The following is a 72089-nucleotide window of genomic DNA, read 5'->3' as shown; positions in this document are numbered from 1 at the left end:
GGAAAAAAATTGATGGAGTTCTAGATTCTCCCTGAGATTGATCAATTTAGCGCAAATTCCAAGCTGGACTCAGTATGGCCAGCAACTGCCATACCTTGCTTGGCAAATTGAATTACTTCTAAACGGACAGTGAATTTCTGGCAGTTTATTTGGTGCTGTTTCCACCCCATGCACGTTTTCCCATTGTTGATGTCCTCCTTGAAGACAATTTCTCATTACCCTAGATGCAAGTTCCATTTAGTATGTGATGCCCTGTAGGACCCAATTCTATGTGCCAGGGGGAAAAAATAAACTGGTTATAAATACAATCGAATGACATAAGAGCCAAGAGCCCAGGGGAGGAACTTAGTGCTCCTATATCAGAAGCAGCCATACTCACCAAAGCAAAAAAGCAGCTGAAATATTTGTTTATTATATACTGTCTTTCCTTCAAGGAACTCAAAGATGCAGACATGGCTCCCCTTCTATGCTCACATCAACCCTGTGAAGTAGGTCAGGATGACAGAAAATAATCCAAGACTCCAGGGTTAGCCAGTGAGCTTCATGGCTTAATGAGGATTTGAACCTGGTTCTCTCAGACCTGTTATGACATTCTAACCACTATGCCACACTGGCAATCATAATAAATAGTGGAAAGGGAGCCTAACTGGTTGAGGGGGGCATGTTGGGAATGTGACATTGCTTTCCATTCTTCTCATTCAGCACTGTTGGCTTTCTGATGCTGCTGTTCACATTCCACCCAAAGCTATGTCAATTTTATCACTGGGGGGGGGGGGTGAAATTGAAGTTCAGGTTCATAAGTTTATTGTTCTAGCCAAAGGCTATGTCAGACTTGTATTAGGCAATAGTATTAATAAAATAATACAGAATATACATCCATAATATGAAAATCCATAATATGAAAGACTTTGCCAGGTTCCTGAGCATTAAAACACACTTTCCCTTGTGCACCTCTGACAGCTCCTATTCTAATATTGATATAAGAATTAGAGACCCCAGGCGTATATTTTTTATTATTTTAATTATGTTTCACATTAATTGTATTTAACCTTTTAGAATGTATTAGGCTTGATTTTTCTGTGTTCTGCATTTATGAGTTTCCCCCCTCCTACGTTGCATTCCATCTTTCGTTATCTACCCCTGAAAGTGGTACAAATGGCAGGATGTTTTAGCACCAGAGTGTAAATCTGCTATCCTTGAAGCTATCTGAGACCCAGGAAGAGGGCTTTATGATGCTCTTCCCTCACTGAAGGGTAGGTTGCCAGGGTAACACTGGACATCCAAGACCAAAAATGGCCAAATGGCCTGGGGATATTGGGGCCACTCTAAGGTGATGGAGGGGTGAAGTATGGAGCCATGTGTGCTTTACTTCTCATGACCTATAACCACTCCTGATGTATGTGAAGATGTCTTATGACTCTTTGTTTGCTGTGTTTGAACTACTAATAAACTTTGGTTTTGAAGTGCCTCAGGGCAGAGCTTCTCAACTGGCACATTGAGTTGAGTGAGCTCTGTCCTGTTGCATGCTGGATCCCTAAATCTGCATGCTGGACTTGGAAATAGTTGCCTTGGTTCTCTGGCTTCCTCAAAAGGTGGTTGTTTCTCACCTGGATAACAAATAAGGTGGTGTAGACACTGGCGGAGGAACGGGGGGCGGGGGAGCGTACTGCCCCTGGCACCCAGCATGCTCTGCTCACCGCCCACCACATCGAGCACCACGCCCCCGCGGGCAACATGGCATGCCCCCATGGGAGACATGCCATGGCCCTGGGACACGCACCAGCCATGCCCCCAGCTGCTCTCGGCCCCCGGTGCCAGAGCATGCAGTTTCGCCGCTGGGTGTAGAGGTGAATTCTGACCCCGATATTATTTTGCCTTTTTAAAGTCCAATTTGCCAATGTCCGTGATGTAAGATAGAGAAGTTACCATAGACACCAACAAACTGAAATCCAGCTTGATTTCAGATTAAACCTCCAAATCACCACATTTTATTGTGATTTTATCTAACTCCTTTTTCTTGACACACACCCCCCCCCGGCAGTACATAGAAGGCCACTCCAGGTGTTATGAAGGTATTGTTGTCGCTCAAAAGAATCCAAACCAATTCTGCTGGGGTGTGCCTGCTTGCTTGTGCGAATAAAGGTTTCAGAAAGTGATCTCTTGGACCTCTATATAAGGGGTCTAACAGATAATGAATGATGTCTTCCACATGAGATTGACCATAAAATTTGAATATGGGACCGGACTTCCGGGTTGGTGCCTCCAGTAATGGCAGAATTTCTCTGATCGGGAGGAATTTGCTCCGTGGGAATCTGGGTCTGGCCGCCACAGCGAAGGTGGAGACCTGCAAAAATCACAGGCAGGAGAAGCCTGTGAGCATGGGATTCGGCGGGCACCTTTTGCGCCTCCCCTACTCGCAGGGAAACCCGGTTTCGGGGGTCCGGAGCGACGTGGGGTAAGCAGTGCGGTGCTTCGAATCGTCTGCTTCTTCCACGGAGCGAAGCCGCATAGCTGTTGCCGGAGAGCGCTGACTTTTTCCTGTGGACAATTTGACTTTAAAGTAATTACCCGTGAGTAGAGCTGAAGCGGGAGAATTGGATTTTTAAATGTTTAATTTGGTATCGAAACGGGGAGGTTCAACACAGGAAGTCCGCCTTCCCCTTTTGTAAATAGACTGAAGCAAGAAGGCTGCAAGCTGAAGTCTTGGAAAGCCTTTTGTAAAAGATTAAATTTCCATCGGTAAAGAACATTAAACTCCCCCTTGGAGGCAGGAGAAGAGGGGGGAAGTTGTGGGCTGAGTATGCCTGCAGGAGAGAGTGAAGAGAGCTAAAATACCGCCGCTCTGACCCTGGAAACGGGCTGCTAGCAGGACTGACGTCTTTTGGAATGTTCATCGACAGCGTTTACAACGTTCATTGACAGCTAGCTAAATAAGAGAAATACATTGTTTCCACTGTCTCCGGCTGCTGTTAAAAAGGAGTAAAAGTAACTGAAAACTGAAACTAACTTTGGATTGTTTGAACTGTGTTTAAAAGAGGACATTAAGGACTAATATAAATAGAAACTGTTTCCCCCTAGTGGAAGCCTTTGAAACTGGTTGCTTTACAAGAGCTGAGCTAGGGGAATTTCCAGCTGTAAGATAAAAAACTGTGAGACTCTGGGACTGACCTTGAATCTTTTAAGTGTTATTGCAAATGGAAAGGAAAAAGCAGACCAGTCAACTGCTGAAAAAAACATTAAGGTCTGGGAGGACTTGGCAGCAACCCAGGAGAGGCTCAACAACAGGCCTCCCTGCTTCTTCTGCTGCTGCTTCTGTACCAGTATACTCAAAACCAAGAGGAATGTCGACAGAAGAGGCTTTAGAGGTTGCATTAAATAAGATAAATGATTCACTGGAACAGCTTAACAAGAAAGTGGATGTTACAACTATTAAAATCGACTTAAATACAGAAAGTATAAATAATCTGAGACAAAAGGTGAACACCAATACAGAAACCATCCAGAAATTGATACAGGAATCTACTTTGACACGGCAGACTGCGGAGGAAGCCAGGGAGAAAGCAGCTGCTGCTGAATGTAAAGTAACACAACTGGAGAGAGAGAGAGTCCCAGCCCTACAGAGGCAACTTGATGAATATAAGTTGACGCTTGCTATGATTGAACCTAAAGAAAAACAGATGAATCTGAGGATTAGAGCCCTACCTGAATTGAAGAAAAGCTTGACAGACTTTCTCACACAGGAATTTGCTGACTTTTGGAATGTGGGCTTGGGTCAAGAAGAGTTTAGAATTGTGAGGGCCTTCAGACTTGGAAGAGGAGGGAGAAAAGAGAAGAATAGATTCTTTCACCTTTGGTCGACATGCCCAAGGATTAAGACATTCTGGAAGATGATATATAATGAAATGAAAAAGGTATTTAAATATACCTTCCTGAAGAAACCAGAGGCCTTTCTCCTGGGCATGGTCGGCCAATTGGTGCCAAAGAAGGATAGAACCTCTTTGTCTTTGTTCTTTTTATGTATGAAACAACAGCAGCAAGAATACTCATCGCGAAGTATTGGAAGACACAAGATTTACCCACCCGAGAAGAACGGCAGATGAAGTTGATGGACTATATGGAACTGGTGGAAATGACTGGCAAAATCCGAGACCAGGGAGAAGAGTGGGTGGAAGAAGACCGGAAAAAGTTTAAAGACTATTGACAGAAATACTGTAAAATTAATGAATGTTAGAAAAATGTTGGAATGAAGCTATATGGCTTTAGTAGAAATGTTATAAGGAATTAATTATAAGTAGATTAATAGAGTGTTAAAGGAAAAAATAAGGTTAGAATGTGTTAAGATAATTATAGGATAGAAAACAGAGGAAGATGGAAAGGAATTGCTGAAACAAATTAATAGAAGTGGAATACAAAAAGGCAGATGTGAGGAGGTCGTTGAAATAAGTGAATGAAAGATAAGATATTGAAATTGTTTGATGTGTTTTGAACTGTTTTTGTTTTGTTTTGTTAGTTTAATGTGTTAGTGTTATGTGTTAGTGTTAGTGTTATGTGGTGTTTTTGTATTGTATTGTATTGTCAATTTTTTTTGTAGTGTTTGAAGTGTTGGAAAAGTAATAAATATTATTTTTTTAAAAAAATATTGAATATGGGACCTTGTTGTATATGGGACTTGTTGCATATGGGACCTTGCCATCCAAGACTGCAGTGGGCATCACTTGGAAACACAGCTCAATAAAGACATTTCTTAAGGAAGCTGGTGAGAAACTAAATCTAACATTTAGTTCTCAAGAGTGGGTACCAAGCAGAAAATTGGGTGTTTCTAATTAGTTGTAGGTCCCTTCTGGATTCTATCCAGAACAGTCAATCCCATGGTTGATACTTATTCAAGGTCAAAGCAGAGCTTAGTTCTAATAATAGACTGAAACACCTTGAGAAGCTGCTTTCTAGAATTGGTTATCATCCAATTCCATATACCACAGTGCAGGAAAATGCTCAGTAGGCATAGTCACAGTTTTTTAAATATCCTTTAACTGAGCACATTCCACTCTTGCCTTAATTGTTGGCCACCTGGATTACATATGACGAAGAGCTATTGATATTCCTGATGGTAGAGAATATAGCTTCGGTGGGGGTGGGATCTGCAGTCACCAAGACTTTAATGGAGTTCAGATCAGATCCACAGATTTCAACATTACAGAGCAGTTGAAAAAACACTTTCCTACCAATTATATTTTGGACAGTTTCAACCAGCTGCCCTCCCATAGTGTAACAGACATTCACCAGTGCCCCTATGGTTTTCTGTGCTTTGACTTTCACTGCTTCCATATGACACTGCCAAGAGAGGATTTCACTAAAGAATCTATCTAAATGAGAGAGTATGTTCTATAGGTTGCTGATCTAAGCACAATTTATACCTAGGATTTTGTTTGGGGGGAAAACATAATATTAGTCTCACACTACTTTATAGATAGACTTTCCTGTTTATAGTATGTGATGAACACCTTTAAGAGATTTCTACATACATCAAGACTGAGATCTTCCTGTTGCTAATTACTGGAGACAGGGCATTTGCATTGGCTAAATATGAAACCAAGACATGAATATAAAAGTTAAAAATAGTGGGAACCAGAATGCAACTGTGCTTCATTCCTTGTGACATTTTAAATGCATCAGTCTTGCTACCATTTAAAGCTACTCTGACCCTCATTTCTGTATTGCTGCATAATTCTTGGATCAATAGCAGAAGTCTGCAGTTGATGTTAGCAATTTGAGATTTCTCCTACAGCCTGTTTCAATTAATAGACCCAAATGCAACAGAAAGGCTACATAAAGATTATTCTCAGTGCTATTACTGTATATCTTTAGACGGTTCAGAGTAAAACATTGATCCGTGGTACTTTGTCCTCCTCCGAATCCTGCTTAGAATAGAATCATAGAATCATAGAATCATAGAATCATAGAGTTGGAAGAGACCACAAGGGCCATCGAGTCCAACCCCCTGCCAAGCAGGAAACATTGTTCTTCATTGACATTGTTCTTCATGAACAATGTTGTTATTTTGCAAGCAATCTTATAACTTTTGAAGCAGATATTGTGCATATAGCTTTGAGGAGAAGTGTATCAAGCTAATTGGCCAATAGCTTTGGGGATCTTTCCTATCTTCTTTCTTATAATTTGGGAAAATAATACTCATTTTCCATCCAGACAGTATTTGGTAGCACCCTCCACTGGTTTTGTACTCCAACTCCCATCAGCCCAGCTCCCATGGCCTAACAGACAGGGGTGATATAAGTTGTGTTCTACAACATCTGAAGGGTACCACATCGACTAGTGCTGTTTCACCTTTCCTGCACTTATTCTTTTAAAGCAAAAATACTGTTTTATAAATAGCTGTCTGGAGTATGGTAGACTGTCTTCTTGGCTTCCTGCAATAACAGGAGAGCACAATCATGGACACCATGTGGGTTTCAGGCATTACGAGCATCTGAAAAAGCTGCAAAGTGTAGACCACCAGAGAGATTAGTTTGTGGAATGAAAGAAAGTACACTCAAAATCATTCCTCGGCCATCTCACAAGAAGATAAATCCAGCAAAAAGCAAGAGAATTCTACCAAAACATCCTCTCTCCTTTGATAATTTTCAAATGTGATTTTATTTTTTTGGTCATTAATTGATGGAGAATAGTTTTTAAAAGAAACTTTTTAAAAATATACAGGATTCGTGCTTTAGTTTGGCCTTTCTTTATTCTCTAATGGAGACAGATTGCTGTAGGGTTTTTTTTAAGCACAATGTACCACAGAGAGTCATTTTATCAGATAATGTGTTTTTACAGCTTTGCAAGGTGCCCATCAAACCTTTCCTTCTTCCAAGCTTCCGTGTAGCGAAAGCTGAGAAGCTTCTTGTGACTCTTTTCATGCCACCAGAGTTCAAATGTGTCTAGTTAAAATGTTCTTCCGCTACAAAAGTTTTGTACATTTTCAGCATTCAAGGGAAAAATGAATTCCATGCTAGACTCTCTTTCATCCAGCATTGGGGCAATCCTTAGGTGACTGATCAGCTAAGGTCCACACATAATCCTGCTTTCAGATGTTTCTGTATCTCAGGCTGTGTCTTTGAACAAGAACTTTGGGAAAGTCCACAAATTTAAAAGGACGGGGTTGCCAAAGTCACTGGAAATGCACAGTGGGATTGTGGGCAAAAAAAAGATATCAGATGGGTTAAGGTCAAAGGTTTAGGAGGAAAAGATGGAAGCTGCATCACATTAATGCCTAAAGCCATAACTTTCAAAATACTTTCTTAATCAAATGCAAGGCTGAGGAAGACTGATCAGTAATTAATATGGGGAAAGGAAGAGTCTAAAATGAAAGCAACCTTAAGAAGGTGAGTAAAAATGTGGGAGAAAAATCAATGGATTCGCTTCGTGTTTGGATACCATTGAGGGATTTGTGGTGGTTTTAATTAGCCACTGAAGGAATACCTTCTCTTTGTGCTGCCAACTCCTTTGCAATTCAATCGCACATTCTGCCCATACAAAATTTTAATGATAAACAGTGATGCAATTGCCATTCTCTAAATAATGATTTCCTATACTTCATATACAAAACCAGGCGTTACACATTTTCTACCGTCTAATCAAAAAATATACATACTGGAATAAAAGGAGCTTTGGGAGATGGCTTGACCTCTATCTAAATATTGTGCCTCACTTTTGAATCTTGGTGGCGGAAAAGTGTTTGATGCCATGAACATGATCTTCACCACTGCACACCTCACATGATGATATTTCCTTTATTTCCTTGTTGATCTTTTTATCATTGTAGACAGTAGCTCATTGACAGGGCATATTTTGTGCATACAGAAAGCTTCATGTTCAATTCTTGTCACCTCTATACAGTGGTGCCTCCTTCCGGAGCTCTGTTCTTAACCTGAAACTGTTCTTAACCTGAGGTACCACTTTAGCTAATGGGGCCTCTCGCTGCCACTGTGCCGCCACCGCACGATTTCTGTTCTCATCCTGAAGCAAAGTTCTTAACCCGAGGTACTATTTCTGGGTTAGTGGAGTCTGTAACCTGAAGTGTCTGTAACCCGAGGTACCACTGTATAGGGCTGTTTGAATTGGAATAAGGGAGTTTCCTATTCCCTTTCTGGAGTGAAATGAATGTGACTATTAACTGATATTTTACAGAACAACCTAACCACTCCATACACCAGGTGGTAGTAGAGGATGGATTAAGTGCAGTGATTTCTGCCCCCAGCTCTCCTGGAGAAGCTGGCCTTCCTTTGACACCAACCTCCCCCTTCAATTTACCAAATGTGTGGTGGGAATAGTCTTGTGGGAAATTCCACAACACAATGTTGCCAGCCCTGGTCACATTTGCAGACATCTTTGTAACACAGAGTTGGTCTACAAACAGGCCAGATGTCTGAAGCCAGCCAATCCCATCATTGGGAATAAAAACAATACCCATAGCCATAAAGCAGTAGAGCAAAATTGATTGCATCCAGACTAAGTTAGGGAGCAATCCTCAGTGTGGGAAGCCAGTGTAAATTATGCTGGCTAAAGTTAAGTATGTCAGATCCAAACTCCATTCAGGAGCAGGGCTACTGCTGGTTGAGTTGGCCTAAGCCAGACAGAGGGAAAACAAAGCTTTAAAATAGAGTTTGACTTGCTCCACTCATTTTACCAGCTTTAATTAATCCAGGGTACCAGGTCATGTGTCTTTACTGAACAGAGTTAGGCTCCGACAGGAGTTTCTAAATAAAGGTCATTCAGTGATGTCATAAATTAAAATTAGATTATAAAGCACACAGTATTTGATAGGCTACTTAATCATTGCAAAACTGCAATCCTATAGACATTTACCTTAGAATACGTCCCATTGAACTGAATGACACTTGCTTCTGAGTAAAAATATTGCATGGTAAAATGCATTGATATTTATAGCAGGCTTTTTCATTATTGCCAAAGGCCCGCACACACAGCATAGGTATTACAGGTGTTAAGTGCTCTTTCTCTCACCAGCTTTGCAATATAGACGTTGGGGAACTCATGGAGTCTAGAAATAACTACAATGGTGCCAAAGAGAAAAACAAGTCAGGGACTCACTATTACCCATCACCTGGATACTCCGAGCTTTGCATACTGCTAGTCTGTGTGCACCAGCGATTTATTGAGGAGGAGTGAGTCCTTTTCTTTGGGGATTGTGACTGTAGCTGGGCTTCTGCCTGAGCAAAGTTTTTGCCAACTGGACAAAACAGTTTGGTTCCAGCCAACAGAAGGCCAGGTGTGAAATCAACAGCAAATCAGAGAAATTGCAGCGGGGTGGGGTGTTCATTTCAATGCTCAAAGAAAAACCCAAATAAAAATTTAAAAAATATGCTACTAAAGTAATTATAGTATACTCATCATAAATTAATTATAAAGACTGGGGATGTATATGGGGATAATGTCCTAAATAGGAAGCTTGCAGCTATTTTTAGAATTTGAACTTCCTTAATGCTTAATCCACGCTTCAAGGGATTTGGAAGATTCTGCATTGCTGTGATCATGTAGTAAAGAACTGGAGGATTTGGAAGATAGATGATGTAACTTCTTTTAAGAGAGAGGGATGTAGAGAGTATCCAGGTAATTAAAACCTGTCAGCCTAACCTCAGTCCTAGGTAAATTGATGGGGAAAAGTCCTATTTAAGAAGGATATAATACTTTGATTGATATAACTAGAGCAAAAGTGAACTGTCAACTGCCTTGACAGAATGGAATACTTGGCTGAAACTAGCAGAATGAAATTCAGCTGTTTATTTAAGAATCCTCATCATCTGCACAGGTATAGGCTGGGGAATACCTGGCTTGGCAGCAAGACATGCAGAAATGGTCCTCAGAGCTGTAGCTGAACACAGGCTAACAATGAGTCAGCAGTGTGGCATGACTGACTGGCTAGAAAAAGCTCATAAGATGTAAACCACCATAGTTTACAAGGCAAATGAATAATGACTTCATTTTATTCTACAGTTGTCAGACCTCCTCTGGAATACTGTAGTCAGTTCTGGGTGTTGCACTCTAAGAATGATGTGGGCAAATGGAAAGGGTTCAGAGGAGGGTGGAGGTTTGAGCTCCTATGAGAAAAGGAGGGGGAAATGGGTATTGTGCGGTTCTTCCAGTCTCAAAAGACGGTGCTGGGGACTTGTGCTAAACCAGGTCTTCTCAAACTTTCTACCCCCAGGGGTAGAACGCTGAGAAAGAAGAACATCACTCCGCAATCACAAAATATGCTCCAGCGGCAGATAGAGTATTTGGCACAATTGATCTGGCAACTACTAGCATCATTTTCTACTGATACCTAATCCATCTTTAAAAATTGCCAAATTCTTTGCCATAGCTTTTTCCTTTTAGCTAGGAGTTCCAGAGCTCAGTTTTCCTCCAGCTAAGCACACACAGGGGTTCCGGAGGTATCATGACTTAGCCTCCCCCTTTCAGACAGAATTTGCTTCTCAAGGGTCTCTACGTGGAGAAGGTTTTATCTTTTAGGTTTTTTACACACACACACACACACACACATCCCACATCCCAGCCCCACATGTCTCTCATTGTATGTTCACCTGTCTCCTTCCTTTCTCTTTTTTATATAATTTTTATTAGTTTTTTAACATATCATTTTCAACAGTAATCATTTTATGTCTTATACAATTTTTTTTTACTTCCATCAAACTCATCTGAAAAATTTCCAATCTAATTTCTTAGTATACATTTCTTACTTTCCCTATTGCATTTAAATTCATAACTAATATCTCTATTCTTTTTCTACTTTGTAATGTTTCATATATTTCTCCTTACAAAACTTCTATTAGTCCTACTAGTGTAATTTGTTGATTACAATTGCTCTTCAAATAGTTCATGTACTTCTTCCAATTTTCTGTGAATCTCTGGTCCCGCAGGTTTCAAATCCTTCCTGTCATTTTGTCCAATTCTGCATATTCCCTTAATTTTGTCTGACATTCTTCTTTCATTCTTTCTCAGCTTTTACGTTACGTTGAGACCAGACTGGCATTCTTTCCCTTTCCCTAGTAGACGAGTAAGAGGTGCCATGATAGACATTTATAAAATTAGGCATGGCATGGAGAAAGTGAGTAGAGAAAAGTCGTCGCCCCCTTCTCTCATAACTCATGGACATTTGATGAAGCAGAATGCTGGAAGATCCAGGGTGGATGAAAGTACTTAGTCAAACAGCCTATTGTTGAGGTATGGAACTCACTCACACAGGAAGCAGGGCTTGCTATCAGCTTGCATAGCTGGGATTGGATGCTACTAACAACTGCTGGCTATGATGGATATCTTCTGCCTCCACTGTTGGAGGCCTTGCGGTTTGTGTTCCAGTTGCTAGAGGGTCACAGGTGGGAATATACTATTGTGTTCATGTCTTTTCAGGCTTCCTACAGGTATGCTGTTGGCCACTGTGAGAACAGGACACTGAACTAGATAGACCATTAACTGAAAAAAATATATGCTGATGATATTTTTTTATAAAGAGACCAGTAGCTTTTCTTCTAGGAATTATAGGTCAAGAGGTACCAAAAGATCAGGGGAAAAAACTATTTATGTATGCAACGATGGCTGCCAGGATGATATATGCACAGAAATGGAAAGAAGGAACAGATCCAACCGAGGAGGACCAGCAGATAAAAATTGATGGACTCTGCAGACATGGCCAAGCTTACAGGAAGAATAAGAAATCAGGAAGATCAAAAAACAAAGAATAAAGATTGGGAAGCATTTATTGTAAACAACTTAAAACATTAGCAGGGTTAATTTAAAACAAGCATTAAAGAATATTTAAGGAAATTTTGGAGGGCATAAATAATTAAGGAATTCTGTGGGTATGCAGAAGTAGAGATAAAATTGAAGGAACCATGAATGGGGTGGGGCAGGAAGTTGATTTGTTCTTATTTGGGGGTTTGTTTATTTGTATGTATTGTTGCAAAAGAATTTTTTTAAAAAAAACATTATTTTAAAAAATGAACTAGATAGACCATTGGCCTGGTCCAGCAGGTTTGTTTTGTTTTATGTTCTTATACAAGTCATTTTGCTGTGATCGGTATACACCCACAGAGTGTGTGTGAGTGTGTGTTGTGGTTTTCAAACAGCAGCCTTATACTGTCATGAAAATAATGAATAATGATTTGAGCTTTTTTCCAACATGCATTTCATTTTCAAGTCACTCTTTAGGCTTTCTCACACATTGTACAGCAACAAGCCTAGGGTCTGCACTGCATTTACATTCAAAAGGGAATCACAGGCAATCAGAGTTATCTGACGGGCATGCATATGCAATACATGCCTTTCCAAACATTTCTTTGATACAGTCGCATTTTATATTTATATGGAGGACATTTCAAAAATCATAGGCATAAACATAACATAAATCTCTGAGGGGCCTCATTAGACTGTGAGCTTCTGAGCAATTTTAACTATTGAAGAAGAACGGTGAACTCTCTTGCACTTCCTATATTCAGCTGGAAGAGAAGAGGCACACAGAGGTCAGATAAAGAATTCTGAGTGCAGGGAGTCCCATTTGGTGAAACTAGGAAACTCACTAAGCCCATTGTGGCCTAGTACTGGGTGTGTGGAGCACAGCTGATTGATTTCTGAATGGGACACAGCTGTGGGCAGCCTGAGGAAGCTCCATCAGACCTTGTTGCCAACCCACAAACCCTATGGATAGCCAACTGGGCACCTTCAGACATTGCTGGACTACAGGGCCCATCATCCCTGACCATTGACTATGTTGGCTGGGACTGATGAATGTTGCAGTTCAACAACATCTAGAGAGCATCATGTCAGTTACCACTGCCCTAGAGTGAGAGACTAAGAAGAAGAAGAAAACAGCATGCTCAAGGGACCTTCAATGTTGTGAGAGATTTTGGGCTGATCTCACTGAGAGGTACTGAGTAGGGAGATGAGTTAGGAGAACAGGTTAACATCTGTACTCAGTTATGGTGCTGAAATCAATATGTATTCATTGCTACTGTCCAGGTTTGTATTTGTATTAATGATGTATTGCATCTTTTTCATAATATTTGCTTTTTTTAATCTGTTGGAAAGAAAAAGTCTAAATAAAATAAATAAAAATATATTTATTTACATTTATTTATTTATTTATTATTTGTAGACTGATTAGTGCCTGAAAAAAACCTCAAAGATTACAACAAATAAACATAGATGTGTGTGTGTGTGCAATATGTACAATAAAACCATGTCAAATGATTCACATAACAAAATACATGAGGAATATGCATTTATATAATGACAAACATAAATAAGAAAGCACTACAAGATAGTATAATATAAGATTTCAACCAACATATATACATGCAATCACTCACCCAATCTCACTGATCTTCCATTTCACACAAGCACTACAGTCATTGATTACCTAAAACATTGCCTCTATCAACCACTAGTACATAAACCACTCACATTCCACAATATTGCAACCCTCATACAAACTATTATTTGCAATAACTGGTAATAATGTCTAGACCATGATGGCTGGACCCAACAAGAATTGCTGCTCAACAACATCTGAAGGGCATCCCGTTGTCTTCTCTCCCCATTTAGTGTGCACTACAATAAACATCCAAACTAATTGAAAGATGACAGGGAATGGTTTTCTCCCCCACCTACGTCCGATCAACCAAAAAATGAAGATACCCCAAGGCTCAGGAATGCAGGGGGAAATTAAGTGGTAAAAGCTAGCAGTCCAAAATGCCTTTGCAATGTCCCCAAACAGTTTCAGCTCTGATTAAGAAAGTCTGCTGAGGGTTTTATTTTTAGAAATATCTGTCTTGTGGCAATGATAATTTTGAGAATTAGGATGCCAAAGTCACTTCCCACCCCCCTCAAATGCAGAGACTTAAGTATATAAAATTTTAATGAAAATAGTTGTCAATTCTTTAAGAGCTTTTATCCAATCATCTTCTCTGAAATGGACCTTCCATTGTCCGTGATGCCGGCGTGACTTTGAGAGGGTGTATGTGCAGAGACTGTCAAAGATAAAAAGGACCATTTGGTGGCTAATCTCGGTTGCTAATAAAAAGGTGGTGGATATAGTTTCGTTTTTTTAAATACTTAAAGTGCAACAACACAAATTCTTTTTGAAGGATGATTTCTTGCTCCTTACGGTTGGCTTCACATTTAAAAAAATAAATTGTGAGATTTCAAACATTCAATGAATAAGCAAGATATTGCTGTGTTAATGAAATCTGCAATGGCACTGCCTAGTTCATTTTGTGGTTCCTAAATCATGAAAAGCCTTTCATTATCAGGCAGCAGACGTTGAATTCTTGTAGTAGGTAAGTGAAATGAATGAGGCAAAAGCGATTCTAAAGGCTCTCCTTCCTGAATTATGCAGAGCCGTTGCAGATTCCATGAAGGAGGCAAAAACTACCTTCTGTAAGGAATGAAACAATTTTACAGCCTGATCCTTGCCTTAAGACTAATTCCAGTGGTATTTGCTTCCAAATAATAGTGCATAGCATGGCAGGATTGTTGTTGTTGTTGTTGTTGTTTAAAATAGCATAAACAAAAATTGAGTTGAACTAGTACAGCAATATTCCAAAAAGGGGAGAAACAAACATGAACTAAACAACTTTAGAATAATAAAACCCTAAGGGTCATTTAGTCCAACCCCCTGCAATGCAGGAATCTTGGCTAAAGCATCCATGACTGATGACCATCCAACCTCTGCGTAAAAGCTTCCAGTGAACATCCAATATTGTCTATATACTATTTCCAGGTGTATGCCACCCTAATGATTCTTCTGTTTCATCCAGGGTTATTGCCAAAGGCATGCTGAAAATAAATGGAAGAAGGAAATTTATTATTATTATTATTATTATTATTATTATTATTATTATTATTATTATTGGCGCTGTGGTCTAAACCACTGAGCCTTTTGGGCTTGCCAATCAGAAGGTTGGCAGTTCGAATCCCCACAATGGAGTGAGCTCCCGTTGCTGTGTCCCAGCTCCTGCCAACCTAGCAGTTCGAAAACACACCAGTGCAATAGATAAATAGGCATTGCTGCAGCAGGAAGATAAATAGCATTCCCGTGTGCTGTGGCTTTTGTCACAGTGTTCTGTTGCGCCAGAAGCAGTTTAGTCATGCTTGCCGCATGACCCAGAAAGCTGCCTGTAGACAAATGCTGGCTCCCTCGGCCTGAAAAGTTAGATGAGCACTGCAACCCCATAGTCACCTTTGACTGGACTTACCTTTAGTTGTTGTTGTTGCTGCTGTTGTTAGTATACTACCCTATACTCGCTGGTCTCAGGACAGCTACAACATATAATCACAATATAAAAACACAAAATACATAATAAAAACAAAAACAACCCAATAGCAGCACCCCTCCTAACACATTTTAAAAGGGTATTGGATGTGAATCAGCCAAAGGCTTGGCTAAGGAGGAATGTTTTTGACTGGTGCCTTAAAGGTGTATAATGAAGGCGCCAGACAAAACTCCCTGGGGAGAGCATTCTACAAATGGGGAGCCACCGCAGGAAAGACCCGTTCGCCTGTTGCCACCCTCTGGACCTTTCATGGAGCTGGCATGTGAGGAAGGCCTCAGAAGATGATCCCAAGGTAAGTTCATATGGAAAGAGGCGGTCCTTGAGGTATTGCCGTCCTGAGCCATTTACCATTGATACCATTGTATTACACACTGTATACTGATGTTCAAATTTTGCTAGACAGCATCTTAAAAAGCAGAGACATCACCTTGCCAACAAAGGCCCATATAGTTAAAGCTATGGTTTTCCCAGTAGTGATGTATGGAAGTGAGAGCTGGACCATAAAGAAGGCTGATCGCTGAAGAATTGATGCTTTTGAATTATGGTGCTGGAGGAGACTCTTGAGAGTCCCATGGACTGCAAGAAGATCAAACCTCTCCATTCTGAAGGAAATCAGCCCCGAGTGCTCACTGGAAGGAGAGATTGTGAAGCTGAGGCTCCAATACTTTGGCCACCTCATGAGAAGAGAAGACTCCCTGGAAAAAACCCTGATTTTGGGAAAGATGGAGGGCACAAGGAGAAGGGGACGACAGAGGACAAAATGGTTGGACAGTGTTCTTGAAGCTACCAGCATGAATTTGACCAAACTGTGGGAGGCAGTGGAAGGCAGGAGTGCCTGGTGTGCTCTGGTCCATGGGGTCAAAAAGAGTCGGACACAACTAAACGACTAAACAACAACAACATCTGTGTATGTGTCAATAACATAAAAGCCCTTGAGTCTGCATATAATTGATCATAGAAGCATAGAATTATAGCGCTGGTCAGGACCTCAAGCATCATCTAGTACAGGCATGGCCAAACTTGGCCCTCCAGATGTTTCTGTGACTACAACTCCCATCATCCCTAGCTAACAGGCCCAATGGTCAGGGATGATGGGAATTGTAGTCCCAAAACACCTGGAGGGCTGAGTTTGGTCATGCCTTATCCAGTACAACCTCCTGCAATGCAGGGCCCTTTTGCCCAATGGAGGGCTTCAACCCATGATCATGAGATTAAGAGTCTCATGCTTTGCCGATTAAGCTATCCCTGTTTTTATGTACACCGCTGAAGGATGTTTTGATTCAGAAGTTATGAATTTTTCCTATAAATAAATAAAGACTATACAGAATGCTTGCCATATGAATTGTTCCTTAGTTTTCTGATGAATGTATGAATCTAGGGGCAGTTCTCCTACCTGGCTCAGTCCTAGACTAGGCACATCACTCACAAGAACATAGGAAGCTGCTTTGTACGTAGTCAGACTACTGATCCATCTCCCTCCGTACAGTCTGCACTGACTGGCAGCCGCTATTCAGCCATCTCTGGAGATGTTGGGGGTGGAGCCTTTTGCAGACAAAGGAGATTTTCTACCATAGAGCTGCAGGCCTTCCCGAAAAGTCCCCTTCACTCAATTTGCCCTTTGCTGTGACTATTTGGATAAGCGTTACAGAACAGCAAAGTACGGAGAAAGACGCTGAGTAGATAACTTTGTCCTTAGCTATTGAGCAAAAGGCAATTCCACACTCAGTTTTGGAGTAATTTGAAACCTGGGTTAATGTAATATTGCAGACCGTAGAACATTAATGCAAATGACTAAGTTACAATGCTGGACACATAGCCTTGGGCAGATATATTAATATTCACAGCAAGAATGTTACAAACAGGACTGCACACTAATAACAAATTTTCACACTGCAGTCTGCAACCATGTGATATAGGTCATCCTTCAGTTTTAATTTGCATCATCATCTTCCTAAACTTAAATTGACTAGTATTAAGTCCAATTTACATGAGAGCTATGTAAGCCATTCTGAGATTTTCTTTGAAATGAGTTCAAAATGTTTTCTTACAAGAGCTCATTAGCTAGGACTTACATACTCATAATGGCTTGCATTTTCTCAAGTGACTTTATTATTAAACTCATGTATAACCTTCTCCTCCAACTCTTTTGTAAATAGGCAAATCTTTATCTTGCTATTTCTTCATCAGGCCTCTAAAAATGTAGCTATAATTCCAGTTTTACAGATGATGCAAAATTCACCCTACAGGTGCACACAACTAGTGACACGCTGACATCTCTAGTTTATCAAACTTGTCTTCTTCTGTGAAAGAGACTGACACCTTTTCCCTCCTCAATCATTCTCAAGGGACTGTACAATTTCCTCAGAACTGCTTTCTTTTGATAGCAATGTGCTTATCATTTTTTCAGGTAGAATTATATAAACAAAATGTACAAGAAGCAATTCCTGGAACCTGACCCCCCCTCCCACCCCCACCAGTTTCATCCGTCTCATTTGAAAGAGGAAACCATGCAAACAGTGATTAGCTGGAACTAAAACATGAAAGCATGTGGCAGAATCTACTACACTTTGGAACTCTCTGCCTATTGACATCCAGTAAGTGCCTCTGCTGTAGTCTTTCCGGTGCCTGCGTAAAACATACCTGTTTAGACAAGCTTATCCTGACATGGCTATGTTACGTAGGGTTGTCATACATCCAGAAATTCCCAGACATGGCCAGGATTCGGTCGTTGGAAACAGTGTCTGGATGGGAATCACTGTAATGTCCGGGGAAATCCAGACATATGTCAACCCATGTGGGAAGTGTAAATTTTGGCGAATTTCCTTAAAAATAGCTCCAAAACTTCACTTTTTGCACAAACAATTTTGGGAAAAACTAAACAACAACAACAACAATTTCACCAAAAAAGTTGGCAACTTTTGTGTCTGGATTTTCACTTTTTGAAATATGGAAAATATGTTACCTATTTGCCATACTGGAAATATATTACGTGTGTTATTTCTTTTGGGTGATAGTTTGTTTAAATCATCTTCTGAATATTTCTAAATACGAGTTTTAAATGTTTCTTATCCATGATTTTAGTGTTCTATCTTACATTTTTGTAAACTACTTCCAGATTTGTTTGACAATGAGCACTCACACTTCATAATGTGGGTGCCTTTTGCGGGATCGGACACAGGACTCCAGTTCTCAGGGAACTTAGTAGTAAAAGGGGGCTGGCTTGCTTCTCAGTGTTATTATTCAGAGGCTCATGCCCAGTAATCAAGTTTCTTGCTAGGAGGTGGGGCCAGCCCCATTTATAAATAGGGGTGGAGTCAACAACAGCCAGGCAGTCGACTCTGGAGATTCACCCTCCCTACCCTCCCTCTGTAACTTTTTCTTCCTGTTTAGCGGGCGCCGCTGTGGTCTTTGACTGATCGCTGTTGAAGAACCGGGAAGAGATTTTCTTGCATTGGCAGGTTTTGTCTTCCCTGTAGCAATCCATCACAACTTTGGTGGTTATGGCCTTGGATGGAATCCTTTAGTCTTCTCTTCCCTATAATTGTGTGTGTGTGTGTGTCTGTGTGAAGTGGTGATTCACCCCCCTGCTGCGGTGATTCCAGGGTCCTCCTCTTAAAGGGGTGTTATATATATGGCCATACACCGAAAGGTTGTCAGTGAACTACACTGCGTGTGGGGATATGGGCTTGGCTGCCTGTCTACACTTACGTCTAGCAGAGCACCCCCATATTCCATTTACCCTGATGTGCCCCAGTGATGTGCTGGGAGGCAAAGACGCCCAAGGCCTAAGCCAAGGTTCGGAAGTTTAATAAGGTTGTGGCCTGATTTTAAATCCATAACTTTGTCAGAGTCCTTATTCCTTTCTTATGATCCCTGGGGGCTGGTGCTGTCATGCAATCAAGTGATAAATAGATAGATGATGATAGATAGATATAGATAGATAGATAGATAGATGATAGATAGATGATAGATAGATGATAGATAGATGATAGATAGATAGATGATATAGAAAAGGACACTAGCTTATCAATCTACTAATGTCAGCAGCCTGCACCTCACCAGTGGTGGCTCCCCACTCAGTCACAGCACTTTGCCTCTGCCCCCACTAAGTGCCACTGGTAAAGACAGGAATTCCCTTCCTTTCTCCCATAATCACTTGAAAGAGATAGCCAAGAGGTTCTTACTAACCAACTACTTCACCATTGCCACCAATTGCCATATGAACATTGCCTGACCCCCACAAAGAAAGGAGCTGCCTTTTCCTAGCTAATGCAGCTATTGCACTTGCAGAATGATTTGTTGTAACTTCCACCTACTATTAAACCATTCTTTCTAATATGTTGCAAATGATCTTATAAATGCAAATAATTTATGACCTTGGATGCCGAGCTACAAGATAACATATTCCAAGCACCAGGGGTAACATGTAACAAACTGTTACAGAAGATAACTGTTTAAAGAAATTAAACAAAATAGGCTTTTGGAGCATCTATTTAGATGGTAAGCCTGCTGAAGTTTTGGTGTATCTATTTAGATTTTAATCCTGCTGGAAGGTCTCTGTTGCATCTTATCCTGTACGGTGCCTTGTTTTTAAAAAGGGTTAAGAAATCATCACCATTATCCTTTAATCGATTATTTCTCTTTCTACTAAAGAGCACATGTGGGGAGCCTTTTCCCTCGCCCCCTCCCCGATGTTGGAGGTCTCCCATCAAATAATAGTTGAACAGTGAAAACACCTGGACCATTTGTCTCTAAAAGCTGGGAATAGCAATATATGGACGATTGAAATACTGGATAAAATTACCCATAATATACAGCTATCACAAGGGAAAGAAAAATCACATTCAGTTCCATATTATGGAACTTTATTTCATATGTCAATACATCAAATATGCAGAAATACATCTCAGTCATGGACAACAGGGTTTGGATCACATAAAGTTATCGCTCCTCTGTCATAAATGGACTTTGACCTTTTTACTTCGCTTTTCTTCTTTCCCCCAAAGTGTCTATATTGTGATTTCACCACAACCTTATACCCATCCTGTGTTAGGAAGATATTGAGGTGTGTGTGTGTGTGTGTGTGTGTGTGTGTGTGAGAGAGAGAGAGAGAGAGAGAGAGAGAGAATGTTGTTCATTTTTGTCTGTGTATACATTCTTATATATTTGAAAAACTAATTAAAAAAACCACAAAACCCAACAGCCTCAGCAAGCATGACCAATGGCTAGGGATGATGGGAACATCTGGTGGACCAAAGGTTCACTGTCCCCACTGTAGAGAATGGTTAGGCAATGTGGCCTCGATCTTGTCAGTCACCAAGCTAGACTGGCTCCCTAAGAGAATAAGATGCACCCTGCAGAATTAGTGCAAAGGTCTCTCAAGTCCTGTATCCTATTTTGAACAGTGACTAGGCAGATGCCTTCTCAGGATTTGATACTGTCTCTAAACATTCCTGAACTTTTGAGCATTGTCTATAAGCTTGTGGGTATACCTCTGTCTTTCAGTTTGTGTATAATTGTCAATATGGTTTCAATAATAAATTGTAGTGAAGGAAGGAAGGAGGAGGAGGAGGAGGAGGAGGAGGAGGAGGAGGAGGAGGAGGAGAAGAAGAAGAAGAAGAAGAAGAAGAAGAAGAAGAAGAAGACGACAAAGACTAATTGGTTGTCTGATTATGGATTCCAGCAGATTCCAAAAGATGCCTTGAAATAGTGAGGTCTTGTTTCCAATCACAAAATATTCCCATAAATACTATATAAGGGTTTAGAATATATTGGTGGAGAAGTTGGGCAGGTCTTCCTGCTGAACAGTGGGGTTTTTTTTGGGGGGGGGGGCTTGGATTCTGCAGCAGTTTAGAAAGGACCGCCAAAAAAGAAATTCTGATGAGATTTTTTTTCTTCAAAAAATTCTTTTCTGAGACATTGTGCCTTAGCCCCAATATTCCTTTAAAGCAAGTATCCATTTCTTCTGAGCCTCTTTGTGGGGGAAAGAAAAAACATTTACTTGAATATTTTATTTTGGTAGCTTCGAAGTCATGCTTCACTGCAGCATTGTTGGAGGTAGTAATTATGTGTCATAATAATGGTTTTAATGAATGCCATCATTATATTTGATGAGCTAATCAATAATTTCTCTCGTAGCCATTATAAAGTCATTCAGTATAAAGGCTCTTGATGTGTTCCTGCTCAGACCTCAGCTAGAAGCCCCTCCAGGTAAGTATTCATTATGTATTTTTAATCATCTGTGGAACATGATGTACGTTTCACAATTCAAATGAATAACTGTTCATTTTCCCCTTTTATCAATGAAATTACACATTAATGTCTCATTTCCATCGCTTTTCTACACATGGGGCTGCCTCTGTTAAGGGACTTGCGAATGCCAGACACTTTCCAGAAATGGTTCATTAGTACTGGGGGAGAAATGGCAATAACCTCTGCAGGTAAGATTGCTTAACATTTCCCATTTGACAGGAGCCAAGTCAGTATGGCTGGGAGGGTCAAGAGATGATAGTTCAATCTCCCTTCATCTTGCTTAGATACTTTACTGTCTGGAATCTCAAGGACAAATACAAATAACAAATACCTGCTCCCAACAAATATCCCCTTCCCAGCCCATAAGCTGGGTTGCCAGTCAGACAGTATTTTACTACTCTGGCCGGTAAATAAGAACGCAAGAGCCTGCTGCACACCAAAGACCTTTCTAGGCTAGCATTTGTTCCCCCAATGCTTGTGGAACATAAAAGAAATTAACTCTCCCTACTTGTGTTCCCAGCAACTTATATTCAGATGCATCCTCCCTCTGTTACTAAATAGCTATTAGACAACTGTCCTCCATGAATCTGCCTAATCCCCTTTTAAAGCTGTCTAAGGTGCTCAACCATCACATTCGTGGCAGTGAATCCCACAATTTTTCAGTTTGTGATGTGGGAAGAAGCATCTTATCTGTCCTGAACTGAAGGAGAAAAAACTTCTTTCTCCCCCTCTACTATTATACACACCGTGTTCAGTCAGATAGCAAGGGCAGGTGTCAGAAAATCCAGGACTCTCTTCTCCTTTTTAAAGGAGAAGGTCAGCCACGACCCACCAGACGCTGCCAGGGCCTACCAAAGATGGGAAAGTTTTCCAGCCCGCTACAATGCCTGATCCGGCCCTGCCATTGGGCACAGTGAAGCATTCATTTCAGGCTTTGCACAGTGGTACCTCGAGTTACATACGCTTCAGACTACATACGCTTCAGGTTACAGACTCCGCTAACCCAGAAATAGTGCTTCAGGTTAAGAACTTTGCTTCAGGATGAGAACAGAAATCGGGCCCCAGCGGCGCGGCAGCAGCAGGAGGCCCCATTAGCTAAAGTGGTGCTTCAGGTTAAGAACAGTTTCAGGTTAAGTACAGACCTCTGGAACGAATTAAGTACTTAACCCGAGGTACCACTGTATTCTGAAAGAAGAGGCGGAAAGTCCACCACCCATTATTCTTTTTGAGCTCTTCAGTCATCCCCCTCTGTTGGAGATCAGAATTGTGTGTGCCACATGGCCTGCCACCAAAAAATTAACTTGCTAACCTCACAGGCAACAGAGGAACCTGTTCCATTGCCAGTGCTGAAGTGAGATTCAACTCTAGTTCAGTCAGCCTCTGCATATGCAAGGGGTATGTGTGCACTATATCATCCTTTGCCTCAGGCAACAAAATGTCATGGACTAAGGCTGTTCATCACAGCTCATACAATAAGTAGTAGTCATCGTCCCCCCTCAACATACTGCAAAGATTTTCAGGCAGGGTTTTGGGGGTTTTTTTGTTCTTTCTCTGTGAGAGTTTTCAAAAATTTGGTTGTTTTTGGTAATGAGCTCCACTGCCAAGTCTCCCAGCCCATCTCCCCACTTCTTCAACACATAACTTGTGAAGGGAGGCTGGGGTAAGGCTTGTATCTGCTGGCTTGCATCAATAGCAGAGGCACATCTCTAGGGCACTTTCTCAGAATGTCTTTCGCTGCCAGAGAAACCTGGAAACCAGGATTGTATCTTCCACACACTTTTGTGAGGCAGCCACACGCCCAGGACTTTGAAGCAATCCAACCTGGATACCAGGGCATGCACCCCCTTCTCAGGAAAGATTTCTGAAGATTTCTGCAGCTGTGTGCTGCTGCCACCTTGAGGATTGCATCACACCTGTGAGCATGTTTGTACACAAAACAGGTTGACAGCCATAAAGAGCAAAATCCAGAGCAGGTTTTGGTGACAGGAAGCAAGACCTAGAGATAAAACATGCAACTGGCAGTCTATAACTTTTCTGTTACTGGCACGAACTGTTCCAGACCTGCAGGTTGAGGGCTGACTGACTAAATGCTTTAACAGGCACTTTCATATACTAAGCAGGCACAGGGTCTTTCTATATTGCCCTTCAGCAGGCATCCCCAAACTCGGCCCTCTAGATGTTTTGGAACTACAACTCCCACCATCCTTAGCTAACAGGAGAAGTGGTCAGGGATGATGGGAATTATAGTCCCAAAACATCTGGAGCCCCGAGTTTTGGGGTGCCTACCTTTGAGACTCTATGCAGGCCATGCCTCCTCCCCAGCCACCCTTCTTCTCCCTTATAAGCCCTGCTTTGCACCTTCCTTGGGTGTTCTTGCTTAGCTTCAATGTGCCCTCATCTTTTACTTGTCTGAGGAGGACAGATGGTGTGCGCATGTAGAAACTAGCTTATTGTACAAAGGTAAAAGAGGTATTAGTTCCTTTGGTCAGTTTTGCCCCCAGAAAGTTTCCCAGAAGGGTATGTGAATCTTGCACTAATAAAAGTTTCCCTGCCACTGTCCTGCTGCAAGGAAGATTCTATGATTGTTTTGTTATGATCAGAGATATTAGATATCTGTCATGGGACAATATATAAGGCTGTTTGCCCACTTGAATCCTACAATGGTAGAACCTGTTAAAATCTGCTGGAAGTTGGTGAAAGCACTTGTTTTCCTCTTTTGGGGCCCCAGCCCAGCCTCCAGAATGCACGCCAATATTTCTCCAGTGGCGGTGCTGCTGAAAACCCAGCAGTGGACAGCATGGTTGGGTTCTGCTGATCACCCAACCTCCCTTTGGCTAAGTTGCTGCTGCATATCAAGGTAGAGAGAAGCATAGAATCATAGAGTTGGAAGGGACCACGATGGATGTGGTAGTGGTGATGCTGGTGAAAACAGACCCACGGAGCCAGTTGGCACTCCTGCCAGTGTGTTTGCACTGTGCTGACCTCACTGTTGCCTCATCACACACACCCCCGTGACAGTTCCGATGGATAGCCAAGTTCCATTCAGCACATTGTTGCAAAAAATTCAGCTCCAATAATTTCGTATATAAATTCACCATGAGCAAATGACAGGTGCCTCTGAATAGCAGTTGCTGGAAACAGCAGGAGGGGAAGGTGTTGTTGTTCTCATGCCCTGTCTATTGTGGGCTTCTCATGGGCTTCTGTTTGGTCCCTGTGAGAAGATGATGTTGGACTAGATGGGCCATTGGCCTGATCCAGCAGGCCATTATAATACTTAGGTTTAGGTTCATCCTTCTGTCTATCCACTGATGTCCTTCATTTGCCAAATCTGAAAGCTGAGGACACACAGGCAAGCACCTGTGGTGACTACTCTCTAACTTGAGAAATATTTTCCTTCAGATGTTAAAAAAGATCCCCAAACCAAAGTCATAATACAAAACCTGAGATCCAAGCGCTCTCAAATGCCCTTGTTCAGAAAGCACTTTGAGGCTTCAGTAGCCAAGGGATCTTCTATTATTGTCTTTACATACGTTGAATATATACGCCCACCTGTTCCCTTCTTTTAAGGACACAGCAGACAAAAATTCACCCACACACCCCGCAATATGCCTCAAGAAGAGTTCTTACTTTTAATCTTCGGTTTGTATTCAAATCCATCTCCTTCATTTTCTCTCTCTCCTCCCCTGTATCTCAAACTACCAACGGTTCTGTAGTTTTATCTCTTTGAAATTACAATGGTACCTCTAGTTATGAACTTAATTCATTCAGGAGGTCCATTCTTAACCTGAAACTGTTCTTAACTAGAGGTGTGCTTTTGCTAATGGGGCCTCTTGCTGCTGCTGTGCTGCCGGCACATGATTTCCGTTCTCATCCTGGGGCAAAGTTCTCAACTCAAGGTAACTCTTCCAGGTTAGCAGAGTTTATAACCTGAGGCATTTGTAACCTGAGGCGTTTGTAACTCGAGGTACCACTGCATTCTAAATTTCTTAAAACCATTTCCTGCAATTGATTTGTCATGTCTATTTCCCTGCTCTATGGGATTTAATGAACAGGCCTAGTTGGCATAACCATAAATAGAGAGTTCCAGGATGGAGTGCTCTAGATGTTTGACTATAACCCCCATCAGCCTCAATCAGCATGGCCAACAGTCAGGGGTGATGGAGGTTATAGGTCAACATCCGGAAGCCCTGCTGTATGACACTGATTCTGTCTTACACCATCTTCCTTTGCCTAAAGCACCACTGTTAGAGAGAAATCCTATGAAAAAGAAGCTGGTATAACTTTAGCTGGTGTGAAGTTACAGCATGCCCTAACCCTGTTTGGCAGCAAGTCTGGCAGAAGGAAAGCAAGCCTTTAAAATAGTGTTCTATGCCACATTGCTGGTCATGTGACTGAGATGATCAGGTTAAGGATCCAGCCAAAGTCAATCAATCAATTTATTTGTATGCTGCTGTTCCAAAGTTTAAACCATGCTCTAGGTGGCTTGCAGCATATAAAAACTGTATAACATAAGAAAAGTAGTCATAAACAATAAACAAAGCACCCCCTTTTTCTGGTCCTGCCCCTACTATTCCCCTTTTTGCGGAAGGGGGCTTACACTGGTTTGGCTGAGCCAGCTGAAGCCAGGATGAACAAGTCATGCCAGCACAACCTTAAGCTGAGCCAGGATTGCGGACTTATCACTAAGCCCAGCTGAGCCAGAGCTCCTCTGTATCCTGCACTGCTCTGCTCATTCCTGTGGATCTCGCAGTGGGATTGTCTGCATACGATGGCATTCGATGCAGTTCATTAAAATGTGCCATTTACAGCTTCCTTTATTAACAGCTGCAAGGGATAATGCTTTCCTGTAATGTTAACAAGTTTACTGTTAATAATCGAGCTTGAAAAGTGAGATGTCACTTTGCAATATCGAAACACGTTACTGGCGAGGAAGAGGAACTGCTAAGTGAACTTTAATTTCTAATGCTTGCTACAGAAATATCATTATGTAGAAAGAGGGAGGCAGACAGAGAGAGAGAGAGGCGCCAGCAATTTCCCTTGGAAGAAAGATTCTTATTTCATTGGTGCAATATGATTATTATTTTTGGGACGAAATGATACACAAAAATAAATATAGCTATCTTTTCAGGGCCAATGCAATAGACTGGAATTTAAATTATTCCACTGAAACATTAGTTACCTTGTGTAATTTCTAATATGAAACTTGCTCTGTTCTATAACAGCATCATTCTAAGTTCCTTCTGCCTTCATATGCTTGTCCTCAATTGTAGACAGGTATGTATCTGGCCCATGTTCTTTGGCTTAACATCAAGTGAATTATTGCAAACAAGAGGTGCTCATTTCTGTTTTGATACTTTGACTTACGACCAGAATATTGAAATAAAAAAAATCCTTCCAGTAGCACCTTAAAGACCAACTAAGTTAGTTCTTGGTAAGGTTGATGGACTTCCATTTCATGCGGCTCAATGTGGTGCCTTCCATGGTTCCAGTAGTAGATAGGTAGCCGTGTTGGTCTGCCATAGTCAAAATAAAAAAATTCCTTCCAGTAGCACCTTAAAGACCTACCAAGAACTAACTTAGTTGGTCTTTAAGGTGCTACTGGAAGGAATTTTTTTATTTTGACTATGGCAGACCAACACGGCTACCTATCTACTACTGGGACCAGAATATTGGTTAGGCTTATAGATGGAAGATCAGCAAGACTGTTGACTTTCACACTCTGCCATATCACAGATTTCTTTTAAAACCTCTTCTGAGTAAAGCTCCCTTGTTCTCATGGAACTATTCAAGTCAGGGATGGGGAACTTCCAGGCCTCCAGATGTTGCTGGACACCAATGGGGTCTATGATAAGAAGATGTGAGGCCATATCTGAAACCCTATCAATTGAGGCAGATTGATTAGAGCTTCCTGGGAAGAGTGATTATTAGACCACTCTGGAAATCAAAGCTCTGGGAGGGAAAGAGCGTGGGACATTTAAAATTTGCTATATGGTAATTTGTGGACCTAGTAGGTATCTAAAGCCATTTGCACATAACTAAATATGTATTTTATCAAATTGTTGAACTTATATTTTGGAAATGTACATCAGTTTTTCCCCTTTAAATTTTTGGGGGCCCCCCAAGAGAGTGGGGCCCTAAGCTATAGCTTGTTTAGCTTATACGTAAATCCGGCACTGAGGAAAATATATAATAAACATATCCTCTCCTAGCATCAATTCACACACCAACAAAGAAGGGTCTCTTAACAAGTCTCCACAGTCTAAACAAATTACAGCCCACAGAATTGTTTCGGGGAAAGCCATGACAGCTTAAAGTGGCACCATAGTGCTTTAAATATATGGTGTGGATGTGGCCTGAGGGGCTTCAATGTCCAGCCTTCCTGAATAGTGGAAACAGCCTACCGTCTAACATTCTGCCTCCTTCCCAGAGCCCAGTAAGCATCTGTGTGGCTTTGGGACAGAAGCAGGAGGGCTCTGACAGGGTGTGAGAGCAGGACTTGTCAATGTCGTTCATTTGGTCACTGCATTGTAGGCTCTGAACTTTCTACTCTGAGTGACATCCCACCACTTGACCCTATTGACTATGAATGTGTGTCCACCTTGATCATATCTTGCACATAATTGTTTACAAAACTGTCACCTATGTAACCGGAATAAATACACCTCTTTTTGTTCCCAAATATAACGATAGCTTTGGAAATGGAAACACCTTTCTCCATCTAACCCTAGGATGTTTCACACCATCCACTCAGCCTGTTATCAGATCTCCAAGTCGTATTGATTTTAAGACTTCCTGCTTGGTTAAGCAAATTGCTACAGACCCAAAATTAGCAGCATAAGAAAAGCTGCAAAGGATGCTGCAGTTGCTATAAATCCAACTGTTGGTACTTAAGGTTCCTTTCACTGCTGTTATATGTATGTAGCTCTGAAATGTTTGTTTTAAAAGAACAAGCTGTTACTGGTGCTGTTAAATACTTAACACCAAAAAGCTCTTGGCAACAAGGTAGATAAGCTAATGTGCTTGCTTTGGAGGAGAAAAACACACAGAGAGATTTTACAAGTGATTGAAAATATTTTAATTCCATTTTTTTTTTTTGTGCCATGCTTCAAGTTTGTGTGTGTGTGTTGTTGTTGTTGTTAAAGGTATGGGGAAGCTGTCTCCTTTTGTTCTGGACACATGTAACAACTTTCTGTGGGCCTTATACCCAGGGGTGGCCCATCTAGTTTTGCCGCCTGAGGCAAAAAGGGGGAAATGACAGCCCTGCTCCTGCCACCACCCCACCACAGTCTCACTTACTGGAGTCATGCAGTGGTAATGTCTGGTGAAATCTCATGGAACTCTCACAAGATCTCACTGTAAGGCACCCACCACGTGACCCCAGTGGTGGCAGGGGTAAGTGGGATGGCCACGGGGGCACTGCCCTGTGGGATTCCACCACCTGAGGCAGCTGTTTCAGTCCGCCTCATAGGCAGGCCAGTCCTGTATATACCAGTGGTGGGCAAGGCTGGGTGCAAAATTGGGCAGGACAATGGATGCCATCATTACCTTTGGTACAGTGTGGTGTAGTGGTTAAGAGTGGTGGACTCGTAATCTGGTGAACCTGGTTCGATTCCCTGCTCCTCCACATGCAGCTGCTGGGTGACCTTGGGCTAATCACACTTCTCTGAAGTCTCTCAGCCCCACTCACCTCACAGAGTGTTTGTTGTGGGGGAGGAAGGGAAAGGAGAATGTTAGCCGCTTTGAGACTCCTTCAGGTAGTGATAAAGCGGGATATCCAATCCAAACTCTTCTTTTTCTTTCTACGGTAAGTTACAATGCAGCACAGCAGAAGCTGAAGCTTTCCATACATGCACCCCTGTACACATTTCTCCATTATTCTTCCAGGCAAAGAAGAGTTCCAGGACAAATTCTAGTCGGACAAAAGCACTCAAAGAGGGGATGTGGCCTGCAGAGTCCTGAAGGCCAAACAGAGAGGTCCGGGGGACAACATTTGCCCCCATGTTTGAGGTTCGCCTACCCATTTTAAAACATTTTATGCTTGTCTCTGTCGGGATTCACAGAATGCTGTGTGAGATAGTAAGTCTGCAGGCTTGAGTTTGCTAGCTGATGCAATCAGCCTGCAATACTTTCTATGGAAGTACTGGGTCAGAAAGACTCAGCAGTAATGTGCTGTCAGTTGATTGGCTGTCATCAGTTTAAATGGGAAACCTGTCCAGCAGTAAGTGGGTGGTGTAGGAGAGTGTGGTCAGAGAGAGAGAGATAGAAAGGTCTTCCTATTTGCCTTAAGGTGCAGCCAGGTACTCTGACTGTATGAATTGCTCATGTATATATAGCCTGTAGATATATATAATTTGTATATATATAGCTCACAATAAATATACTGCACTGCACTGAAGAACCTGGAACTCTGAGCATTTTGGCTAAAGCGCCGCGGAGAATTCGCGACAATCTCTCCACAGTGCTCTGAGCAGCTCACAACAAAATACAATAACAAAATGGTTTATCTGAATGCAGCGCACCCGGAGTTTGACAGCTGTCAAAGCTGCCAAACGGGCGGTTTAAAGTGAGAAATTGCCATTTAAGATTCCTATGGACTAAGACGAGTTATAATTGAGCTGAAACTGTTGGAAACAAAGTAATAATAATCAGTTAAAGGATTGTTGGTGAAAAGGCAAATAAGTAACAAGATTCCCCCTAGGGGGAACTCTGTGAAACTACAATGGATACAATGGCTGTGGAAGGAAAGTTACTAGTGGAAATCGAAAGGATGTTTCAATTGGTGGGAATCTTACAGGAGCAGAGCTTGGCCATGAACAAACAACTTGAGACTATGACCTTGGGAACAGGCAACTCTGCTCTTTGTATTGAGGACCTTAATGAGAAAGAATCCACAGCTGATTGGGAAACAATATCTACAGAGCTGGAAGAGACTAAACAACAAGAAAAAGAAGAAGTAATCCTGGGAAGCAACAACCAAAAGTTGACATCTGTGGAATACAAGCAAGGAGACGCTGGGAACATATACACCACAAGTCTGCGAGAGATACAGAAGAAGAAGGAGGAGGCCCCAAGACAAAATGGAGTACAGGAATTTAAAATAAAGAAATATGATTGGGGCCTCCGTTTGGACTTAGACTTGGAAGAGATAGACTTTGTGGAAATACTTCAGCAGCTACCTTTGAATCTTCTTGTCGGAAGAGGACATACTTTGATGGTGAAAGAACTTTTCCCAGATCTGACGACTGCTATAAAGGACTACCAACAGGACAGGCGGAGAGGAACGGAAATAGATTTGAAAGCCTCGGACGTGAGGAACCCAGGCTGAGAACTTCGAATTTGGATTTTTATTGGGAAGGGACAAAAACCGGGGATGGGAGGGAGGGAAGAAGAGACTCTTAAAAACTCCCAAGACTTTTAGGTTTGGTTAAGATGACTCTTAATTAAGATAAAATGAAAATCGATGGAAGAGAACTTAAGTCCAACTTATGAAAATTAATCTTTATTATAAAAAAGGAGATAAGATGAATAAGATTGTTAAGAGGAGAAATATCAACTTGCTGACATAATCTTGAAACTGGGATGCATGAGGGGGGATGGGGGGAAGTCAGGGAACAAGGTTATGAAATGGGGATTTGCTGATTTTATACATGTTTTTGTCTTTTGTTTTTTCTTTGTGTATGTTTTGTCTTTATAAAAGCAGAAAACCAAATAAAAATTTTATAAAAAAAAAAATATATATCTGAATGCAGCGCACCAAGAAAGTTGTTTCCTTCTAAAAGTGGGGAAATCATTTGCAGAAGATTCAGGCCCCATTGTGCTTCCAGTGGGGAATAGGAGGTAGTGACAGGCTCCAAGGTAGTTGTAAGTTGCGGTATTTTCATAGTTCAGTTTCTGATAAAATTTAAATGTCGGTTATGAAGAAGCATCCTGCAGATCCACACATAATATGAAATTCAGAAGAATGCCACAAAATGCAGCAAACTATAATCGAAGTATTTTCTTAAGGCCTGGTTGCCAGCTGGTGTATACTACAAATCTAATGCAGGTTTTGGTGTCCTCGGGTGTCTTCCCGTGTAAAAGTTGGGGTGTCTAGGCGACGTTTCGACGAGGTCTCACTCGTCATCTTCAGGCTGGTGCTTTCGGCTTCTTGTTACTGGAACAAATCTAATCTATATACCGTGGTACCTCGGGTTACATACGCTTCAGGTTACATACGCTTCAGGTTACAGACTCTGCTAACCCAGAAATATTACCTCAGGTTAAGAACTTTGCTTCAGGATGAGAACAGAAATCATGTTCCGGCGGCGCAGCGACAGCAGGAGGCCCCATTAGCTAAAGTGGTGCTTCAGGTTAAGAACAGTTTCAGGTTAAGAACGGACCTCCGGAATGAATTAAGTACTTAACCCGAGGTACCACCGTAATTTATAAGAAAGGAAACAAGAAATGCTCAAAACATTTTTTGAGTGCCATCAGATCTTCTTTTCCCTTTTCTTGAAGCTCTGACCCACCAACAGATTTTTGAAGACTTACGATTCTTATCTTGCATTTGTTTCCCACAGGGAGATGGGAATAACAACAGTGATTCTTGAGGCACCAGTGATACCAGTGAATATTTTTATTCGTAGTCATAAAAATAGTGGAAACTTAGTGGAAAATCCATCGGGGGAAACAAGACATATCCAGGGCTCTGGAGAACCAAAAAAATATCTCATTTTCCAGACACAAGTTATGCAATCTTTACTTTTTCAACCAGGGAAGAATCTATACAGTTCCTTCCACATATGAAATTCAATGCCTTTACCCTGATTTGTAAATTGTTCATCTTTGCCACACACCACAAAAAATTCTTGCAATATATTGCATAAGACAATTGAAATCAATATTCTAACTATTTATCTATCTATAGAATACATTGAATTTATGTCCTGTCCTTTCCCCTGAAGGAGCCCAGGGCTGCAAATACATCTACATTTTTTTTCTGAAACAGTTAAGCTGTCTAAAAACAGTTACAGTTAAATATTTATCATTTCAGTTAAAAAACATTATGTGGTCAATCCTATGGAGCAAAATCCATAAGGACGCAGTGGAACTCCAACTCAGCTAGCATTAAATCTCTGGCTCAGACAAAGATACGCTAGCATAATTTGCCCGTCTGTCCTGACCTGGTACTCAGCTGGCTGAAGTGAAGCAATTGAACATACCAAATATAAGTGTTCCAGGGTTTTGGTGGGGATAGGACCAGAGGGGGCATGAATGGTGTAAGTTTAATGTAGATACCATGCTGTATTTGAATGCATTGTATTTAAAATGCTGTAAATGGAAGTTTACCTTAGGCAAGAAGTTTCACTCTGGCAAAAGTGTCAAAGAAGGCTGGTATTTTTCCATTTCAGTGAGCTAAAATAGTTGATGACTCATCACTGGAAACAGGAACTGTAGAGCTCTCATAGCAGGAGGCTGAAACTTGAGAACCCAGTGTGTGCTTGTTGAAGATGGCTGGTAGCAGCTGCTGTTTCAGAGAAGCTCTGCAATGATCAACAAACTTAGGATCTTTCTGGGACCAGAGAGAGGAAGGTTTACTGAACTGCATAAAGTACTGGACCACATGGCTTGTTTGCGGTGTGTTGCTTTGTGATGTTTATCTTATTTCAACTAGTATTTCAGAATGATTTCCTGTAAAGCATTGAAAGCTCATCCTTGTGATGGAGAGAATTCATTTCTACACAAGCTCCAGATCAGGGACTCCACTGAACAACTCTATCAAGGGAGATTTAGCTAAGTTAGTCATGTGACCTGGCAACGCAATGTGGAACACGCTTTTACATATTTAAAACATCTTAAAAATGAATCCAACGAAGATGCAGACTGAGAAAGATCTGTGCTTAATAGGCTTGTGGGGAGCACTTGTTTCCCATACAGTGGTACCTTGGTTCTCGAACTTAATCCGTTCCGTCTCCTGAAACGGTTCGAAAGCCAAGGTGCAGCTTCTGATTGGCTGCAGGAGCTTCCTGTACTCAAGAGGAAGCCACATTTGATGTCCGACTTCCAAAAAATGTTTGCAGACCGGAACACTTACTTTTGGGTTTGCGGTGTTCAGGAGCCGATTTGTTCGACAACTAAGCCGTTCAGGATTCCAGCCGCAGTCAGAGGTAACTGGCCTCACTCCAGGCGTTCGGCTGGGATCCTTGTTGACCTTCCGTCTGCATCTCCCAGCAGGCAAGGTCGTAAATCGGCGATCCTCCTCAAACGTGAGCAGGACACACCCTCCTCCTTCCCTCCCTCCCTGCATTCCCCCAGGGAGGGGAAGAAAGACAGACAGGAGTCCTTTTACATGTCTTTTATTCCTGTCGTTCAGCAGTACAGAGAAACGTGTCTGTACCCACCAGACTCCGGCAGTAGAGTCACTGCTCCGCCCCTGTACTTCCAGTACAGGTCAGATGACACTCTGAGCTAACATCTAGTGCTCAGTACAGAGAATGGACTGCCCCTTTTTCCCACCAGTACAGTTCCAGACCACAACATCCTGTTTTGCTTTCCAGCCACCTGCAGCTGGCTTTTGCATTGCTGCTTTTTCCTGACAGGTACCACCGTACTTCTAAATACTAATCTTTGCTGCAACAATTTTTTTAGCAACTAAACAGTAAGACTGCATTCCACATGCTCTCGGTCTGCTGCAATGGGCAACATTGTAAACTTAAAGGCATTACTAAGTAGTCTTCTTCCTTCCCCTCCTCTTCAATATAGAGCAGAAAAAAATATTATATTATATTCTGGGCTGGATCTAATATTGTGTCTTTGGAGGGTGTTTCCCTCTGTGCCTCCAAAATGAGATTTCTCTCATTATTTATCTGTGTCTCGTTTTACATTGCAGGGAGGGTGAAATAAAAGCCTTTTCCTTTTTTTTAAAAAAAATGCTTCCGTTTACCAATTATCCAGAGCAGCAAAGCTGACCTTTCTGCTAGCCTGTAAGTCACCTAAGATTATTGGATCAGTTGCTACATATGCTAATTTAGCTAACATTAGCTGTCAACAAAAAATGAAGCTTCTGTGGAATTTTAATGTATATTTATTGTTTTTTTATATAATGCAGTTTTACTCTCTGTAGTGTCATTCCGATATTGCTTTTGTATTTCATTATTTTTAAACAAGAATTTATGGCAGGGAAAGCTAATATGAAAAGAAGTAATTGGATTGGAATATAATTGCAGTGTGGTTTCTGCCACCCAAAATGTCATAACTATCATTAAAGAGAGGAGATATTAGGCACTATCTCGAGAAATGTGCCACTAGCTATATGAACCAAACATGGCCTGAGACTTACAGCTTCCCTCTTGCACATCAATCCACACTTGAAATGGAGGAAGAGCTTCCAAAGAAATTAGGGATGAAGTACTGGAGTCTTCTTCTTTTTTTAAAGTACACAAGCCTGTTAGGTTTGCACAAGCCTCTGGGCTTATCTAAGTCATCTCTTTAAATTGTGATCTTTATATTACGTGGGAGATTACTGATAGTTTGCTGGTGAATGTATGTAAGTCTCAATATGAGAGCCAGTGTGGTGTAGTGGTTAAGAGCGGTGGACTTGTAATCTGGTGAACCGGGTTCGCTTCCCCGCTCCTCCACATGCAGCTGCTGGGTGACCTTGGGCCAGTCACACTTCTCTGAAGTCTCTCAGCCTCACTTACCTCACAGAGTAGATAGGTAGCCGTGTTGGTCTGCCATAGTCAAAATAAAAAAATTCCTTCCAGTAGCACCTTAAAGACCAACTAAGTTAGTTCTTGGTATGAGCTTTCGTGTGCATGCACACGAAAGCTCATACCAAGAACTAACTTAGTTGGTCTTTAAGGTGCTACTGGAAGGATTTTTTTTATTTTTACCTCACAGAGTGTTTGTTGTGGGGGAGGAAGGGAAAGGAGATGGTTAGCCGCTTTGAGACTCCTTCGGGTAGTGATAAAGCAGGATATCAAATCCAAACTCTTCTTCGGTTTGTGCTTGTTCATGTGAAGACCTCAGAAATCTGTGTGCACATTTTCCACATCAACAAGAGATTTGAATATTCTCCTAGCAATAAATTTTCCCTAGTTAGAACATTTCCCTAGGGATAAACTACAAAGGGAAGTCAGAAACTTTTTGTACATAGTTCAGTTATGAAGCATAGCAGTTATGTAAATTGTGCCCATTGTACAGGCAATATGCATGTGACCATCCAGATGTCTTTGGGCTACCGCTCCTGCCATCCCTGACTATCAGCCAGTGTGGCTGGGCCTGCTGGGAATTGGAGTGCAAAGAGGAAAACAGTTCACTTTCATATAGAAAAATTATTCCAGTGCCTTTTGTATGTTGAAAGTGGTATGCACAGCATAGAGAGGCTCCTTTAGTTTCTGGGGCAAGCTGGAAGGGCATGCATCACTAATAATTTATTGTTGCTTGCAATTAATTTATTTATATTTTTGCCTGAGGCTGCAATCATATACCTGCTACATCGGAGTAAGTCCCATTGGACTCGATGGAATGCTTATGAATAGACATTGATAGGGTTGCACTGTAAGTGAAAATTCAAGGTGACTTTGATGCTCCTTCTTTAGGGAAACAACTGAACATTTCTCTCTCTTTTTAAAGTTCTAATAATATCAGTGATCAAAGTGGGGCAGAATCGGGTGGGATGCCGTCTCACTTCCTTTCAGGTAGGCATAAACCAACCCACTTTTCCTTCAACAAGGCAAACCCCATTAATCTTTTGTTTGCCCAAATTGATGCAAAACCATTCCATTTCCTCTCCCCTCTCCCCTCCAATTTGGTGCACTGAATAGGACTAATGAACTTTCTTGGGTCATTTGCATCTGGACATGTTTGCCAGATACTTGCTAGTCCACTGATAACTTTGGAGGCTCTGGATGCAAGCTTTGTGCTGCATTTGCAGATTCCCTTTGTCATGAGACCATTGCCATGGTGATAGGGCTAAAGATAGAAGCAGCATGAAAGTGTTTAATGGGCTGCGCTTTCCTTTCTGCAAGATAGAACGCAATGGAGATGGGAATCAGCAAATTGGGGTTCGCCACAGCAATAATATGCACTTGTGACTGTACATTTCCCATGGAGATGAAGGAAGGAATATCTGAGTGGAGCAGATGACAATGGATGCATGTCCTACCTGAGGTCTGGTGTATACAAACATCAGATGAGGTGACAGAGTAACCAAATTGCAGTGTACATCTTCAAATTGCAAGCTCATCGGGGGGGGGGGGTCCTAAAACAGGGCAGTACACAAGAACCTCCTCTACACGCACACATCTTTGCAAGTAGTCTGATCTTGGACAGTGGAGCCATCCGAGGGAGAGAATTACAGGTTCAGATTTCTTTTCTTTTCTTTTAACTAGTCCTGCTTCATTGTATGGTGGACACAATGTAAATATCAACATATTGGATTATGAATCATTTCAGATCAATTTTATAAAAACTGTTGTCCAGAGTTAAACTCTTGATTTTAACTGGTGTGAACTATATATTGAAATATAGATATAGGTAGGATCCTTCCCTTTTTTTAAAAAAAACAACCAACCTCATCTTTTACATTTGATGTGTTCTAATCAAATTGGGTTATTTAATTACCACAATTATCAAATTAGTGAAACATAACCAAATGCTTTCCTTATTACCTAATGCTCACAGGACACTTTAATTGCCAGTTTATTTACATATTTGGGAGCCGCAGTACTGAATTATTTACACTCAGACTGCCTCTTGTTGAACTTGCCTATGGTACTGATTGAGGTAATTTCAAAATTTAATGCGAGAAGTTTATACTGCGGTGAAAAATGAAAGCCCAGCAGAATAAGAAGGATGGGAATAAAGCCATTAATTATGGATTTAGAGTGCACTGTACAAGAAATGAATTACAAATCTGGGTTCTAAGCTCACTAAACTAAGCAAAAGGGAATGAAGTGCCTCTTGGATGCATTGGCTTGCTAGAGTCAGAAAGAATGGTGTAGGAATACCAGAACATGTAATACAAGTGGCAGTGACAATGGCTTGGGAAATAGGAGTCTGTGGCCTACCTACACAGGTGTAGGGGGGGTTGTTGGCTGGGGGCAGTAGCCAATTCCCATGTCCTGTCAGTGCAAGGATTTCTGCTTTCACAGTGGGACTCTCTGCCCTTCTGTTACCGTTCCTGTGAAAACCCTTCCCCAAATACATTCAACAAAGTTGGGGGAAAACCGAAAACAGATTTGACTCTGAGTAGTGTACAGTTATTGGGGCACAAATCCACACAAGAAATTGTGACAGCCAGCGAGCCCTTCTGAACCAAGACAGACACTTAGGTGCTAATAAAGCTGAAATGTTTAAGTGTCCACTGCTTCTTTGCAATGGGGAAGGTTGGCAGAGATTCAGAACAGGTGGGAAAGAACATAAGCTTTCTCCCTGCAGAGAAGCAACTGTCACAGCAGGGACCCCCCCAGAACCAAAGTAAGATGTTTTCTTCAGTTTAGTGAGGTGTTAACTATTTGTAAAATAGCAATGCTTAAGTGTCGGCAGACTCTTTGCAAGTGTGGAAGATGGCAAGCAAAACCAAAATGTGGTCATACACCCCATTGCCTGTCATTGGACATGGCCCCATTACTTCTTAGCAACCCCATAGGTCTAGTGGTGAGACGCGGGTGGAGCTGTGGTCTAAACCACTGAGCCTCTTGGGTTTGCCAATCGGAAGGTTGGCAGTTCAAATCCCCGCGATGGAGTGAGCTCCCGTTGCTCTGTCCCAGCTCCTGCCAACCTAGCAGTTCGAAATCATGCCAGTGCAAGTAGATAAATAGGTACCACTGTGGTAGGAAGGTAAACATTGTTTCTGTGCGCTCTGGCACTCATCATCGTGTTCTGTTGCACCAGAAATGGTTTAATCATGCTGGCCACATGACCTGGAAAGCTGTCTGTGGACAAATGCCGGCTCCCTCAGCCTGAAAGCGAGATGAATGCCACAACCCCATAGTAGCTTTTGACTGGACTTAACCATCCAGGGGTCCATTACCTTTTTTCCCTTTAGGTCTAGTGGGTACCAGATGCAACTGTGTAGTTTATGCATAAATAAATCCAAGGTGCTGGATCCAGAGTTAAGTATGGATAGTAGGGTTGGTGGTAGCTGTCTTTCCTTCTCCTTCCTGCCTTTGGCAGCCCTCTAGCCCTTAAAAGAGCTCCGCTGAAGATTGAGGATCAGGTACCTTGCTCAGTGAAGTGGTGTTGGTTTCTCAGTGCCCTGGTGGAGCATTTTCAGGAGGCTGCCATAGGGAGGAGAGTCCTTACGGATGTACAGACAAGCTTCTTACTGACATGCCACATGAATGGATCCAATCCATAAAACAAAACAAATGATCTCGTTTATTTTAACTGGAAGATTGGTGCTGCTTCGTCTCTTTTATTTTCCTTTCTTTACGCACCTTACATTTTTGGCTTGCCTGATTTGTATTTATAGCCAGGCATGGCAGTACAAAATGTATATATATTAACTTTTCAAAAGTGAAAAATGTCCTTTAGGTAGTGTTCTGTAGTGGAATAGGTCACCTAGAAAGAATGAGCTGGCTAGAGACACAGATGCTAATCAAGAATATTCATGTTTAAGACTGAGAGGAGAGTACATACTCTATCAAACCTAAATAATACCCCTGACACAGTATGGTGTAGTGGTTAGAGTGTTGTACTAGACTTTCAGAGATCACAGTTCAAATCCTCACTCAGTCATGAAACACTCTCTGGATGACCTTGGGTAACTCACCGTCTCTTAGCCAAACTTACCTCACAAAGTTGTTGTGAGGAGAAGATTGGAAGGGGGAAAACCATGTGCCCCACCTTGAGTTCTTTGGGGGAAAGATGGGTTGTGAACAAAACAGCTAAATCTCCATCCATAATCCTGTGAAAAGCCCCAGAATTCCTCAGCCAGTTTCATCTACTTCAGTGAAAATGATGTCAGACGATTCAACAGAAAAGTTTACTTGAGGAAGAATGACCCTTCTCCCCATTACTTTCTAAAGAATCTGTGAAATGTATCAAATGAGATTTGTGTCTTAACTATGCCCCCCACAATGTATCTCTGCAGGATTAAAATAAATGGCAGGCCTTTGTTTGTTGCATCCATTGTTATTTAATATATTGTGCTGTTTCTGAAGGATTAGTGTCATCAGAAGTGTTTTTGTTTTTTTGTTTCAAGCATCTTTCAGTTGGAAGCAGAAACAGCCTTTGAGGAAGGTAGCTTCACTTTACATCACTTCAAACGAGAAATAATATGTTGCCCATGCCCAGAAATAGTTTTTTTGGTTTTAACCTGCATTTTGAGCCCTTTGGTAGAAAACAACTTAGAAAGAGAGGTTTGTCTTGCGATGTTTAGCAGGAAATTCTTCATTTCCCCTCCTCTTGTCTAAAGTAGAGGGACCTCATTTACATAACGAATGTAATTAATCTGATCAAGATAAATTTGATTAACTGTGCCGTCTATGTGCCTTGTAGAAGGAATAATTAGGGGAAGAACTTCATCTGAAATTCTGGAGAACTGCTGCCAATCAATGTAGACAATGCTTGATGGACCAGTGGCCTGATAGCAGTCTATCTTCCTAATCAACAAGTTTGCCTCCATTAATAGGGTTGCCTTCCTGCAATCTAAGGATCCCGCAGATAAACGAAACACAGCCAGACTTTAACGTCCCCCATCTCACCCCGTTTCCACTCCTGGTGCCTCCTCACTCTCTTCCTTCCCTAGTAAGCAGGACTCTTAGATACAATAGAATGGTATCTATTCTAATATCGCAAAACAGAAGTCATTTGCATTCTTTTGGCTTACAACTCAAACCAGATAATGTCTTTGAAGGAATGCTCCAAGTTCCTTTTGCTTTGTGCATTTTACACAATTAGAGACTGAGTTATAATTATCTTGAATAAAAGGAGATTGAACAGCTTAAGACATATTACATGAGGCTGATTAAAGGTTCTCCTGAAAGAGTTTATTTAGGAGAAACAGAGCAGAAGAAATTTGAAGTGGATTGTGTGCAATACAGTCTCTGCATAAATATAGCAAGCGAGCCAGTAATAAAAGAACACATAACTTTTGGACTTGAAACTTCAACTTCCTTTTCTGTTCAACTTAGTACCTTTGTTTAGCAAGCATTGCAGATCTTCATCCTGCCTGTGCACTGCTTTACACTAGGGTGGCCATGGAACATCGGAAGGCAGTCCTCAATTTGAAGGTTGTTCCAAAGGGGATGTGGTTCAGTGGTAAAGCATCTATTTTCCATACAGAAGGTTCCAGGTTCAATCCCCAGTATCTCCAGTTGGACTGTGAGATCCTCCTGCTTAAACCTCTGGAAAGGCAAGTGCCAATTAATGTAGATAAACATTAACTAGATAGACCAATGACCTGACTTAGTATAAGGCAGTTCCTATGTTTCTATGCAGGAGTCCTCTATGTACAGGGATGCCCAGTTCAAGTCTGCCTTAAAATTAAATAAGAAGAGTGATCAGAGGGCATGAAGTTGACCCTCTCTAGTGACACAGGTCACTTGGTCAGAGTCTTACCCACTAACACAAGATACATTGTATTTCTATTTAAATTAGAATTCTTTTAAAATTATAGTCATTATTTAACATAAGAACGTACGAAGAGCCTGCTGGATCATCTCACAGTGTCCTCTTTTATCTGCTCCTTTGGCAGTGCATTTCCTCTCTTGTTGTGATGTGTACACATTTTACATACACAGTACATATTCACTACTCACACTTGTGGCATCAGGCAGTGACTTGAGAGAATGATCACCAAAAATCACTCTCACGCATATTCTTCCCCACACCTTCAAGATGTTATCTGAAATTAAGAGCACCTTTAGTGGCAACTAGGATAAGAGAGTATTTGCTGAAAGCTGGCTTGGGACTGGGAGCACATTCTTCCAACTGAAAGTGGCCAGCTTAAACAAGGGGTGTGTGTGTGTGTGTGTGTGTGTGTTTTAAAGCATGAACAACATTATGTGAAGTTTGGTCCAATGACCAGTTTCTCTCTGTTCCCTTCAAAAATGTGTGTGTTGAAATTTTCATATGAGGAAGGGGTCACATTTTGTCAAAAACTTCAACTGGCATGAATGGTGATATATTTGTGTGTATATCTGTACTGCAAACCTGTTGTATTGACAGACAAAAATGTTCGTTTTAATTTCTCATTGGGTAAGACCTTTGGACTTTACGATAAAGAACAATATGTTTTGTTCATGTTATGGATGATCCTTCCTATTTATAATGGAAAGAATTAGCTTTTATGTTATTTCCATTTGTCTTAAGTTTCAAATTGAGTTCACTCTGGAAGAAGCTTTATGATGAACTATTGATTAAGAGTTGATTTACCATAGGTCTCTTCAGATACATGAGTAAAGCCAAAAGGACTATTTGTCAGTGGTCATGACTCAAGGCCTATTTTCTGGGATCATTTTTGTCCTTGCATTGACCAGTTAACTGAGGGAACAGCTATCTGTACTGCTGCAGCAGCCAAATGTATTGGTAGTCCATCAACCCTGGCTCTGTTGCAAATCGCCCTTGGGATGCAGCTAAGAAGGAGCAGATTATGAACAGCAGAGACATCGCATTCAATTCACATTTTAATGGCAACCTACTTAATTCATACTTCCCTAAACAATGTTCCAACTAAAACTCAGCTGCCCTTTGAAATTTGCAGTTTTCTGAATCTTCTGATGCAGTTCTCCACCCCCGAAAAGTGTCTACAAATATGTGGGGGAGAGTGTAAATGCATAAATGAATGAAAATATCATACAAAAAAGGCATTCTGTTCAGAGAAAACTGCTTACAAGTTGTCTCTATCAGGCAAAATCGCAAAGAGCAGAATTTGCCCTAAAACTGCGACAATGTTTTTGTGACGAATGATGAACACTTGATGCAGAATGGTGACAAACTGAATTTAAGATGGGGAAAAGGAGAACCTGGCACGGGCAAATGCTTCCACCCATAGAGTGGAGAAATGTATTTTGCTGCCCTTCTTCAGCTGCCTCCATGTTGCCAGCTGGAGAAAAAAACAGACTCAAGTTTATAAGATAAAACACAGGCCTGCAAGACAGATGGGAGTGAGTGGAGCTTGGAGGGAGGAGTTTCAAGGAGTGAGAATCTCATGGAAGAAGCTGGCAGAGTGCCAAATTCACAGCATACCTGCAACACCAGGTTGTCTGAATCCATTCTAGATAACTGACCACATCCAAATTGCAAGAAGGCTAGCACAGTTGTCATAGCTACAGAGAGTAAACATTAATCACTGGCAAGGGGAATGTGCAATTATTATTCTTAGTAGTAGTACTACTACTAGTAGTAGTATATCCATCTTTCCCCCAAGAAGCTCAAAGTGGTATACATGACTCTGCCACTCTCAATTTTATCAGCACAACAACCCTGAGAAATAGGTCAGAGTGAGGGAATGTGATTGGATCACCCTTATGTAGTGAGTTTCATGGCTGAGTGGAGATTTATGCCACAGTTTTCCAGGTCTTAGTCCAACACTCTAACCACTATACCACATTAAGACTAAGATCCCGTGCGTACTTTAAACACCATTGTCCTCACTGGCACTTGCTTCCAATGAAATAAATACACACAAAATCAGCCTCTAAGTAGTTCTAAACTTTAGCATTCCCTCCCTTCCCCAGGGAAGTCCCAATCTTGATAAAAATCCTATAGTTATATTTTCCATTCAATAATAATTCCCATTGAAATGAATATTTGATTCCCCATCCCCATGCTAATTGCTGGCATGGGGTGAATGTTAGGATATTTCTGTTCCACCTTAAAGGGGAGCAGGATGTTTGTGTCACAGCCTGCGTATTTCCTGTTTTCACAGGATGTTTCTGTTGTGTCTTTGCTTTCGTTTCTCTGTCTGTCTGGAGACACTGATGCAGGCAGTCATGTCTTTCTTTGTTCTGATCAACGCTGAATAAAACTTGTAAATAATGCTCTCCTGCGTGCAACCTCTGCTGTGAATTATCTGCTGATAGAGTGTGCATGAGCTCTAGAATGTGGCAAGCTTTTTTCTAATTGCTGATACTGCGTGCCTACGGGAGATCAATAGATTGTCCGGCAGACGGCTTGGGGCCATGATGGACTTTATCTCCCTGGCAGTATCCCAACAGTGAATGCTCTGGATTTAAGACCGCAATGGCGGGCAAAAGCTAAATCTACCCCAATGCTATGGTCTCAATCCCCAGGCCCTGACTATTTCAGAAAGGAAAATCATGTACCCAAAGACAAACCTCATGATCATCATTACTTATAGCTTGGCCCTCAGTGAAGACCCTCCAAGTGTCCCTATTTTCCAGGGACAGTCCTGGATTTACAGAAGCCATCTCGGTTTCTGATTTCATCCCAGGATGCCCTGCTTTTCCTTAGGATGTCTGTATTTTCATTGGAGAAATGTTGGAGGGTATGGAGTTATGCGACCACCGAGCCAAGGAGATAAGTAACTATACAACCTTTAGAAGGCATCTGAAGGCAGCCCTGTATAGGGAAGTTTTTTTTTTAAAAAAACATATTTAATGTTTTATTATGTTTTTATATATGTTGGAAGCCACCCAATGTGGCTGGGGCAACCCAGTTAGATAGGTGGGGTATAAATAAAATTATTATTGTTGTTGTTATTATTATTATTATTATTATTATTATTATTATTATTATTGTTATTGTTATTGTTATTGTTATTGTTATTGTTATTGTTATTGTTATTGTTATTGTTATTGTTATTGTTATTGTTATTATTGAAGAGGACACCCCTATTTTCACTGGAAAAATGCTGGCGGGTATGTCAGTGTCATTAGAAACAAGCAGAATGAATAGGCTCCAGCATATTTGAATCCAAGCCCTTAATGAAATAGCAAATGAATAAGTAATATTGTCATGTTCTATTGTGCACACACTTGCCTGAATTTGTAACATCTAAGCTGTCGAAAGGAGTCATCAGCAGAATGTCTGTTGCACCTGAGCCCTCTAACCGCATGTACAAGAAAAATAATCACGGTTAATCAAATAACCTGATATGCCTGCTGCTCTCCAAATCGTTTCTGCTCCAAACCTGGTGCCAAAAGAAGGGCCAGGAATTAGAAATGTCTGCCTGGAGTAGACCCAAATATTATTTTCTCATCCACTAAGAGAATGAATGAGATTCAATTAAAATAAGGAGATTTAAGAAGAATTTTGACAAGAGGTAGCTACTAAACCTTGGCAAGAGGTTGAAAGAGCACATTTTATGACCAGAAGCCCACAAATGTGCTTGCCAAGTCACGACTGGCAACCATTTTATTCTTTTAATATGGTGGATACCTGTTCTTGCACAAAGAGCTAGGAACTCATCTCTGGGCTTTGGTAACACTCAGAAGCAGCAAGAAATTTTGCTTCTGAATATTTCAAAGATACAGTGGAACTGGAAGCCTGGGCTCCTGCATGTCTCCTGAGCTTTGAACATGTGAGTAGAGAAGAAGTTAATTCCTGATTTTGTGCTGGACCTTGGAGGCACTTTGAAGCAATGCCACTCTTTCTGAGTGCCACCAAAGCCCAGCACAAAATTCCCAGCTGAATTTCTTGCCTTACCTTCTCCCTCTGTGTGAGCAACCATGACCCACCTGCCAGGAAGTTGGCATAGTAACTTTGCCCCACCCAAAGAGCTAATTCTGTGTGTTTGCAAATATTTCTGGAAGACGAAAGTCATTTCCTGTTTTCTGGATTAACACAACATATCCTGGCACTGCAACCAGTGCCATGTCCCCATGTTACAACAGTGAATTGAGCGTAGACACCTACAACAAGGTGCCTGTGTGTGAACAGAGGTCCTGATTCCCCAGAGAGCCTACAGGATTTTCCCACCTTTGCAACTTTCTTAAATAATAAATTAAGTCTGCTGGTATTTACTGTTCTATTATACAGAATCTCATTATAGCCCCTTTTATCTACCAGTTATTATTAATTAAGGCTCTTTCTCAAATATTCTTCCACTTGTCATGCATGTTGCTTTATTTTGTACCTAATTTAAATGGTGCTAAAACTGCTTTGAAGTTTTCCACTAATTTAAACAAAAGCACCACTGTATAGTGCAGTAAGTGTTTATTCTTTGTATGCTGCAAAATTCATTTTTTTTATTTCCAGTTTTTGTCTTTGATCCCGCTTTGAAAAGTTTTATTTTTTTAATATGATTAAAATACTTTTTTAAACCATGAGTAATAAACCATTAATTTATAATCAATGCTACTTACAAATGAGAGAGTGATAAATTGGAGTAATGGAGCCGTGTGTGCTTCATTAATTAAACACTGGCCAAAAAAAGCGAAGAAAAAAAAAGCGTCATGATTGTTCACCATAAAAATACTTCAGACTTTGTGAGCAGAAAGTTTCAGTTCAGGTGGACTGAGCTAATTACAATATTCAAATTTCAATTTTTTATCCATTATTGCAATCTTACAGTGTAATCCAGATGGCTGGAGTTAAGATGGGGTAGAGGTGCTTCTCTGCCTCTGCAGGAAGGCAGATATGTAACATTCCCATGCAAGTCCAAGATACACCACATATCTAGTAATATTTACCATACAGTATATTGAATTTAAAAATAATGGTCAGCCCCCAAGGAGCTGTTAGAATTCCTGCTCCGTGATTGCAGTCATAGGACTTTTGTCTTTCACATGATGGTATATGTTTTGACTCCACAGAGTAGGATGTGACAGAGACAGGATGTTTGTGTTACTGTGTTCCGTGAAGTGGGACTATTGTCCTTTGTTCTTTTTCTCTTTGCTGTCTGATGCTAGAGAGAGAGGGAGACATGTTGCAGTGTTTTGTGTGTGTTTATATGCAAATAAAGTAGATTAGCCAAAATGCTGAGTTGCTGAGGTCTGTCACGCGCATGATGCGCAAACTCTGTGGATCCCTAAGTGTGCTGGTGTTGGTAGGCATTGGTCGCTGTGATGTTTGGGCAGAAGAAAGCTTATGAAGCTCCCGAACGATCGACCAGGAGGGAGGGAACATGCCAGTTGGGCAGATGTCTCTGTCAGGGTCCTACTCAAGTGTAGGCTGAACTCCTGACAGGAGCTACTTCAAGTATGGCAGGGATAGGGAACTTTTGGCCCTCCAGATGTTGCTGAACTTCAGCTCCCATCATCCATCATCAGCCATTCACCATGCTTGCTGGGTTGATGGGACATATAATTCAGTGAGATATGGAGGCCCAAATATTCCATACATCTGAAGCATGGAAATGGTTTAGGCATGCTCAGTGAGCTTTTGAATTCTCCATTAGAATACTCAACCCCTCTAAAGACAATACCAACTGGAGTTTCAGTCTCACTTTTCATAGTCATGCATCCTGTTGCATAGAATGGGAGCCCCTCAAAACCCTTTCCCAATTTGTTTCCTTCCCAACACACAGTAAACAACATTCAAACATTCTGCTCAAAAATAGCCATAGCAGTTTCCAGACCCGGTGGTGTTTCTTACCTCTGATACCTTGTGCACAATGATTATGTTAAAGCAAAGCAGAATCCACAATTCAGCAGTAATTGGTAGAGAAATTTCTGATACAATAGGCTCCAGACTGCCAGCTCAATTGCGAGACTTGCTGGTTAATGGGAATGGGATCAGGATGCATCAATAACAACAGAATGAGAAGAGGGCATTAACAGAACCATTAATATGAAACATTAGAAATGATCCATCTGTTTAACACATCACACTTTTGAATTTAGAAAATGAAACTGTGTGACTGCATTAAAGATGAGGTCAGGATAGTCATAATGTCTTTACAAATTCCAGAACATTAACTCCTGGTAAAGAGCTGCTAAACTGTCATGCTTGATAGCCATTTGCATTCAGGCAGAAAACCCAGAATAAATTGGCGGCTATACAATGTGCTTCTCAACCTCCTAGACAGCTAATGGCTGACCTTTGGAATGTGTCGCCAATTACTAGAAATGCTTAACAGTCATTTTATGGCACATTTTTCAGATACACTATCTCCAATAAAGATTTATGTTCTGTATACAAGAATATCCCAACACTTTTTGTCCATAAAAAGCCAGATTGCAGCAAGAGAATACATAAAAACTATGTCCATATTAAATAAACAGAATTTTGCATCTCTTGATGAATGACATTAAAGAAGCCTTTTGAGTGATGTTACTTAAAGATATGGAGGGTGGTCTTTTGTTACGACAGAGACACTCTGTTTCCAAATGTTTGATTTCCATGTTATTAAGAGCCCTGAAGAAGAATGCACATCATTTGCCAGGGCAATGCCAGACTTTATAATGAATATATTTAAGATCAAGCATGAATGATCCAGCACCCCATCTTTCCATACATCCATATAATACCTATACTACTTCACCCTTATTTCACCTGATTGTAAGCGGGGACATAATAAAACATACTGGAAACTCCACAACTTTGAATGTGCAAGGAACATTGGTTTTTTGACAAGTCCAAGGGTGTCTTCCTTAATTTATTTTTCCATCAGTGTTACTCACTTTATTGAAAGAGGGGAGGGAGTGGAATCATGAAAGGGCCAAATGTTGGTAGAAGAAAAGAGCCCCTAGTTCATCAGGAGCTCTTTGTAATTGGTGCTACATTGCACAGCCCAAACCTGTTAAGTGGAAAGATAAGGTTATATTGATGTGGTTGTGATGGCTAAGAATGTGGATGAAGGCAAAGAGTTGGGGATGTTACTTGGATTTGAGAAGGCCTTTGATTTCCTACAGTAGCTCAACATGTGAATAATCAGCCCAACACACTTTCACTATTCTCTTGTCCATCCGGAAAGAAAAGAAAGTCACAGGCTTGTATCCAACACTGCTGCTCTGCTCACACAGCAGACTTCTGCCTCTGTAACAATCCTCCCCTCAGCAGGCCTCCATGCCCCTTCAAAATCTGGGGGACCCACACAGAGCAGATTTGGGGGAGACATGGGGAGAGGAGAGCAGTAAGCTGCATTGCATGAGCATAACTCAATTCATTCAGTATTGGGGGCCACTGGCAGAGGAAGAGGAGGGCAGGGGGAGTGGATAGCCCCCGGCACCACAATTACGGTGGGATGCCATCACGGCTACCCCCCCCCCCCGCTGTGGGCGTCATGCCCCTGCAGGCATCACGCCACACCGCCAGGACATGTGCCATGCCCCTGCAGGTGGCGTGTCACGCCCCCAGGACATGCGCCATGCCCCCAGGATGTGCACCAGCCATGCCCCCACCTGTTCTCCACCCCCGGTGCCGGAGCATGAAGCTCCACCACCTTTGGGGGCATCCCATGGGTTTAGCTGACTGGCTAGTTTGTTCTTGCTAAGAGTACTGGATACACAATCCATCCCTTCTTCTTTTCCCTTGTGGATTACACATACAACTCTCACCCCACATTGTCAGAAGTAAGACAATGAGTTTATATGGTACCCTTATTAATTGCTCCAGTGTACTAATACCAGCAGGCGCTCTGCTGGCAAGGAGGCCTGGATGCTGTGCAGAGGAGATGGGAATTGACAGATCATCCCAAAGACGAAAAAGATGAACTGTAATTAAAGTGGCACCTACTGTACGTTACTTCTTAGAACTTTAAAGAGTATTTTAAATTACTTCTTGATTGAAAAACGCTGCCTAATTAATCAGAAAGACATCACACTGAGAGCCATGGCAAAGTCAAAAAGAGTAATTGTCATTGTTGTTAGAGAATCGACATCATATCACTCACAAGTGCTGAGGCATCTGTTTGATATGCCATGGGAATTCCTCGATTCACCCTCTTGCTTATTCTATTAGAAATAAAACCATTTTAAGGTGGGGGGAGGAGGAACGGGATGGGGACGGACAACCAAAACAGAAACTATTGTTACAACCATCTTTTTTTAAAAGGATAGTTCATTCATTCATTTTCATTAGTGACGACAGAGTGTTTATAACAAGACTTGTCTATGCTCTTCTGCTCACCCTGAAAAAAAATAGTGGGGGCATAAATTAATGCTGCCACTTTCACCCCCACCCCACCCCCAGCTCTCAGGCAGAGCATCTAAACCCTCTCACACCAAAACAGGGAGTTTGGATATGGCAGGGCTCTCCCACTGTCTCCCAAGTAAGTTGGCCTCCCGCTGCATGCCACTGATGGAGTAACACAAGTATCACTCTGGTGGTACAGCATTGCCCCCTTCCTCCTGCCAAGTGTTCAAGCGGGAAGGAGCACCGGAGACAGGATACCCTGAAATGGAGTGTTCTAGGAAGAAGAAGGGGGCCAGGATGAGCTGGCAAGTTCTGCAATAGCATGGGATGCAATGGCTGGCAGAGCAATCTATCTGCTCCCAGCATTCTCCTCCTAGCCAGTGTGGGCCTCTTTTGCCTTTTATTTTTTGACTGTTTAAAAGTTTTGGGGCACATCTTTGTCTTGAATGTCTTTCTTTTAATTCTTTCTGGATGCCCTTCAGTTAGGTTTTGGTTGAAGCATTAATTCCACTGCATCTGTTCTTGCTAAAATACTTAATAATGTACTGGTGGCTACGTTCCAGAGATTTCTATTCTTGGTCTTTCTGCAACATTTGATGTGTTTATCCATTCTCTTATTCTTTGTTCTTCATCTAAGATGAGGGCTTCGCTTATTTTATTCTTGTCTTTTTAACGTTTCTTTTTTTAGCGGGGTGGCATTTCTTTTTCTTTTTTGATCCTCAAGGCTTGGGGTTCTTTCCTCTCTTCCTCTCTTCATTCTTCTGTTTGTCTGGCTGCTTCCCTCCTTCATTTTGAATCATACTGTTTACATTAACGATTATTCTGTCGACACCCACAGTAAAGAGACCAAGTATTTATTTAGAATAAAAAAATGGCAAGAAAAGCCTTCTCGGGGAAGCTCACAAAATGAATATTAAAGCAGTTTTAAAATACAGAACACGCATATGAAATATTAAAGCTGTAGCAAAAAAACAAAAACAAAAAATGAACTGTGCCAATCCACAGAAAATTACAGGGGCGTAGTTATGACCCTGTGTTGAGAGTGAGTTGGCTGAATCACATTCCACCATTATGTTGAGAAACGGAGTGTGGTCTTATAGTTAGAAACCAGTGACTTGAAATTTGGCAGTTTAAGAAAAGTCCATTGAAGAATGGTTCATGGTAAAATTTGGTTGGAAACGATAATAAATTGCTTATTTTGAGCAAGTTAAAAGTTTGATGAGAGACTCAAAGAATACAAGAGCATGAGCACTGGACCATCAGCATGTGAACTCTGAGCAGGCAACCAATCCACTACCCAGATCCTGCCCTATCCATTAGGCAGAGCTACCCAATGACCTCAGGAAGCAGATGGGTGGAAGCAGCAGCAGCCCCCACCCCCCACTATGCCTTCTGAGCCCCCTGAGGAATCCCCACCATTGGAGATCAGCTCCGTAAATGAGCCTGCTGCCTTCTCTTGCACGGCAGGACACTATTTAGTTTCCAGTCCTGAACTATGTTTCCGCAGCCAGTCCAGTCAGCTTCTGCGCAAGGAGAGGCGAGTTCATCTTCTCTGTTGCCTCAGGCAGCAAAATTGTCTTGGACCAGCCCTGATTGCAGCCTTAAGTGTTTATAAATAACATAAGCGGTGATAAAAAAAGATGATGTGTCTGTCTTGCATCTCACAGGAAATGGACATCATCTTTAGCCAGCAGAGATGTTTCGATATGGAATTTGTGGTCTGTTTTGTCCTCCCCTTCTTCCACTGAATAATAACACAGTGCTTCCAACTGATAAGGTCCTTTCCTATTTCATTTGGCATCTTTTAATAAACAGTGTGATATAAACAGTGGGGAAACCATTGCACCTATTTCTGCCAATGTTCTTGTCTCGACCAGGCAAATTCAGTATCTCATTAAATGAACTTGAAAGATGCCTTAGATTTTACAGATGACTTTGTTTGTTTATACATATATATGCTCTAGTACTCAACACAAAAAACTATGTTTCTGAGATCCAAGAGTAGATTTGAATAATGTAATAAACCCATATTCCAACACACACATACACCCAAGATAATACTCTTCTACGGTGTAACGTTGTTAGCATTTTGCTTATGGGACTGGGTCCAGAGTTGATTTAGGGCACTCAAGTGTGAGCAAACAAGTGAAATTGTGCCCTAGGATTTAAATCTTTCAGTAATGCCTGCTTTGTGATGAAAATCTTTTCTTTTCTTTTTTAATGGAAAACTGTATCTGTCAGCACAGTTATCACTCTAATTTGTTTTAAATGATTTATTAGAATTTGATGTGGTCCCCCCCCCACCGCAACTTGCTTTTTATGTATTTCTTGATAAAATTAAAAGCACTGATGCTTCAAGTTGAAATAAAAGCTTCATCAATGTGTTGCTAGTAAGCCTTTATATACATATAATATATATATAATACTTTGGAAAGCTTATTGATAAAACTCTTTTAGAAAAATGTTTAACCCAAGAAAGAAAGAAAGAAAGAAAGAAAGAAAGAAAGAAAGAACGAACTAGTATTTTTAAGATGTTCTCTCTGCATGTCTCAATGAGCCAAGTTCTCCCTCTCTTAACTCAGTATGGGCCAGATGAATCAATTTGATCCTACTGACATTGTACCTAACTTGATATGCAACCCCCGCTCGACCAAATAGCTCTGGATTGCAATTACTTATATGATCTGAAGAGAAACCAGAGTGTGCTCTGGATTGCAATTATAATCTCGGTAGGGTATTGGTGCCATAGCTTCCTAGTGCAATTGGTTATGGAGTGTGTTTGGCTAGGTGCTGAACTGAAATGAATTTGATTCAAACCTCAGTCATCTGTTGTCTTGTGTCTTGAAACTTTACAGAACAGATTGTAAATCTGAGGAAACTGCCTGCAGAAATTAGTACTATGGCATTTGTTAATGAATCGCCTTTCTTCTTTGGTGGATGTTAAGTTCGTTCATTGGTTAATTCGTGACTGTAGACATAGTTAACACACTCAATAAGCACACAACCAGAAGAACAGGAAATAGGGAGTTATGTACCGTATTTTTCGCTCTATAACATGCACCCGACCATAACACGCACATAGTTTTTAGAGGAGGAAAATCCGTAGGCATGCCGCCCGTAGGCATTTCCTCCATAACACGCACAGACATTTCCCTTTACTTTCTAGGAGGAAAAAAGTGAGTGTTATGATGCAAAAAATATGGTAGTTTCTAGGGAAGTATAACTATCTCAAGATAAGGAGGAGGCTGGAACTGGCTTCCCCTTTTTTATGGCCAACCTAAGTCTTCTGTAAGGGACGCGGGTGGCGTTGTGGTCTAAACTACTGAGCCCAGGGCTTGCCGATCGGAAGGTCGGCGGTTCGAATCCCCACAACGGGGTGAGCTCCTGTTGTTCGGTCCCTGCTCCTGCCAACCTAGCAGTTCAAAAGCACGTCAAAGTGCAAGTAGTTAAATAGGCACCGCTCTGGCAGGAAGGTAAATGGCGTTTCCATGTGCTGCTCTGGTTACGCCAGAAGCAGCTTAGTCATGCTGGCCACATGACCCAGAAAAACTGTCTGCGGACAAATGTCAGCTCCCTCAGCCAGTAAAGCGAGATGAGCGTTGCAACCCCACAGTCGTTCTGTAATATGCTATTCCATTCCCAATTCAGCCATAAAGAGAACTTCAAATCTGCATTTAGATTACATCTGAATTCAATGAGAAAGTAATATCTGAGCCCTTGCATCGTGTCAACATGCCTAAAAACGGAGTGCACATGGCAGCAGCAATGGCAATGGTAGCCCCATTCCAGGGACCACGTGTGGAGCACTCAGAAATGTTGCTTCCCAGAGGAAAAGAACTAAGGCCCAGTCCATTATTTTGATAAATAATGAAATGCAGAGTAAGTGGCAGCCTGAATGTAGCCTAACGGAATCTCTTTGCGGTGTTCTTCTCCGCAGGGAAATGCCAAGCAGAAACTGGCTTGGCATGCATTATGCTAAAAGCCACAATTCAGCGCTGACTTTCTAAATAATGGAAATCATAATTAGTGATGTCACTGCCAACAGATGGGCAAATGGAGTTTGCGATTGCCAGCAAACAAAAGATTGCCAAACAGCCAACATGGGGGTTGGGGGAATTAAACACTAAAACTAATTTTTAAATACCACTGACAGCGTTTTAAGTGGAAAGACAATTAACAGCACTCCGTCCATTATCACGGTTGGATGGGCAGGGGAACCAGTTTGCTGGCATTCTGACTTAGCCTCCCTTTGTTTTGCCATTAGAGCAACACTTACTTATTTACAAAATCTGTTGATGCAGTTTGGATGTTATATACAATATCTTCAGGGAGATTTTGTTTTGTTTTGTTTTGTTTTGTTTAAAAATAAGGTTCTGTTCCACCTTCCCATATGTTCAAAGTGGCATACAAAGCAATTCATGTAGTACAATCAAGTCAACACACCATAATTCCACAATATTAAAATGGTAATTGGCCAATTAATAGATTTCCACAGAGCAAATTGGGGCACATCCAGGGAAGCTTATTAAAACAAGGATTTCTGATTTCAATCCCTACAGGGTCAAATATAATATATTGTGGTCCAAGGAAAACAGAACACAGAGGGATATCCCTGTGATGCACAAGGAGCAATGCACTTAAATACAAAAATGGCGACACTCTGGAAGGATTCAGGGGGAAATAGTTACATTATCAAATAGCAATCATCCATCTCTCACTGGTTATATCAATAAGTCCATAATCCTGGGTCAGATTTTATTTTCACAAAATGAAAATTCACATCTGTTTCTGAGTTGCTGTGTGCCCTCTCTTCACTTCAGTTTGTATGCTGGGTTCTGGGTTGCTCTGGAAAGAATGATATTCTGCATTTCCTCATTCACTATAATGGGGAATCTAAAAGCAACTGTGGCCAAAGCAGATGAAATTTACAGGCACAGGAGCATTTCCAGTGTGGATGAAGTCTGCCAAATTGCAGACAAATTGGTCTAGGGTCTTTTTATGGGATAAACAAAAGGGAATCATTTCCCTCTATAATGACTTATGGGGGGAGCAGTCATTTGTCTCTTGCTCTGCCTTATCTTAATATAATTAAGAAGTGGGTGAGTGGTGGGTATTTTTTCTTAAGTATTTTTTAAATAAAAAAACCAACTTCCAGCTTTATACCATGCATACCTTTCCATTGCCTGTGTCGTCCAATAGGCCTTGTAATGTAAAGCTGTCTCCAATTATGTCTACAGAGTTCTGGAGAGTTCTGAGTTCGTTTGTGTTTTGTTAAAGCACAGCAATGTAGGATTTTAAAGAAATTTAAACGAAGCTTTTAGCTTCTTCTTTCTTAAGATCATGCTTCAGTGCTTTAGCAGCAACAGCAACAAAAATCCGTAGTTCTTCAGCAACTTTTCAGACAAACCATACACCTAAAGAAACATGAAGCCAAAAGAAAACATGTATTTATATGCACAGAAAAATACAGAAATGACACAAGCCATTTGGAAGGCCCTGATTTGACTCAGGGGAGTTTACTGATATTGCGCTTCAACTAAGGAGATGGGGGAAGATCCTCAAAATCACCCTGATTTGTTTCATTACTCAGCCTCCCACACAGAACCTACGTATGTCCCAGTAAATAATGTATACATATCTGCACGATACAGAAGCACACAAACAAAATCCAAGCACTGTTTACCTCTAGGAAAATGGCCCTGTAGAACTCTGCAATGCTAGAATAAGACATTCATCTGCTGTAAATCATTGCTGCTGGAAAAGACAATAAGGACACAGTGGAGCTGTGGTGAGCTTGGCTGGGAATCTTGCCTCAGGGAACATCTGCATATGAAAGTTTGGGATAAATCTCTCCAATAAGTAGATGGATGCATCTTAAGTCCTAACTCAGTGGCACAGGAACATGTTCTGTTAAATCATAGAATCATAGAATAGAATCATAGAGTTGGAAGAGACCACAAGGGCCATCGAGTCCAACCCCCTGCCAAGCAGGAAACACCATCAGAGCACTCCTGACATATGGTTGTCAAGCCTCTGCTTAAAGACCTCCAAAGAAGGAGTCTCCACCACACTCCTGGGAAGCAAATTCCACTGTCAAACAGCTCTTACTGTCAGGAAGTTCTTCCTAATGTTTAGGTGGAATCTTCTTTCTTGTAATTTGGATCCATTGCTCCGTGTCCGCTTCTCTGGAGCAGCAGAAAATAACCTTTCTCCCTCCTCTATGTGACATCCTTTTATATGAAGGGTAAAGTATCCATTCCTATTGCACAGATTCCTGTCACAGAAAAGACCATATAAATGATGTAGTACAGGGGTCAGCAAACTTTTTCTGCAGGGGCTGGTCTACTGTCCCTCAGACCTTGTGGGGGGCCGGACTATATTTTGGGGGGAGAATCCTCCCATGACTCTCCCCTCCCTTCTCCACAGCACCGGATGAGCCCTGGTGGCTGCTTACTTGTGCCTTGCGAGCGACAGGGGCTGGCGGCAGAGGGACGATGAGCGGTGTGAAAGGGCTGCCTCCGGAGAGGGGCTGCTTAAAACGGTGCTCAGCCAACTGCTGCTCAACAAAGCCCACCCCCCTTCCTCTTCTAGGTAGGGCTGGGAGAAGCCAGGAGGAGCATAGCTGTCAACTTACAGATTTGAAAATAAGGGACCAGCAGCCTTTAAAATAAGGGGCCAGCAGCCAAAATAAGGGATTTTAGTCAACCAGCTGAAATACGAAGTTAAAAGGGACCAGATAATTTTGGAGAGCAGCGCCAGTTTTTAGCCCTTCGTTTCCAGAGGTTGCTGCTCAAGACACCAGCTGATGAAACACTGCAATTAAATAACTACAAGCAGCAACCACTTTTCATGCAAAACGAAGTCCAAGCTACGAAGATGCTGCTTCTGTTCTGTTCTTTTCTCTCGTTCTCCATCTGCAGCTCTCAATTCCATCAGGTGGGGCGGGAGGAAGAGGGGGCGGAAATAGCGCCTGAAGTAAACCCGCAGATCAGACCATCTATGCTAGTCTACCACTACAAATCTATGGGAGAAGCGCTTGCGGGCCATGCCAGGCTGCCCATCTCATCCGGGTCCTCCGGCGGCACAGCAGAGGGGAGACCCCAGGCAGAGACGCTTAGTTTGGCCGCCTCGAGGAGGATGGTGGCGGAAGGGCCTGAGGCTCCCACCAGTCCCAGCGGGGAGGGGCTCCCAGGGGCTGAGGCTGGTGAGACGAGGCCGCATGGGGGCGGACCAGGCAGCCAAGCAACACAGTTGGAGCCTCCCTCCTCCCTGGCTGGCAGGGAGGGAGAGGAGCTGCTTCCTTTGAAACCCGGGAAATTTAAGGGACATCCTTCAATAAGGGACATCAGCGGGACATGGTACTGGGATAAGGGACTGTCCCTCCAAATAAGGGACGCTTGACAGCTATGGGGAGGAGGCGCTGCTGTGATGTGGGGGGGGGGGGATGGCACAGCCCGAATGATCAGAATCTCCACACCAATCCACACGGTGATTCCAGGACCATCCGCGGGCCAGATCCAAAAGGCAATTGGGCTGGATCCGGCCCCTGGGCCTTAGTTTGTCGATCCATGGTGTAGAGGCCTCTTTGAGACATCCAAGTGATACAGGGGAATCAAGGAAGAAGACCAGAGCAGTACATCAGCATCAAGGGCTTCCCTAGACAGTGAGGTCTGGAAAATAAATGGACTTTAAAGCATGTTTTGATTCTCTTTAGCTTTCTTGATCAGATGCCAATTTGACAGCATCAACAGTTTGCAAGTGACCATGTAGGTAAAGGTAAACGTAAAGGCCCCCTGGACGGTTAAGTCCAGTCAAAGGCGACTCATCTTTCTTCAGGCTGAGGGAGCCGGCGTTTATCCACAGACAGCTTTCCAGGTCATGTGGCCAGCATTAAACTGCTTCTTGCTCAACAGAACACCATGAAGGAAGCCAGAACACATGGAAATGCTGGCTTGTCAATGATGTTCAGTCTATAACAGAGAAATGGAACATCTATGTACAGGGGGAGCATACCTGTAAATATCTGAAAGTGGTGACAAGAAACAGGGGTGGACCACAGTGTTCATATTCAGCTTGCAAGTTTGAGGAAGCATTTGGCTGGTCCATGTTAAACTGGAAACAGAATATTGGTGTAGATGTACATTGAGAGTGATCCAAAAGTTAATTATGTTCTCATGAGCACATTTTTTTTTTCACAAACAAAATGTTTCTTCATTCTGGCTCAAATCGTGAACGAGAATTTTGCCCATTTCTAAAAGAGCATGAAATCTGGCTAGATGCCTCCTTTTGAGATTCTTTGACTCACAATAAGGTATCATTTAGCTTCTTCCTCTAGCACAGCCAGATTTAAATGTGCCTCCTGAACTATTGCCAGATGAAAATGAACTCCATGGTGTATTTAATAGACCTTTCCAACTGATTGCCTAGCGTTATATCAAAACCCAAAATGTTTTGGTAGGGGACAAACTACATACAGTGGTACCTCGGGTTAAGATCTTAATTCATTCTGGAGGTCCGTTCTTAACCTGAAACTGTTCTGAACCTGAGGTACCACTTTCGCTAATGGGGCCTCCTACTGCTGCCGCACTGCCGCCACACGATTTCTCTTCTCATCCTGAAGCAAAGTTCTTAACCCGAGGTGCTATTTCTGGGTTAGTGGAGTCTGTAACCTGAATCTTCTGTAACCTGAAGCGTCTGTAACCTGAGGTACCACTGTAGTTGAGTAAGCAGTGCTATCAATAATAAATTATTTAGTCAAGAACATGCATGCAAATGTTCTGAAGTAATAGGTAAAGACACTTTCTATGCAGCAGAAGGAATTATGTAGGTTGACACAGAGAACTTCTATCCTTCTGATGAGTATAGCATTTCCTGAAACTGAAAGGAAACAGGTTTTTTCATCACACTAGACATCGATTACATACCTGTATTTTGTAAAGTGGTTTGTCTGTCTGTCTTCTGTGGGTTAGGATACCTCTTGAGAGACTGCTGGTCAACTTCACATGAGGGTTTCAAGGTAGAGGAAGTTGTCTTTTGTCTATGTTTGGATGCCAGATGCCATTTTTGAATAAATATGATTGAAATGTTCCAAGCTGCCCTGATTCAGACACCTCTGGAGATACAGCTGCTCAGTTTGGTGTGATGGTTCCTGAGACTAAAGAGTCAGCTTTGGCCTACATTATCATATGGAAAGAATTATGACTAGATCAGTGTTTCCCAACCTTTTTTGGGCAAAGGCACACTTGTTTGATGAAAAAAATCTCGAGGCACACCACCATTACAGCCCCGTGACGTCAGCGCGCAGCGTCACGCCGGGAGGGACGCACGAAAGTGTAACTTTCAAATTTTTTTCCTCCCCCTTGCCGGGGAACCTCCAAGCTTTGGGGGTGGGGAGGGAGGAGGCAGCAAAGCGAGGGACTGAGGGACTCCTCCAACGACAAGGGTTGGGGAAGAAGAGAAAGGGCTATTCCGCTCCAGTCACGGGAGGGGAATATGTACTGGCCCAACTGGTGTGCGGTCTTCGGAAAGCGGGGTGCGGGAAGGAAGCCTAGGCTCGGGGTCCACCGACCTCGGCGGAGAAAGGCAACAACCGGAGCCGATGACGAGCCGGCGCGTGCGTGCAGCGGCTGGCCTCGAGCTCGGGAAGCTGCACGCGGCGATGTTGACGCGGGGCGCGCGAGAGCTTGGGGGCGGGGCGGGAGAGAGAGAGAAAGAGTTGGCAGCACCAGGCGCTGTTACTTATTGCGCTGCGGACGCTGCCAGCAACTGCGGTGGTTGTGCGGCGGAAGAACGTCCTCGTCAGTCAGCTGAGCTGCCTGGCGGCGTAGGGAGCCGAGGGGCGGGGCTTCCTTTCTGAAGGAGCTGAGGGTGGGGGTCCTCCGGCGCCTTCGGCGAAACGGCGCCGGCCCAGAGCGCTTCTAGGAGGCTGCCTTTGTGCGCGACGTAAAGCCCTCTTTCCCTCCCTCCAGCCCCGTGTCACATGTGGAAAAGGGGGCTGGATCCAGTGACGCAACTCGGAAAACTGTTAGGGAAGCCAGAGCAGGAAAGTGAGTGGGAGGCGTCGCCGCCGCTTTAACCCATGTTTCCTTTTTGAAAGAGAAACCAGTGTTTCCCAACCTTTTTTGGACTCGCCCGCCTCCCTCCAGACAACATCTCGCGGCACACCAGGCAGCATCTCACGGCACACTAGTGTGCCGCGGAACACTGGTTGGGAAACACTGGACTTGATAATGAATGGGAAGGTATTTGAACAGGCCAAAGACCCATCTAAATGTTAAGTTTGCTTTATTATTAAAATGCTATCAAAGCTCCCTATCTATTTCAAGTGTTTGCCAACCATCAAAAGTCACTCAAAGCCTAACAGAAAAGACCCACTTTTAAATTCATTTCCACTCATCTTTCCTGCTTCTTATTCCTCCTGTTCTTTGTCTTCTTTACTTGAGTTAAGTCCCTTTGGGGTATTGTTCAATTGCTTTCAGTCTTTCCCAGAGTCACAGAGTTCTTCTTCCTACCTGCTTTCTGAACTCTCTTACTTTGTTCCACCCACCCACATTAGCATTGGTGTAACTTGTACCAGCAAACTGCACATAAAGTATCAATGTAAGTGGGGGGGGGGAGAGAACAGCAACAGATTTTAAAACAGAGAAAATAATTCTTAAAGCATAATATATTTAAAATTAACTGAGAGTGTATGAGGTCATTTCAGGAAGTCAGGCAGACCAGAAAGAATGGAAGTCTCTGTCGGAAATCAAGCCTTTATCAGGAGAAACTGGCAACTCTCCCAGGCACCCGGCTTGGTCTCCTGTTGACCGCCCTGTCTGCTTTCCCGGCAAGATCCAGGCAGAGGTCGCGATAGGCGATTTTTCTCAGCGTGAGAAGAACACACCCCTCTTTCCTGCCCCCCCCCAGCAGGGGAAAGAGATAGACAGAAAACATATTTACATGCCTTTATTTCTGTCTTTGCAGCGTTACAAAAAACATGACTGCTCTCTTCAAACTCCAGCAGTCGAGAGAGAACAAACACTTCCTGTAGAGCTCATATTACACTCTGAGCTAATTCCGGTGCCCTCTGCACTGTGAATTGACTGTCCCTCTGTTTCCCACGGAACAGTCCCAACATTCCATCATGTGATGTTTTCAATCTACCAGCAGCCCTCTTCAACTGTTGTCCCCCAGCAACTGGTATTCAAAGGAATGATTCCTCTTATCCTGGCCGCAATCAATTGATAACATGACTAGTAGCCATTGATAGCTCAGTCCTTCATGAATTTGTCTTATTCCCCTTTTAAACTGTCTAGATGGGGACCCCTATGAAAGCTTCCAAGCTAATCTTGCTCCATGATCTGAGTAACTAAGGCAGGGATTGGGAACTGGCAGTACTCCGGATGTTACTGGAGTCCAACTCCCACCATCCTGATCATTCGCCATGCTGGCTCTGTCTGATAGGATTAAGAGCCCAGCAACATATGGAAGGCCATAGGTTCCCCATCCCTGAATTAGAGGATTTTGTTTCTATTCTCAATTATAGGTATTTTTGCCTTGTCACCACCTACACTGTTGGCTGAAGCTAGGTTTGATGAGAAAAGAGGAATTTCATATAATCAATTATGAGGTCACATCATTATCTTAATTTAAGGCTTATTTCAGTCTAATGAAAGGGAGATTTCTAATCAAGCTGCCTCAACTGATAATGGTTTCAGATATGGCCTCACCTCTTCTCATCTATAGCCTACCTTTCATGTCTCTCCAGGGGATTGCTTCTATTAACCTAGTGATTAATGCAGCTTGGCTTGCCTTCTGTTCCCTTGATCATATTGTTACAGCACAAGCAAAACATCTTAAAGACTGCTGCATGCTGGGACAGCCTTATTAACCAGGTTGATGAGAGGAGAACTTTTTTTAAGGGGCAGGAGAGAACAGTGGGGTGGGTGCTTAGATCCTTGAACAGGTTTTGAGGTGTGCAGTGGTATCCTAAGCATGTTTGCTCAGAAGGAAGGCCCACTAGATTCAATAAAGGTCCATAAGATTGCAGCCTAAATGGCTTTGAGTATGTAAATGGTTCTGATTTACTTCATTTGCGGAAACTTATACATCCGTTAGCTTTCTAAATAATCATTTCAGGGACAATATTACTATACAAATATATTTCACAGCTGTTGATGACATCAGTAGCATATAGAAAGAATGATCCCAGTTCTCTGCCTGTCAGTATGCATATATAATACACATACCACCCACATACACAAGAGAGAGGTAATAAAAGGCTTGAGGGAACCAAGTCTTCTAAGTACAAAAACCCCAGACCTTTATAAAACACCCTAAGAGGGGGATTTCCAAATCATTCCAATGAGGACTGAGCATGCTCAGTGGCCATGGAAGGGGAATAGTATGGAGTCTTCTGAACAGGAATAGTCTACATTGCAAGTTCTTCCTTACAATCAATCAGGAGGGGTATCTGCCTCTACCTACTGTTGGTCTCCCTGACTTCTGCCTCACCAGTCCAGTTGGCTATGGAGAAGTCTCTCTCTCTCTCTCTCTCATTCCTGTTATAGAAGAGGACCTCAGTAGATGATCTTCTGATAACTGATCATCAATGCACTTCAACAGTACTACAATGGCCCTAAAATCGATAGCACACGGGGCCTTTCCAACATGTCTGTTTGGTTCCCATCACCCACCTGGTGATTGCAAAAGTAATTACTCTTTGGAAAGGGGGTGGGCAGGCAGAGATGTCTGCTATGTCATCCTTTGCAATCTGGAAATATGGATTAACTCACTCGGGCTCTGGCAACGCTCCGGGTGAACGTTTCTTAGAAAATTAAAGTTTTGTTTTGTTTAAACAAAAATCAATATTGATTTTGTTTTGCCCTGCTTTAATTCTGGATTCAGTTCTGCTCGTTTTGCTATATATGCTCAAAGGCCTTGAGTTAAGCATGGAGCACTGTAGATTTGAATGCCAAGAAAAGAGGGGGGGGGGGCGGAGAACCCATTTCAATCCTCAAATGACAAAACCATTGGTGCAGAAGGCAACTAAACCTTAGCAGCTGCTTTTTGGAACCATGTTCATAGAGTGGATCCAAACAACAAGCTTCAGTACACAATTTACTGCTCTGAGGAATTGCAAAGGAACGGAGAAGTGCATTCAGTTAAATTTGAGGTCTGTTCCTATGCCATATTCATCTTGCAGTGCTTGGGGAATTATACGTGACTCCTGCACAGGGTGGGCAATTTTACCACTATTTTGTCCCCATGGAATCTGCCTCAGAACATCTTCCCATTTGCCACTATTGTACCAAATGGCAATAAGCAAGGCTTCAACAGGGAAGTGGGGGGCAACATCTCCCCATTTTGCTTCAGGCAGCGAAACATGATAGGCTACCCCCGGGGCATAGAGTTTTTCTCAACTAGTAAAAAACTCTTAAGAAGAAGGAAAACTCATATCACCAATGGTCATTGTGGGGGAAAAGAAGTTGAATATTTAATTTAAAATTAGGTTGGAAACAATAGATAGTATGTACATTGGCATGTTTTCTTTTCTTGTTGTAATGGTTGTTCTTGTCATTTCTTGAAAGTGACATGGTGGAATCATATATTGTCAGCCTTTGGTTGAATTGATCTAGTACGAAATGGTACTCCTCAAGAATGCTAACAAAAAAATCTATAATACTATGAGCAAAGTAGCCTGTTAACTGCCCTGCATTGTTTATTTATAGGAATGTAGTTGGATTAATTAAACCATCCGTCTTTCAGACTGTTGGTGCAATGAATGGAAATCACTCTTTCAACATCCTGATTGAATTACCTGCAAAACAATAGACACTACATTTGAAGTACCTAGTTCAACAGGTTTATGATGATTGACTATATCTGCATCACAGAGATAGCACACCTTCACTGACTCAAAAAAAGGTGATTGCCCATCACCCTGAAGCATGTTTATTGAGAGGAAATAGAGCATGCAACTAATCCTCTAGAGACAAATTCCTCTTGAGTCTTCATATTTTATTTAAGATTTATGCCATGCTCTGTTTCACCCATCCAGGAAGTTAGTCATTTCAATTCAGGAGATTTGTGTCCAACACTTTCCCCCCTATTACATTTAAAACTTGTTTAATTTGAAATATTTGTGCACCCCTTGTTCCTTCCTTTTGCTGTTTCTCTTTAAAGTTCCATACACCAGGTTAAATGCCAGTTTTGGTAAGGAGGGGGAATATATTTGATTCAGTTCACACTGAAAGGCAAATATACCTAATTTGGACTTTCTGAAACACTATGCAAACAACAACACAGCCATTCTTCAAAATTCACAGTTCTCTGAATTTTGCAGTACCGTTTTTCAGGCACGCAGTGTGTGCAAAAATGAACATATTCAGGTATAGTGTGCCTAAAAATGGAGAAACTACACACACTACCACACACAAATACATTCAATTAAGAATTCATATTAATAGCTTTGGTATAAATAAACACAATGGAAATTATCCTTAATTAAATAACTAAACAGCATTAAAATATTTTATTGGATTGTATTGTATATGCGGCCACCTGCCTATAGCATAAAATGACGGGGCCAGATCACTATTTAGAGACAATAAAAAATGACAGATGAAGATGTTGTTCTTATAAAACTTTATCATTTAAATGGTTCTAATTTCAGAACAGCGGAGTAGTTTAACTGCAATAGTGACTGAAACTGAAGCAACCAGAAATTTGAAAGGCATCTTAATACTGACAAACCAATTGCTATTGTCAGGAGTTTTTAAAAATCAGCACTGATCTAATTACATTGGATTTTTTTTAAAAAAGGTTTTGTTTTTTTGCTGAATTAATTTTAGCTGCAAAATAAAAATGAGGTTTTCCCACAAAATATTCCACATTTGCTACTTTTTACCTTTGTCATTTTAGTGTCTCATAATATGGGACACTAATAATATGGGACGCTAAAATGACAAAGGTAAAAAGTAGCAAATGTGGAATATTTTGCAAATAGTTCTGCTTTGGATGTACAGTTCCGGGAACAAAGCAAAACAACATTTTAAAAAAACACACAAAAAAGCTTGCTACAGCATTCTGACCTTAGTTTCTGCCTTCATCTATTTCTCCTCATGGTATTGCCTGAAGTAAATCTTCTTGAGATGGCCTTCTTGACACGGACTGAAGAAACAATAAAATGTCAGTACATTAGCAAAACCTACTCTGGCCCATCACATTAGAAAATAGAATAGGCTTCCTCAACCTCGGCCCTCCAGATGTTTTTGGCCTACAACTCCCATGATCCCTAGCTAGCAGGACCAGTGGTCAGGGATGATGGGAATTGTAGTCTCAAAACATCTGGAGGGCCGAGGTTGAGGAAGCCTGAAATTGCCTCTGCTCTCCAGTCTCATGACACTAGAACCCAGGGAACTCAATGAAGCCAGATGCTGGGAGAATCAGGGCATACAAAAGAAAGTATTTATTCATATAGCACCTAGTTAAACTATGGCATTCACCCCCACAAGAAGTAGTGATGGCCGCCATCTTGGGTGGCTTTAAAAGAAGATTAGACTAATTCATGGAGGATAATGCTATATGAATCTGAATGCCAGTTGCTGGAGATCTTATGTGGTGAGAGGCCTGTTTCCCTCAGGTCCTGATTTTGGGCTTCCCATGGGCATCTAGCTGACCAATGTAAGAACAAGATGCTGGACTAGATTATCTTTTGGTCTGATTGAGTAGACTCTTCTTCAGTTCTTATGCCCCTGCACACATGCACACACCTTAGTCAAGGTGCATAGTACCCAAGGCTGGTCAGGTTTTTTGGCAATCAAGTCAGAAAATCCCCAAAGCTTTCATCGATACAGCTAACAATTTGCCACCCTTTCATGACACCCAAACTCAGTCACCTGAGGCGGGCACTTCACTCTGTCTAATGTTAGGTCCTGAGGCAGAATAAATAAGAGCCCCTAGGTCGAAGCAAGAAACATGAAGCAAAAATCTTTGGGCTTGTCTCCTCACTGCTTCTTATTGCTTCTGTATTTTTAACTACTTGCTGGAATAAATTACTACTACTACTAATAATAATAATAATAATTTATTATTTATACCCCGCCCATCTGGCTGGGCTTCCCCAGCCATTCTGGGTGGCTTCCAACCAAATATTAAAATACACAAATACATCAAACATTAAAAGCTTCCCTAAACAGGGCTGCCTAAAGAAATGGTAATGTCTCCTCAGTCAGCCACTGGAAATTCAGCTGTCAGGCATGATCTAGCTCTAGAGTTCCTGGACTGAGGAGAGTTGGAGAGGATGACATAAGAACATAAAGCACAAGAAGAGACGTGCATCATGTTCTCACAGTCACCAACCAGATTCTTGTGGTAAATAATCCAGCAGAACCCAAGCGCAAGAGACTTCTCCCCTCCTGTGGTTTCCAGCAACAGTTATTCAGAAGTATTGAGGCTTCTAACGGTGCTGACAGAGCATAGCCATCTGGGCTAGGAACCATTCCATGAATTTATCCAATCCTCTTTTAAAGCCATTCCAGTTGGTGGCCATCCCAGTCTCCTGTGGGAGTGAGTTCCATAGTTAAACAATGCACTGCATTCGTACGGAACCCCTGGTCACCTCATGGACTATTGACCCGTACACCACTAATCCGCTGCCACCAACCAGGTCCTCCCCAGTAAATCACTTAGTCTCAGTCAGGTTCTTAAGTTAACAATGAAGATTGTAGTTTATTGCAAACACAAATAAACTTTAAATGCATTCAAAACGTTGTTACTCTTTACCTTCTTAGTCTTATTTTATCCTGCCCCTAACTCTTCCACCTCCCCTCACACGAGGACCAACTGCACTAACTGTCTCTCTATTTCCATCAGTCTTCCAACTGCTTTCCCAACTGCCTCTTCCCAACCAACCAACAAACTAACTAAACCTTGGGCTAAGCCCTTTTATTGTCAGGTAGGCTCCGCCTCTGGCTTTTCTATTGGTCTACCTATTAACTCTTTCTCTCCCCCTGTACAGACATTTTCAAAAGAACGGGCAAACACCACAGTGGCCATCCCTGCCTCCTGTGGGAGTAAGTTCCATAGTTAAACAATGCACTGTGTGAATAAACACTTTCTTTTATCTGACCTACAAAATACCCTCCAACTTCATGGTTCTCTAATTCTATGCAGTTGTGCAAATAAATGGGTGCAGATCTCAAATTTGCCCCTTGCATTTAATTGTATATTGCTTTCAGCCATTCCAAGGGTCCAAGGTTCATGAATTTAAATAAGAAATAAACAATAAATAAGATGGCCCCTGGTGGGAGTGCTGCAGTGAGCTGCCTGACTATTTGTCCATACAAATAGCCAGCACTACTGATCAGATTGGCACAGACAGCTTTGCTGTGAGCTAATTGTGACTTTGTATATGCAGTAGCCCATTTTGCATGCGGTTCTTGATGCAGCAAGGAGGATTGCCTCTGGAACATGTGCAGCTCTATTCCTGAACCAAGAAATAACAGACTCCTGAAAGGTCAGAGTCACACTGAATGTGATTCCACTGCCAAAAGGTCGCCAAAGTTTCATTACAGTTTCCACAAACTCTGGGCAAGGCATATGCAGTCACACATTAGAATAGCAGCACAGAAATTAAGATCAAGCTCCCATTACAATTTATTTTATTCTGCTTTCATTTAACAGTAGCAGATGTGCAAATGTTTGTTTACTCAGTTCTTGATAGTAGGCATTTGCTAGGGGAAGCATGAAATTAATTTCTGCCCTAGTATTAAAAAATCATTTCCTTGATTTAAATGTGTCTTTGATAAAAGGAAGAGTCTCATAAAATGCTTAAGCTGATGAGGCAATGCAAAAAAGAGAGAAAAGAAACAATATTTGCTGTTTTAGGATTGCTATTTCTATTTGCTTACATTGCAGAGGCCGGGGTTTTTTCTGAGAGAGAGAGAGAGCGCAAATAATTATTTTGTACAATTGCCCATGCAAACACTTCCTGTGTGAATGTGTTGAGAGCAGTATGGAGAAAGTTGTTTGTTAAACTACAAGGGAAAATTATATTAACTGGTAGGGGAGAAAACACACACATAAACTACAACTCTTTTTGGCATCTGTCATTTACTAAAAAAATGATCACAGGAAGATGATTTGCACCAAGCCAGACCAGGTCCATTTTCCTCAGTATCATCTACAAGGACTGGCAGCAGCTCTCCAGTTTTTCAAACAGCCTCCCAGCTCTACCTGTAGAGACCAGTTATTGAATCTGGGACCTTCTGCACATATTATGAACCTGGGACCCTCCAACAAGACATGGGGGGGGGGGCCAGTTGTCTAACTTCATATAAATTAGTTTACTATGTTCCTATGAAAGGAGCAAGCCAGCAGTAAATCACACTGCACAGGTTAACTCTTTATTAGCACAGCAACTCATCTCTGGTCTTGGCCCCATGAAGCAGTTGCTGAGACTGAAGGTTCCCACCTTCCCACAGCTGCCTAAGTCCCTTCCAGGGTTTGCCCCAAGCAATCTGAGACTGTGCCTGTGTGAAGCTAACCTCCTCATGCCTCTCCTGGTTCTGGGAGACTAAGGTGGAAGAGAGCTTGTCACAGCACGAAGGAGAGACACCTGTGTCAAGGACTTTCCTGAGTCCTCCCTCATAGCTACTGATCAATCACACGCAGGCACCATATGGGTTACCAGGCTTCTTCTCTGGCACCAGCTACAGAACATCAAACAGCAAGTCTAAAACATGGCATGTTCTCTCCCTCCCCTGGCAGGTTAACTCGAAGATTTATAAGGTCTGGGGAATGCTGGCAACCAGCCAGCCCCATCACATGCTCCCACTTTGGGGACTAATTGTTACAACCTGCCTGAGGGTCCCCACCAAGCAATACTTGCTCACTGGGTCACTACTTCATGACAACCTTTTCACCAGCCAGACTCATCTCTGTCTTTTCAGCTTCTACCACCTCTTCCTTCCAATCTTCTCCCTCCGACCACTCATCATTGTCCCACCAACAATCCCCTAACTCTGAGCCTTCTTCCCTTGTGGGTTTCCCAGCTGGTTCCTCACACCATTCCTCTGCCCCCAGCCAGTCCGTGGGATCCGATCTGTGTTTGAATGCAAAAGATCAATTGACTAAACTATCAATTTGATTATTTAAAAATGGTTCCGGCACAAATTAACAATATCCCAAAATGCACTTTTTTCCAGATATGTGAAAGCATCCTTAATCTAGAATGCAATGCCACATATTCTCTAATACAGTGTTTCCCAACCGGTGTTCCGCGGCACACTAGTGTGCCGCGAGACGTTGGCTGGTGTGCCGTGGGAGGGAGGCGGGCGAGTCGGGCGGCGAGAGGCGGGGCGGCGGCGGTGAGGATCCGCGTCGAGCTGGGGGCGGCTCCGCGGTGGTGGTGCCAAGGTTTCTCTCTCCATTCTCCCCTCACACACACACACAGGAAATAACACAGGATCAGCTGACAGGACCCGGCCAATGGGGCGGCGGCGGGGCAGCGCGCGCAAAAGGGAGGAGCGCGAGACAGCGGACGAGGAGGAGGCCGGCATGTCCGGGCAGCAGCAGCAACAACAGCAGCAGCAACTCCCGGCGACGGCTCCTCAAGCCCCGGGCAACCCTACTCCCTCACCGGCCTCGGCCGCCCTCCTGCTCCACCCGCCGCCGCCTCCCCCGCCGGCCACCTCGGCCCCGCCGCCGCCCCCTCCTCCGCTCGCTATCGCCGCCACCACCACAACAGCCGCCGCCGCCTCAGCTGCCGCCGTCCCTCAGTCCCTCGCTTTGCTGCCTCCTCCCCCCCCCCAAAGCTTGGAGGTTCCCCGGCAAGGGGGAGGGGAAAAAATTGAAACTTTCACTTTCGTGCGTCCCTCCCGGCGTGACGCTGCACGCTGACGTCACGGGGCTGTAATGGTGGTGTGCCTCGAGATTTTTTTCATCAAACAAGTGTGCCTTTGCCCAAAAAAGGTTGGGAAACACTGCTCTAATAACTGAGGAAGTTGGAACATCCATGCTTTGCTGCTTCTCCAAACAGCCATTTTTAGTCTCCAGAAGCCAAAACTTTGCTTCCCTTAGCAACATTGAATATACTCAGTGCCCGACAGTGGCAACTTTTCATACTAAGGACAGCAACTCCTACTACTGACAGCAGCAGGTTGTCAATCCCTGCTAAAGGTTTGCAGTGCAATTACCAGCAGCGCCTTTTTTTTTTCTAAATCCCACTCCCAGGAGCTGGTAGATGGTTCCCAAAACCAAATTATTTTCTCAGCTTTTTCACCCTCACTGATGGTTTCCCAGGAGATTGCTGTTCCCCCAAAGGTACACTACCTTATTGGGCGATAGTGCATCAAATAACCTTTCAAGGTTGGCCCCTGGCCTGTGGGTGGTGAGTATGTGTGCTACCCCCCTGGACCACATTCACACTATACATTTAAAGTCCTCTGATACCATGTTAAACATCCCCCAAAGAATTCTGGGAGGTGTAGTTTGTTAAGGGAGCTGAGAGCTTTTAGGAGACCCCTATTCTTTCCCCACAGCTGCAATTTTCAGAGTGGTTTAACAATCAATCCTTCTTGACATCTAACATCACATAAGGCATATGTGGGTCTGCGGACCAGCTGATTGAGTCACCTGATACTCCAAAAGCCTCATGAAGCTCACCTAAAATAGTGTGTAGTGTGCAAAGATTTCAAGTTCTCCTGAACTCTTCCTCAGGGCTGAATGTTATGCAAAACAACTAGGATCCGACACGTATGTTTGTGCATTATCGCTTCCATTACAGCTTCATTTCACTTTCATATAAAATTTATAGCCAATTTATTTGCTTAATTTCTGAAGGGAAAGTGGTATTAAATCATCAATCAAAGGAATGTTCAATCAGAGTCAGGCTCCATAAATGTGCTTCCCTGCAAATCTATAGATTATAACTAATCTGCTGTATAAATTAATGAAAATGATGTATGTGATTAGTTGTCAACTGGAAACGATATCTGGTGAATGGGAACATTGTAAAATGGGCTCATTTTAAATAACAGATGATCTTTCTGTTTGCAAATCCTTTCATCTTAATGCTTCATGATTCCCTGAAACTCCTGTGGAGAAGAGAATTTAAAATAAGAGATGGAGTCTGCACCCCTTCTGCACACAAAAATATAACTTCTTTATTTTATTTGTCTATTGGGGGGGGGCATTTAAAGTCCCCAAGCCTATTCTGAAAGTACGTGTTCCATGCTGCATTCTGGATAACATTGGGTGTACATGGTCCAGTTGCATTTGCAAAAATTAGTATACTAGACTTGTTTCATGGACCTGGCAGTGTTTGGCTTAAGCATTTTGTGTTTTATGCTAGGCTGCAGTACAGATTGCATTCACTTGGGTCTTTGACTGCACTGCTTAGTTAGGTCAGGGATGGGCCAAATAAAAAAAACTGGCCACCTGCTCCATGGGCCACATTTAAAAGGTGGGTGACCCTGACCCTCTGTCCATCACCACATGACTTGTGACATCAGGTGGATCAGAGCCTGTGAAAAATGGTAGAGCTTGCATTCAGTAATGAATTTAAACATTACATGAGATATTCAGGAGTCAACCTGATCACCTGCCTTGGTCAGACCAGACCTGGAATACTGTGTCCCGTTCTGGGAGCCACAATTTTAGAAGGGTATTGACAAACTGGAATGTATGCAAAGAAAGCCAGCCAAGATGATCAAAAGGTCTGGAAATCAAGACTTATGAGGAACTGTTGAAGGTGCTGGGCATGTTTAGCCTGGAAAAGAGGAGACTAAGAGGAGACAATAAGATAGCCATCTTCAAATATATAAAAGGCGGCCACAGGGAAGAGGGAGCAAGCTTGTTTTCTCCTGCTCCTGAGGTTAGAACCCAAACCAATGGCTTAAAGTTACAAAAAATGAGATTCTTACTAAACACCAGGAAGAACTTTCTGACTGTAAGAGCTGTTCAACAGCGGAATCTCTCCCTCAGGAGATTGTGGACTCTCCTTCCTTGAAGGTTTTTAAGCAACAATTGGATGGGCATCTGTCACAGATGCTTTAGTTGAGATTCTAAACTCAACTAAAGTTTGCATTGCAGAAGGTTGGACTAGATGGCCCTTGGGGTTCCTCCCAATTCTACAGTTCTATGATTCTACACTTTGGCAGCCAGGTTGGCATTTTTAACTTTAAATTGTATTGGGTTTTGACTCCACTTGGGTTGCATTCACATGACAACTTATTCCATTTTCATGACGTTTCCCTAACTGTTTGTTTCCAAATTAAATCTGAGCTTTCAACATGAAAACAATGTACAAAAAGTCATTACATTATTGAATGTAGCTTGCAAAAATATGTATTCAAAAATCATAGTTTCAGAGAAAAGTGCACAAAATGTGTATTAATTTTGTTTTTCGGGGTGTGTTTTTTATCATGCACGGATGAACTGAAGATTAAAAATAACAAGAAACTAAAATTAGCCAATTCACCAATCACTGACATCCCATAAAGCCACTCAACTATTTGTGCATTAGAAAAGCCTCCTGAATTATGG

The 72089-nt window shown here is 42.2% G+C and overlaps 1 long non-coding RNA gene across 1 annotated transcript; it reads right to left on the bottom strand.

Annotated features, from left to right (window-relative positions):
• Nucleotides 1–63008: 63008 nt before the first annotated feature.
• LOC310707466 lies at nt 63009–66459 on the bottom strand. Its single transcript, XR_014526473.1, has 3 exons — nt 66327–66459; nt 64634–64712; nt 63009–63360 (listed from the first exon to the last, which is right to left on the bottom strand). It is a non-coding gene; the product is annotated as an uncharacterized lncRNA (long non-coding RNA).
• Nucleotides 66460–72089: the final 5630 nt, after the last annotated feature.

Source organism: Podarcis liolepis (assembly GCF_965112155.1).
Source record: "Podarcis liolepis genome assembly, chromosome: 5".
Classification (NCBI taxonomy): domain Eukaryota; kingdom Metazoa; phylum Chordata; class Lepidosauria; order Squamata; family Lacertidae; genus Podarcis; species Podarcis liolepis.
The sequence above is the reverse complement of the archived record's forward strand: the minus strand, read 5'-3'. Positions and strand labels throughout refer to the sequence as shown.